This window comes from Danio rerio, chromosome 6, assembly GCF_049306965.1.
Source record: "Danio rerio strain Tuebingen ecotype United States chromosome 6, GRCz12tu, whole genome shotgun sequence".
Classification (NCBI taxonomy): domain Eukaryota; kingdom Metazoa; phylum Chordata; class Actinopteri; order Cypriniformes; family Danionidae; genus Danio; species Danio rerio.
The window spans coordinates 6,097,874-6,169,962 of NC_133181.1; the positions used below are offsets into that span (position 1 = coordinate 6,097,874).

Genomic DNA, 72,089 nt, shown 5'->3' on the forward strand with positions numbered 1-72,089 from the left:
ATAATAATAATATTAAGAAATAATGTAATATTTATTTGAGTTATAGTAATATTAAAAATACAAATATTTAAATAATTTAATTTCATATAAAAATAAATGATTAATAATAATAATAATAATAATAATAATAATAATAATAATAATAATAACAACAACAATAATAAAAATAATAATAATGATAAGTTATGTAAAGTAACAGGTTCACTTTTATTATACTGTAATATTATAGCATTCTGTTGAAAAAACACACACTTTCATTTTAACACCACTCTGTGAACAGCGGACACAGGGCATCTATTATTCATGCACTTTGTGTAATACAACACTGTTCGGAGCGCTAGGGTTTCAATCCTGCCTCTAATTTTCACTGTAACAACTAACATTTCCAACATTTCCTACAATGAACAAAGGGCCTTGGAAAAAAGCACAGTATATAGGGAGATCAGAGATCGGCGATGTGTGTTTGTGAGAGCCGTATGAACTCAATATGAAAGACAGACACATGCCGGAGCCGGACGGAGACCATGAATAAATAAAAAGAGGAGGAAAAACAGCCAAATCTCTTCATAATTGGTGTGATAAGGCGTAAATGACTGCCAGAGTTACTGTAGGAATCCCTGAAGCAAAGAGATATTTATGGCATCACTTTAAAACACATCAGGACAAAGGACATATGAGTAATAGCACAAACAACATCATCTGAACACAGCTCTTTTATTCAAGCCAACACTGCAAATAAAGCTTTTTCACATAGTTTTTGTTTTGTTTTAAATCAAACCGTCTAAAGATTCTTAAATCAAGAAGAATTTTCTAGACAAGCAAAAATGTAGTCAGAAATAATATGCTCTTTCTTAAAACAAGCACACTATTTTGCCAATTGGCTAAGCAAATTAATCTTTAATTACGCTGCAATTTAATGTCTTATATGTCTTAAGTAAGCTAAATAATCTGCTAATAATCTGTTAATAATCTAAACAAATGAGGAAAGTAAAATAATATATATATATATATATATATATATATATATATATATATATATATATATATATATATATATATATATATATATATATATATATATATATATAATTTTCTTTTGTCTAGAAAATGCTTCTTGATTTAAAAAAGTAGAAATTAAATTACAATCATTCAATTAATATTTAATAATTAAATTATTTTGATTCATATGATTATTTTGTCTTAATTCAAGTAAAGTATTTTTTATTTCAGTTTTTTATTCCTATTTTAATTATTTTGGTTGATATTATTATTATTAATTATTTTTTTATATTTACATAATTTTAAATAATAGTATTGTTTCTTTATTAAATTGAAATATTATATAGATTAATTATTAAATATAAATGTGCATATTATTATTATTATTATTAATTTGTTTGGTTAATAATTGATTTATTTAAAACTTATTATAAAATAAGAATAAAATAATGGTATGAATTGTGTATAATAATAATAATAATAATAATAATAATAATAATAATAATAATAATAATAATATTTTTTGATAATTATCATTATAACATTATACAATTATTATTATGTAATATAATTATTAAAATATAATATTGGAATAATAATAATAATAATAATAATAATAATATCTTGATAATAAAACATTATTATTATTATTATTATTATTATTATTGTTATTATTGTTGTTGTTGTTGTTGTTTGCAATATAAACAATATAAAATTCTAATATTAATAATAATAGTAATATTTTATTATCATCATTATATTATCATCATTATTATACCGTTATTATTATTAATAACATTATTATTGTTGTTGATATATTGTTAAACAGCTTTTTCCACATTGTCTTATCAAATCTACATTAAATATGAGTTATTAATTATTCCTCTCAGCATGAGGCATTTGCTTGTTAAGGCTTACTGAATAACATGCAGTGTTGCATAAAACTTTATTAAAGCTTTACTCAAGTTGCACGATCTACAACATTTTTAAATACTGTCATTACAGTTATCATTTACCTACTTATCTTTATTTTGTCCAGCGCAGGATTAAATAACTCCACAAGCCAGCGTGATGATGTAAATACTAAATGTCTCCTTGAGAATTATCTTCATTATCTCCCTGATTATATTTGACAATGCTGTTGAGCCAACGTTTCCACATTGATTCCCACAATGAACTTTGCATCTCGGTGTGGGAGGAATGTCAGAGTTTTACACTGTATTTAAAGTCAAATATAGTCAGCAGAGTTATCGGTTTGTTCGGGGTCTTATGCATGGGAGATTTCGAGCAGCATTGATATCGACAGTGATTAACTGTTTTAGATCGGTGTGTGCTGTTGATTTGATAAATACAGTCATATCAGGCGATGGATTGCTGTTTGCAATTCTTTTGGAAATTGACATGAAGCATTACAGCGCAATATTTTAAAACATGTCATTAAAAATAATTCAAGTGAAGTTTTAGTTAACTAAAAAGTATTTTTATTGACATGTATGTATGTATGTATGTATGTATGTATGTATGTATGTATGCATCTCCAAGTCTGTTCTGGCCTTGTTGGGGCTGTTAATTTTGTGAAATGATGTGAATTTTATTAATATTATATTATCATTTTTGTATTCATATTTATGGGAATGCCGTGGATCTTATTTAAAATACCTAATTTATATAATAATAATAATAATAATGATATTTTTTATAACTATTATTATTATTATTATTATTCCTACAACAGCAATAGAAGGTATTATTATTAGAATAATCTAATAATAATGATACTGATAAAAATAATAATAATAATAATAATAATAATAATAATAATAATACATTTTTATTATCATCTTATTATTTTTTATTACTATCAGTATTATTATGTAATATACATTTAACAAAATTAAATGAAAATAATTATTGATATTGTTATTATTATTATTATTATTAAAGTTTTATTATCATCATATTATTATTAAATATATTATTACCATCCATATTATCATGTATTATACATATAGCAATATAATAATATTATTAATGATAATAAATAAATAAATAAATACATAAATAAATAAATGAATAAATAATAATAATTATACCAATAATAATACAATTTTAATAAAAAATGATTATTATTATTATTATTATTAGTAGTAGTAGTAGTAGTAGTAGTAGTAGTAGTAGTAGTAGTATTACCATTATTACTATCATTACTATTATCTACCATACATATAACAAATTATTATTATTATTATTATATATTTTTTAATCATAATAATAATCATAATAATAGTTATGGCAAAATAATATTATTATTATCATTATTTTAATTGGTTTATTATTATTATTATTATTATTATTATCATCTAACATATGAAGATAGCAATATAATATTTTGCCAAATGTCACATTTTCCAAATAAACAAATGCATCGCATCTCATACATCGTTTCCATTCAATTTTGCACATCTATATACATGTTTCTTTTTGTAATGTAATATAATGTAATGTGTATTTATTTTGAATGCTGTACAGATCTCATCATTTCTGCTCTCTTTCTTCTATGTCCACAGATGGACCTCTAGGACCCCGAGGCCTGGTGGAGGCCACAGAGATGTGCACTCAAGAGTGTCTGGTTCTGGGACACTCCGACAACTGTTGGATGCCGCCGAGCCTGACCTCATACCCATCACCCAAGTCCCCCGTATCCTCCTTCAACACCCAGAAGGAGTGGGCGAAAGAGAGACTCCTGAACGGACACACTCTGAGCCGCAGCTGGAAGAGTGACCGCGTGGGACAGGAGCCGTTCGGGGACCGCAAGACCTTCGGGAGCTCCGAGGGACATTTTGGGAGTGGCGGTGGTGGTGTTCATATGGCCGACATCCCATTGGCCAGCCTGAAATCTTACCAGCCTGCATCCGGCCCCGACAGTCCTAAAGAACAGCAGCTTTAAGAGCTTCTTCTTTTTTTTTCTGGTTTGGGATTCGTTTATTGTATTCTTCGTTTATCCCTGCGACTTTGGAGAGCTTTAGTCCATTCCGGTTTTCTTTCTTAGATTGATTGCTAATGCGGTGTGATAGTTACGTGTATGGAGTAGACCTTAGACTTTTAAACGCTTATGCAGGACAGTATACTATCGAATCCGAATTTCCCTTCGAACTCATCACGGATTGCTGCAAAATCGACATTCAATGGAATCATCGTATACTTCGTCTTGAACAGAGACCGCAAAAACAAACGTTCAAGATTAAAAACAGGGCTGTGCTCTATGTATTATGATTATAAAAAAAAAAGGAAAAAAAAAACATAATAACGGCTGACCAATATATACAAATATTGTGACGTGGTTGTTTTTTTGAGATGTTTTGGGACTATATTAATCAACACCATCCAAGAAAAGTGGAAAGTGAGAAAGCGTTGTGCTGATAACACTGTTTAGTGGAAATCGTTTTAGTCTGTCATCGTCGACGTGTTTGTAAATAGGACTTAATACTAACCGATTTTATGTACTTGTAATAATCACATGGGATAGATCAGTGAACCTGACAGCTGTCTTTTATCATTCGTCGTACAGGACGCCTTGTTTTTATTGGCTTTTTTTGTCATAAACGTCATCGTCTTCTAGAACTGAGGACCACCGTCTGGATTTGGAAAGCAAAATACACGGATGTAAACATGTTCCTGCAGCCCCTTTGGAGACTTAAAGGGATAGTTCACCCTTAAAAAGTTACAAGTGTTGGTTTATTTGCTCACCTTCAGGCTATTTGGGATGTACAGCAGCTTATAAGGGTTAATGTTTTTCCTTCTCTTCAGTATACGATTAGAAAATAGTTTAAAGTGCTTGGCGATTGGTGATTCATAAAATGGTCATAACTTTGAGAGTAAAAAAAAACATTCATTCATACAGTTTCCTTTACCTTAGTCTCTATTTCAGAGGTCGCCACAGTGGAACGAACCATCAACTAGGCATGGAACAATAACCATGTTAAAGGTATACCGCGATTTAGAAAAGTTAAGGTTTTAAAACCATCAACATTTTCTGCTATACCATTTTTGAGGTACAGTTGAAGTCAGAATTATTAGCCCCCTTCGATTTCTTTTCTTCTTTTTTAAATATTTTCCAAATGATGTTTAACAGAGCAAGGACATTTTCACAGTATGTCTGATAATATTTTTGTCTTCTGGAGAAAGTCTTATTTGTTTTATTTCGGCTAGAATAAAAGCAGTTTTAATTTTTTTAAACACCATTTTAGGAACAAAATTATTATCCCCTATAGGATATTTTTTTCTCGATAGTCTACAGAACAAATTATCATTATACAATAACTTGCCTAATTACCCCAACTCGTCTAGTTACCCTAAGTGACCTAGTTACACCTTTAAATGTCACTTTAAGCTGTATAGAAGTGTCTTGAACAATATCTAGTAAAATATTATTTACTGGCAAAGATAAAATAAATCCATTATTAGAAATGAGTTATTAAAACTATTATGTTTAGAAATGTGTTGAAGAAATCTGCTCTCCATTAAATAGAAATTTGGGAAAAAATAAACAAGCGGTCTAATAATTCAGGGGGGCTAATCATTCTGACTTCAAGTGTGTAAGATTTTTTTATTTTAGGACAACAAAAAGATCTCCAAAGATGCTGTTTTAAAATGTAAATAAATCCAAATATTTAATTTTTTTTTCTAAATTTAAATATATTGTGTACAAAGGTGAAAAAGGTTTTTTTTTTTTTTTTTTTTTTTTACCCAGACATTTAAAAAGAAACTATTTTAGAGCAGTAATCTCAATACCATGAAACAGTGATATTTATATCCAAGGTTATCATACTATCAGAATCTTATGCCCATGCCTACCATCAACTGCTCCAGCATATGGTTTATGCAGCGGATGCCCTTCCAGCCGCAGACCAGTACTGGGAAATACCCATACACACTCATACACTACAGCCTAGGCTGCACGATTCTAGCTAAAATTAGAAATTACAATTTCTTTTGCTTAAAATCAAGATCACGATTTACTGAAAATGTTGCATGCAGAACTGTTGGAAAATAATTTATTTGTGTTGAATTTTAACAGGCGAGGCAGTGGCGCAGTAGGTAGTGCTGTCGCCTCACAGCAAGAAGGTCGCTGGGTCGCTGGTTCAAACCTCGGCTCAGTTGGCGTTTCTATGTGGAGTTTGCATGTTCTCCCTGTCTTTGCGTGGGTTTCCTCCGGGTGCTCCGGTTTCCCCCACAGTCCAAAGACACGCGGTACAGGTGAATTGGGTAGGCTAAATTGTCCGTAGTGTGTGAATGTGTGTGTGATGTTTCCCAGAGATGGGTTGCAGCTGGAAGGGCATCCGCTGCGTAAAACCTTGTTGGATAAGTTGGCCGTTCGTTCCGCTGTGGTGACCCCGGATTAATAAAGGGACTAAGCCGAAGGTAAATGAATGAATGACTGAAGATGAGCAGACAAACAGCGGGTTTTTAATTTTTAGGGTTGAACTATCTTTTTTAACGAATGAATCCTGGATAATGTCAATCAGTCATGACATTGCACAATCGAGTCGATGAACCTGGCGAACGTATTTTTTCAAAGCTATTTTGTATTGTTGATGTAAATGCTCAATTTCTACTTACTGAAATGGAAAGCGTGATGTCTTTTCCTCCAAAAAAAAAAAAAGAAAAAAAGGGAAAAAAGAAGAACCATGTTACAATTCAACAGCAATATATTTGTAAATTCTAATTTCGAATGTCATTCTTGTACATGTTTCATTGAACTTGTGCTTTAATTGAGAGTAATTTTTGCAAGCTCTGAAAACTCAAATATCTTTTTTTTTTTTTTTTTTAATCTGAGGGGGGGTTTCTTCATGTATGCCCACGATTTTGACATGCGAGAGAAGTGTGTAGTTTTCATGTCTGTGAATTCATGAATTATGCTGCGTATTGTACCAATCTATGAGAAAAAAAAAAAAAAAAAAAAAAAAAAAACAATCGCCGGCAGCCACAAGTCTCTGGATGCCGAACACAGTAAATGTTTGTCAGGCGCCAATATACTCAAGTCATTCCAGATTAAAATATATATATGAATATATATATACAAATTGTCCAAACTAGGAGAAGGTAATAAAAGATGCGTTAAGATGAGCATGTGCGTAATTCAACGACTGAGATTTCATTTTGATCTGTATTTTGATTCTTTTATTCCTGAATACCGTTCATTTTTTTTCCCGATTTTTTCACATGGCATGGCAGCCAGTTCAAACGATGAAAACCGCATGCTTAATGAAACGAAATAGCTTTACAATGACTTAGTTTCACCTTCTTTTCATTCAGTTGATGATTATTGATTTGTAACAGTGAAGTCATTCATTTTGTATAGCACCTTTATGTTGAATCACGCTATATAAAACACACATGCGCACACACACACACACACACACACACACATGCACACACACACAAAAGGGTATAAAAACAATCTGAAAAGAGACAAGAGTGGTGTGAGTTGCTTTCAGCAGTATATTTGTCGGTTGTGGGGACGTTCGCCATCATAGATATTTAAACAGTTACTCCTTGTTACTGCTCTACAGGTATACCGCTACTGCAATAAATGTTTTCAATTCGTGCATGTTTGTGCCTTGTTTTGTTTCTAGCTGGATTGCCTCATCCTGTTTTTTGCATTAGCTTCATTGAACACAGGGGTCTCAAACTGCCGGTCGTGGGCCATTTGCGGCCCCCCACTCTTCCCCCCTCCGGCCCATAACTGACGTCAAAAATGTAACTATTTTTGAATCACTATCATTGTTGTGGAGTCGCTTTTAGCCACTTGTGGTTTTGACCCGCCTCCTACTGGACATTTAAAGTACTGTACTGTATGTTTTGGTTACTTACGATTTCTCTCAGCGAGCGGTCGAGAGTAACGCACATGCAGATTATTTCTGGGGTTGATTTAAACATTAAAATATATGTCCGTAAGTGCTCTGTTTTTCGTAAGTTCTATTTTTGTAAATATTCAATAGTCATTAAAATGTTATGCTGTTCACACCAGACCCGGAACATGCAGAAAAACCGCGCTATTCGCGATTTGAGTTTACTCCCTTCATTCGCGCGTCAAACCCCGCTTCATTCACGTGTCAAATCCGCTTCATTCGCGTTTCAAATTTACTTCAGAACAGACGTGGATTCGCAAGATGGACAGGGCTTCTGTCTTCCCGGTGACTCTAGCTTTGTTGCTAAAAGGCTAACATGGATTTTATGTAGAAAATAACAGTGTTTATGTACTTTACGAAGGCTGAAAAACAGCGTCGATACGTTTAGGGCCGTGTCTGAGTCCACTACATGCTTTTAGAGGTGCATCCAGCTCTGTGAGCTCATAAACTCCTCCAGAAACTGAACCTGGATTACGGAGGCTTTCAGCGGTGCTTCTGACTGAGCCAGGCCCAGTTTGATGACTTGTTGTCTGTGTCGCCTGGAGGATTTCCCCCGGGACAACATCAACTGGTTCTACGTCACAATCACGCCCCAACAAGAGCAAGCTTCTGATTGGTTAACGCGGTGCGAATGTCCGCTGAAGTTCAGATTTTAGAACTCGAGAGATTCGCGCAAACACTCATTAAGCACGTCAAACACGCAAAACGCTCAATTTGCCTTTCGCATATTGCACTATTCGCACCGCGCCATTCGCGTCATTCCTGCCGTGCCGCAGGATGTCTATTTGCACGTTTGCATTGATTTAACATGTAAATCACTCGCGCTTGACGCGCGTTCCGCGTCTGGTGTGAACGCAGCATTTTCGGTTTTACCAACACAATCTCACGGCAATTCATAACTTTTTCATTTAGTGGCTAATTCGTATGAATTCATACGATCTAATTCATACAATTTAGTACAATTTGCTTATCTCCCAATGACGGTTGGGGTTAGGGGTGGGGTCAGGTGCCACGCCTCCTTTTTAAAATCGTACCATTTCGTACGACTGAACTCGTACGAATTCGTACGAATTAGCCACTAAACTGGCTAAACGTAAAATACTTACGTTTTCTCGTGAGATCAGGCTGGTTTTACCTGTATTGTGTTGTACAAACACCTCTTTATCGCTTTATGGCTCTTATAGTTTTACAAAAAAAAAAAAAAAAGGATATTGAGAAGAGCAATTATGCTCAATCTGCTCTTTTGGTTAAGCAACAATTGATTGGCATAGAGTAATGACAACTGATTATTATGCCTATTATTAAATTGTAATATTTTCATAGCAATTTAAACTACCTCTTCAATATGTACAATAAGAAACAAAATGAAGAAGCTTTGACTGCATATACTCTGAGGAAGAATGTCTGAGTACATCAATTACATCAGGTTTCCACTTTTTTGTTGTGATTGAATGTTAAAGCGGCCCTCCTATGAATTGTCAGTCACTGATATGGCCCCCTGCCATTTTGAGACCCCTGATTTAACAGGTCTTTTTTATGGTTATCAAACAATTTGTATGCTCATTGGTTGATGTTACACAGCTTATTAAAATTTAATGGACATCTAAAATATCAACATGTGGAACATGGGCTCATTCTGAAAATGTACCTCTGTATATATTTCTGGAGAACACGATATTATGTAGCCAGAAGTACGAATGGCTGCAATTCATCTTTAAAACGAACGCTTTGGAGCGATATGACGCCATTTCTCTTCGTGCTTACCAGCTGACTGCTTCATATGGACGGCTTTCCCACTGTTACCAGATTATCCAGTGGCTCGCAGCGTATGTTGGCAGACCTGAGACGCAGAGAGGAGTTGAGCGTGAAGATGGGGTTCGAGTTTATCAAAAATAAAAAGCCAAAACATAAAACAAACAAGTAAATAACAGGGTGAGAATGTGGTCAAATCTGAAAATGTGGTAAAAAATCAGGCGAGGGCTTTTCTTTTTCTGGATTGCTTTTGAAAATGCTATCAGTTGGTCAATTGGTGCTTTTTAAAACACTATCGGTTTAGTTTAGGGAAGAGGGTGGTGAGGGGATTGGTCGGTCAGTCTGTCAGTCAACAGCTACGCAAATGGCATTTGCAAGATAATTTTTAGATCTAAAAATGCTTAGAATTCAAATCACCTTTATTTCTATAGCACTTTTACAATGTATATTGTGTCAAAGCAGCTTCACATAGAAGAACATAGTAAATTGAAACAGTGTAGTCTAGTTTTCAGAGTTTAAGTTCAGTTCAGTGTGGTTTAATAATCAATACTGAGAGTCCAAAAACTGAAGAGTAATCTATCGATGCACAGCTCTACAGATCCATAGTAGGCCATTGGCAACAGTGGCGAGGAAAAAACTTTACCAATTGGCGAAAGTGAAAAAAAAAAAAAAAAAAACCTTGAGAGAAACCAGGCTCAGTTGGGCACGACCATTTCTCCACTGGCCAAACGTCTTGTGCAAAGCTGCAGTCTAAGCGCCGGAGGCAGGAAGCCTACCAAAGTAGTTGCTCAGGATACGGCCTGGTCCAGGATATGGAAACCTTGAGATCATCTTTTGCTTTTGAATTTTATGACCACGAGCAGTCTAGGCTATTAGAAATAGTGCTGTGTGATGAAGTTTGCTTTCACTTTCAAATTCCTATAAAGCATTTTGCATTTTGGTTTTAAAGATGATCTGCCTGCGATGTCAGGTTTGCTGTGTTATAAAATATAGTTTGGGTAAGAATTTGGAGCAGATCGATGTCCTACATTACCACTGCAGTTAAAATTACAGTACGATGTTAAGTTATTGGCTGCTGCTATGCTCAAGTAAAATTATTATTAAACCCCTGCCTATTTCATGATGAAATAAATAAATAAATAAATAATAAAGACTAATGATAATGACAAAAGTAGCCAAGATTTTTGTTTTGACACAAAATCTGACAATACATCTAGTCATGGTTTTGTTTTGACCCTAAACACACATAATTTCACCTCTATTATTCAGGTTTTTTTTTTTAGATAACTAAAAAAAAAAATAAGAAAAATAAAAGAAAAAAAACATTAAAATTAGGATGCAACTTATACCAAATGAAATTCGTTTCAATAAGAGGATTTTTAAATAAAAATATAGCCAAGGCTGTGGTTAAAAACAGGTCTGACTCACTCCTTTTCTTCCCGCGTATGCCGTCCCATTAACAAACCCTTATTAAATTACAATAAACATATTGCACAAGACAATGTGATATTTATTATTAAGTATTAAAGACAATGTACTAAAGACACAAATAACCAAAGTTTTTGAAAAAAAAAATCTGATAATTTTGTTCTCTATTTAATTCATTATTTGTATTATTATTATTAATATTACATTTAAATGTGTTTATAGTAAATAAATGTTGTTATAAATTGTTAATCCATGAAACTTGAAATCAGCAATAACTTGCATTCTATATTATAAAATCCTTTGTAATTCATTCATTCATTGTCTTTTCAGCTTAGTCTCTTTATTAATCCGGGGTCGCCACAGCGGAATGAACCGCCAACTTATTCAGCACATATTTACATGGATGCCCTTCCAGCCACAACCCCAATCTCTGGTAAAATTCTTTGTAATACTATTACTAATTATTTTGTGCATAAATCAATTGAACCCTTTTGTAAAGAATTACTAATTTATTTTATAAGATTCTCCATGCAACAAGAAGATGAGCAAGATATGGAAACTTTGGGGTTTCTGCCGAGTTCTTCATGCACACATTCCGGTCATTATAAACAAAAATACCATTAACACTCTCTGACTTTTGTGTCCAGTGACTACTATTCAGACGGCAGATCACAAGTCAGTGTGGGCCGACTTCTCGTTTAGCTTTCTCTCCTCGTTCACTTGTTCGCCGTGTTGTGTTTTTTGGCGGTGGCGTTTTGCCCGAGCCGTCAATAGAGTTTTTGTTTACACTGTCTGGTGCTTGTGCTTTGGCTCTGAGGCAAATTGCTAGGAAGTGAATTTAGCATGAAACTGATGCCCGGTAATGAAGGCCAAGCATACAGGCGAGCAGTTGGAGTAATTATATTTCTTTTGCTCTCCCCCCTCCGCCTTTTCTTCTTCTTCTTCTTCTTCTTCTTCTCTCTCTGGTTTCTCCTCCTTCTGTTGATATGTTTATCTGGCCTCCCCCAGTGGACCTGCTTAAATTCTTATTCTCCACGCTAGCTATCGACTTGGGCTAGAATAGCTTCTGAAAAGCTTCAAAGCTAATTGCCTTGGAAGTGCAAGGGAAGCAAATTAGTGTCACACCGCAAGAAGTGAAAGAAACGTTCCCGCTTCCTATTCATATGGCTTTGTGAGAGGAATGTGCGATGCGCACCGGGCCGAAGATCCGACCAACAGGCCCAACTGAGATTTGCTCCAAAGAAAGTCTGCAAAATGTTGGATTTTCTTGAGTGTTCATTGGTTGAGGATGAGAAACAGAACAGGGGTTGTGTGCAATATCAATAGGGTGGAAAATAATGAGCAGGTGCGTCTCTTTGTGCGGATCGGGAGCAGGAAAACGTGATCCCCGGTTTGTATGGATCCATGCTGTGGCCAACGACACCGAACGCAGGAGTAAGTTGATTTTATGTCGTATTTTAAACCCTCACGCAGTTTCCAAACCCTGTGTGACTGTCGTTTTTTTCTGTGATAGATTTAAAAGAAGTTACACGAAATGTTCATGCTGCTCGTCTGTAAAAATTGTAAGAACCAGATGTCAAACCTATAACAATATATAAAACAGTTCATTAACTTTTTTTTTCTTTCTGCTTTATCTGTTTTAAACTAATTTTAGTAGACACTTTTTTTTTTCATTTATGTACTCTGAAATGATGCATGTAGTTTAGTCAATTTCATTTTGTTTGTACGTATACATTCTTTCCTGTCATTCAGACCTGCAAAACAATCCAAAAAAGTGGGGCTGTTTAAAGCTAGTGATCAGGTAAATTAGTTAACGATGTAATTTGAAACAGCTGATATCAATAGGTGATTTTAATCATGATTTGGTACAAAAGCAGCATCCAAGAAAGGTCTAGACCTTTAAGAGCAAAGATGGGCTAAGGATCGCCAGTTCGCCAACAAATACATGAGAAAATGATTGAAATGTTTAAAATGATGTTTCTTAATGAAAAATAAGAAGACATTTGGATATTTCACCTTCAACAGTCCATAACATCATTACAGTTTTTTTGGATTGCTTACACTAAAATTAAAAGTAATACACTAATAGGAAAACCTTACACACGAGTATCAAAACATCAGCCCATATTTCCACAACTATAAGCACATTGGCAACTTAACACTTGTTGCAAAACTGTAAACACAGTGATTTGCAAAACACTAAACACACTTAACATACATTACACACTAAAATCTATCATGAAGTCACTTCCTTGCAATACCAAAGCACTGACTGTCAAATTACTGCACCGTCCAACCAATTGGTTCAACACAGTCGATAGGTGTGCAAACACTTGTTTGATTAATTGTAGACACATCAATCAGATGTTTAAGCCTTATAAAATGCCAGTTTTAATGATAACCATCAGGTCTCAATGTCAACCCTGGCACACACCAAAAAAGAAAAACAACATTCAAATAAAGCAAATTTATGGAGTGCCTTTCGAGCACAATTTCGAAAGGGTGAAAAGACTGTGGCATGAGTATGCAGAGGTATGTATTCACTTTAGCAGTGTGATCTTGCATACTGTCTCATAATCTTTTACTGTTCTGTAATACTAGATCTACACTGAACTACAAAATTTGCCTGACACTGTTCTTCAGGTAATTTTATGAATGGATAAAGAGGAGATCCAGCATGAGTTAATTTACGTAGATGATGGTGTGTTCAACCTGACGAGAACACAGAGTAGAAGAAAAATTGGCCACAGGGCTATAGTCAATGTCCCAGGGCAACGTGGGGGAAATATACAGTTACACTCTGTGCAGCCATAACAAAGAGAGGGGTCCTCCACTGCCATGACCATATGGGCCCTTACAACACAGCACATATACTTACATTCTTGGACCAATTGCACAACATAACAGCAGCAAATCCCTGCTCTGGTTCAGAACTGGTTTCAGCAACATCCACATTTCACTGTCCTATATCTTCCACCATACTCTCCATTCCTCAACCCTATAGAAGAGTTTCTCTGCATAGTGGTGGAAGGTATATGATCTCCATCTTCAAGCTGAGGTACCCCTCATCCAAGCCATGGAGGAGGCCTGTGACCAGATGGCGGTAGCAGAAATACAAGATTCTACATTCAAGACACTTCTTTCCAAGGTGTCTTGCTAAGGACAACTTTGCAATGTTGATAATTCTCATGCCAGATCCAGCTAGGTGAAGAGACAATGTCTAACTTACAGTTTACAGAAATACGTAAAGTGACATGTTACAGTACTTTGAATCTTCATGCCAACATGTTGGACATGTTGAGGAATAAATGAGTTTCTTCAAGGTGCAACATTATTCTTTAGTGTTTGGTGAATTTACTTTATATTTGTATTTTGTTGATGGTAGCCTACTCTAATCATAGGGAAGTAGAAGTGCTAAAAGTGTTTTAGGTTTATCACAGCAGAGTGTAACTCGTGCAAAAAGAGTATAGTAAATGTGAAAATGTGTGTTTCTTATGGTAAAAAAGTGTGGTTTTTAAACGTGTAGTTTTTACAAGAGTGTTTAATTATGCAAAGGATCTGTAATGTTTTGCTAATTGAGTGTGTGGTTGTGCTAATTGTGTGTACTATTTTGAAAACACGGGCCCTGTTTTGAAAATCGTGCTTAAGCAATCCAAAAAAACTGTAAAAGATTCAACGAATCTGGAGGAATTTCAGTGCACAAAGGACAAGGGCGCAAGCCTAAGCTGAACAACCGTGATCTCCGATCCCTCAGGGGGCGCTGTTGCTGTCATTCATCTATAAGCCATATCACCACATGGGCTCAGGACTACTGTGGTAAACCTTTGTCAAGTACCACAATGCCAGTTAAAACTGTACTGTGTCAAAATGAAGCCCTATGTTAACAGTGTCCAGCAGTGCCATAGACTTCTCTAAGCTCAGGGGTATCTGGGAAAGACCATGACAGATGAATCAGTATTTCAAATATTTTTTGGGAGAAATGGACGCCGTGTGATCCAGATCAAAAAAAGGATCATTCAGACAGTTACCAGCAACAAGTGGGGTTTTGTCAGTTCCCTTGGCAAAGGTAACTTGCACTTCTGTGATGGAACCATTAATGCTGAAAAGTACATAGAGATTTTGGAGCACAATATGTACAATATGCAAATGGCCTTAAAATAATTGTTAAAATGGTAAAAACTGCCTTAAACATCATTTGAGACATTTGCAAAAAGAATAAAAAAGATTGTCATTGATCTAAACATTTTTGCCTTTAACTGACTCAATAATATATACAATAAAAAAAATAAAAACATTTAAAAACAAAATATGAATTATTATTTGCATTTGGTTTTGGTGATTGTTACATCCGAACAGTGACAGAGAGCCTGTGTTTTCAGAGCCTTCTCTCCCTCAGCAACAGCAATGATGCGGCCAGACAGAGTGTTTAATGAGAGGACAACGGGGCTCAGCCACAATATGGATTTACAGCATTTTGAGTCAAACTACATGCAGCAGAAACAGCAGGTGATGCAACGGCGAAACCGAGAAAGCCCAAAAGTTCAGCTGTGTCCGGAAAAAAAAGTAGGTTTGTTATAAAAATGTTGCGTCTGTGATCATTTAAGTAGAGACGCTAAGGGAAAAGTAAAAATGATAAAGAGACTGGCAGGCTTTTTTGTTTTATCCAGCGTGTAATATAACCAGGCTTTTTGAATTAGCACAAAGAAGACAAATCGACTAGATTTAATATGGTGCGATTTGAGAGAGAGAAAAAGTGAAAATAATAAAAACATGACAATTAAATTCTCAATATGAAAAGGTGCTTTGTAAGCTATATATAGCTGCAAAACTGAGCAAACAAGCAAAAGAAAAATCATAATACAATCAGGATGAGTTATTTTGATGCGTTTTAGGCTGTGTTCACTCGGCAGATTACGTTTGATTCAAATGAGCTCTGGTATGACTGCTCAGTTCATTTCAATCCATTTAAACACTGCCATCTGAACGCGATATGCTAATGAACAAATGAATCAAGACTCACAAAAATCATCTGGAGTGTAGCCCAACGGTCCTACTGCACCCATCCCTTTTCTGAGCTGGGATCGAACCATGATTCTTGCTGTTAACAAGGAGGCTAAAGATCATGGCCTCTAGCGTCTGTCGCTAGAGCACCTTTTGAGGTCAGAGTAGTGAGGTGCTGTTTAGTGGCTAATTCATGTACGAAAATGTATGATTTTAAAAAGGAGGCATGGCACCCAACCCCACTCCTAACCCCAACCGTCAGTGGGTAATAAGCAAATCGTACTAAATTGTACCAATTAGATGGTATGAAATCAAACGAATTAACCACTAAATCCAAACTTGTCGTGAGATTGTGTTGGCACGAGGCTTGAAGCAGCAGTGCCGCAATAGTTTCGGCGCTGGGTCTATTTTTGCTATGCTGCTCACGCTCAATAAAAGTGACAGTGCATCGATAATGACCAAAAAACACATTGAATGACAGTAAAAAGTAGCAATTTTACCAAATAAATGCAGCAAGAATATCCACTGACCTATATATAGTCAATCAAATTAACTTAAACAATTAAAAAACGGCAACAAATATTCATTTGGGAACAAACTACAAAACCAAATGTAAAAAAAAAAATTTGTATTAGTTTTCCTAAGTTGAACACTACTTTAATCATGTATACATATCATTATAACTACATTGTATAAATATTATTAGGCCTACATCATCATGATAATTAAAAACAAAATGACATGATATCACAGGCGATTGTCTTCTGACCGAGTGCACCTGAAAAGACATGACAGAGACTCCTCAGAGAGTGAGAAGTATACAGTTCTTTAAGATCTATATAATTTGTAAAATAAAGAGGTGCAGGTTAAGGAAACAGCACAGGAGGAAGTTGCCACAGGCGTTGGTACAGATGAAAATTAAAAAAAGTGTATTTATAAAAAGATAGCTAACTAGATAGAATAGTCAGAGATAGATTGACCTGTGCAGCAGCCTGCTCTCTGCACGCGCTGCTCACGCCCTGCTTGCACTTGTGGTGTGAAACAGGTATAATGTTTGTGATTAAGATGTACAGTATTTAAATGTTCACATCACTCACTGTAAGGGTGCTTTCACACCTGTGAATCGATTCAGTTGTTCCGAAACAGAGATTACAATTGTTACATTGTTGCTCTTTGCTCTTGGAGCGGTTCGCTTTCACATTGCAAAGTTTCTAATCGGACCAAAAGAGCTAAAACAAGTCACGCGCGAGTAAACTCTCCTTACATTGGTCAGAGTGTCAGGGTTTATTTTGCAGCGTCCCGCTCAGCTGTCAGGAGAGGTGGTGGTTTGATGGTGATTGACAGGGTGCGCGCGCGACGTGTCTGAGGAGAGATGCGGTGGGGAGGGGTGAGAAGGGTGCGCGACGATGCCTATTTTAGGACCGGGAGGGAGACGCGAGATTACCGGGAGATCATCACTCGTTTGCGGGCATCCGGAGACTCGCGAAACTTCCCGCCCTACTCATAATTCTCTCTTCATATAGCCGTAAGCCTATTACATATCCATAAAACACTGTGATATAACTGCGCTCGGATCGGATCGCTTTCTCACAGCAATCGAACCGCTCCAGGGTTCGTTTCAGTCGAGCCGAGACCACCTCACTCAAGCGATCTCGGAGCGATTACTTTGGCGCGGAACAGAGTGCGATTGCCCTGTTCACATATGCCAAACGAACCGCGCTAACTGGGCAAACGAGATACGTTCCGAAACAAAAGTGTAGGTGTGAAAGCACCCTAAAACTGTTTGAAAATGAAGTTACTCAAAGAATATCTATTTTTATGCAATTTCTAAAACACTACTTCTTGCTGTTTTGCCATATTAAAGAAGCACATCAATATGCTGCTGCTTAAATGTTTCAGTAACTTGCTGATGGACTGTCTAATAGCATATCTCAGCAACAACTCTCAAGATGAATTAATCAATTATTCAACATATTTTCCAGCTGGGGGTCTAGTGGTCCTATGAACATGTCTCCTTCATCCTGGTGTGGATCCGGTTATCAGAACTGTAAACATACACATCCCAGAAGGCCGTTTGAGCAGAAATCCTCCGTTCAGGCTACGCTACATACTGCGTTAATTAGTCCCATTAGTTGCACTCGCATTTGAATTGGTGCATTGGTTTAGATTACATATTAAGGTTGAGGATTTTATTTATGCCTACCATAAGGCTGGATAATCATTTCATTAAACTCGTAAAGGAATAAGTGGCTTTAAGTGGGAAACAGGTAAACAGGCAATTAAGAATGGGTGAATGAGAGTAAATATGTCTATGCCCTTGTACACAAACAGCATAAAAGAGCCTGGAGAGCATAGATAGGAAATAACAGTCCAAGAACACGAATGTGTACTGCAAAAACACTTACAAGTTAATAAATCTCATTGGTATACACTTCAGTGAAGTGCAACCATTGCTTAATGCTGTATTTATTGATGCACCAGTGTCTTATAAGAATACTGCAGAAAAATAATGCTTGAGGGAAATTGATCAGCTCTTTAACCGCCTTTGGCACAGTACGGAGAGCTGCAGGGTCTTTCAGAGAATTTGATTCAAGCTATGAAACAGAATCAGTGACATCTAGATCATGTCACATTTCTTTCTGTGTTTAAACCACTGTAAATGTTGCCGTCGGCACTCAGTTTTAGGCTACTGAAGTTACAAAAAAGGCCAGACACAAGTACATTGTTGCGTTCGCAAGTGTGTGTGTGTCTCTCTCTCTTTTCCTCTGCACAGGCCTTAATCAATTCAATTAAGCTTTATTTGTATAGCGCTTTTACAATGTAAGTTGTGTCAAAGCAGCTTCACACAGAAGATTATAGTGATTTAAAACAGTGTCATTTCAGTTTTCAGTGTTTAAGTGCAGTTCAAACTAAGGATAAAAAAAACCTTGAGAGAAACCAGGCTCAGTTGGCCATTTCTCCTATGGTCAAACATCTTGTGCAGAGCTGCAGTCTAGGCGTCGGAGGCTGGAGAACGCTGGACGTCAGCGAAGACTCGTCTGTCCTTGGAACATCACAGGAATCAGTCTCATGCTCCCCACTCCTCCATGACCACCACAGCAGCTGCTCAGGATACTGCCCGGTCCAGGATTATGGAAACCTTTGGATCATCTCGTCGTGGTTCTTGGATCGCATCAGTGGCGCTGCAGTCCCTGGTTATGCTTTACTGAAAGATAGGTATTTAGTTTAGTTTTGAACTGCGAGAGTGTGTCAGCCTCGGACATCATCAGGAAGGCTATTCCAGAGTTTAGGTGCCAGAAATGAGAAGGCTTGACCTCCTTTGACTTTGCTCTCCTAGGTACTATGTTGGATTGTAGCGAGACAGAAGGTTGGTTAGATAAACAGGCGCTCGATTATTTAAAGCTTTAGATAAGAAGCAATATTTTAAAATCAATACAAAACTTAACTGCCTTCATTACGCACACAACATGCCCTGGGATTGGCTGAAGTGACCCAGGGTGTCTTTAAAAAAATTTAAAAAAACAAGTGAAGCAGGGGAGCGAGTTGGTTTGCATTTGGTGTATATTGCTGCAAAGTGTTATTTTTGATTGTGTATTCCCATTTTGGTGTGTTTGTAAATTTTGACTTTTGTTTGTTGTTTGTTTATGCCTGTTATTTTGATATGTGTATTTAGTTTCATTTGAGTGTTTAGGTAGATGATACTTGTGTTTATTATTTTTCTGTGGGTCCTCTCCAAGGTATTTGGCTTCATATATCTGTATTGCAAAGCCTATTGCTATTACTAACTAACCTCCAGGGGGCGATAGAGTTTAATTCAAATGTCTCTGCCTTTAAACTCGTTCGTTCAAACTTCATTTCTTTTTCATCGGCTTAAGGTCGGCTCACACTGTATGATTTTTAAAATCCTGAACGATTGTAGCATGTCAGACTGCATGAACATGGCTCTCATGTCACACTGTAAGATCTCAGCTGTCATAAAGTCAAACTGAATGACAATGAAGACGCGACAAACATGACAGAAAACGCAAACGCAGGGAAAACATGCAAACTCCACATGGAAAAGCCAACTGACCTAGCCGAGGCTCGAACTAGTGACCTTCAATTGGCATATCTGTGTGGAGTTCTAGCATGTTCTCCCGAGTTTGCGTGGGTTTCCTCTGGGTGCCAACATATCCAGCAACTTTTTATGCAGCGGATGCCCTTCCAGCCGCAACCCATCTCTGGGAAACATCCACACACACATTCACAGACAGACTCATACACTACAGACGATTTAGCCTACCCAATTCACCTGAACCGCATGTCTTTGGACTGTGGGGGAAACCGGAGCACCCTGAGGAAACCCACGCGAAGGCAGGGAGAACATGCAAACTCCACACAGAAACACCAACAGAGTAGAGGTTCGAACCAGCGACCCAGCAACCTTCTTGTAATAAGTACTGCACCACTGCCTCGCCAGTTATGAAATGCAATCCAAACTTTTTTTTTTTTTTTCTTGCTGGTGTAGTTAAAACTAAGAAAAACCTTTTTTTTAACTGTTAGTAACTCTTTGCCATTGCATGTTTTAACACTTGTTAGGCACAAACATACCCAGTGTTAATAGGAACTACATAATTGCTATAAATAAAACATTCTTAGACCTTTTTTTTAATATAATTACATATCCACTGTATGATGCTACATGGTGAGTAAACTTCATCTCACTCTCAGAAGAGATGTCAAATCATATTCTTTATTCTGTCTGTGCTGAAAAGCCTCTTGTTTAGTGTTTTATGCATGAGTGTGTGAAAAGACAAAGGCTAAACAGCGTCTACATGCCGAGCTTGTCAAGGGAGGTAATTAACTGAACAGGGTAAAATCACCTACAGTGTTTCATGCTTTTTTAGGACACACAGAGTCCATCAGGAAACGTGTACAACCATCGCTGAGAGGAACCATCATTAGCAAGAGATTTTGCATGGCATTTTGTTGTTGGAGAATGTGTTTGTGTGTGTTTCGCGAAGTTAGAGAAAGTGAGTTTAAGAGAAAGAGATCAGTTTATTAACATTCAGAAAGCTTCAAGTACATGACCCTGAAAACATAAAATAGTCAAGACATCTTAACTTGGAAAATCCATAGTATCAGAAGACATGTATAATTTATGTTTCCAGTGTTTATTTGTACTGTATCTACATGAAAGTCTTGAAGAATTAGTTTAAAACAAAGTAATACTTGTGGATAAAGTTACACTAGCCTTCAGTTATGAAGGCTATAAAACTCTCTTCTGCTAACAAAGTCTGCATTTATTTAATAAAATACAGTTTAAAACATTAGAGTTCTGTGTTAAGCAAATGCTAAATAGTTTCTTCTGTTTTAAAATATCAAAATAAATTGTATTCCTGTAATTAAAATCTGAATTTTCAACATCCGTTCCCTAGTCTTCAGTGTCAGATGACCCTTCACAAATCAGCATTTGATCTGATGATTACGAAAAGTTTTGGTGATCAGTCTCTATTTACATAGTAAAAAAAAAAAAATACTGGGTTCCACATTTCTTTCATGATGTCTTAACACAAGTTGAACATAAAACCATTAATTTGTTCCCCCTAAAAAAAAGTTGTTTCGGCTCATTTTAAATGAGTAGTTTAAACAAGAAGCACAAAAAAAAAAAAAAAATCTTTGTATATTGTTATTTTTTGGATTTATTCAAACATAATTTAGTTTCTTCTGTTACACAAATATAGTTATTTTTTCTAAGAATGTTGAAAACTAGTAGCCATTGATTTAAAAAAAAAATAGTCATTTACTTCGGTTCCTATGGACGCCAGTGGCTGAAGGTTTACGAAATCATCTTTACAAAATATCAGTTTGCAAAATACAGGTTTACAAAATACAGGTTTACAAAATATCATCTTATGTGATCAAAAACAAAATAATAAACTCATAAAGGTCTGGAATCAGTTGTCGCTAATTGTCAAAACGAAACGCAACACAATTAAATAAAATTAAACAAAATAAGTAAAACAAACAGCAAAGCAATAACAAAACAAAAAGCAAAACAATAAAATAACACAAAACAAAAAGCAAAGCAAAGCAACAAAACAAAACAAAACAAGCAAAGCAAAGTAATACAACATAAAAAGGTAATAGCATAACAAAACAAAAAGCAAAGAAAATCAATAAAATAAAAAACAAACAAAGCTACAAAAACAAACAAAACAAAGCACTGCAATAGAATTCAACACAATAAAATAATACAACTAAATAAAAAGAAAAGCAACAAAACAAACAAAAAAGCAAAGCAACAAAACACAAAGCAACAAAACAAAACAATAAGCAACAAAACAAAGCATTAAAACAAAATAACAAAACAAAATAGCAAAACAACATAAATAGAGCAAAAAATAAATAAATAAATAAAATAAAGCAACGAAAAAACAAAACAAAATAAAGCAACAAAACAGAATAGCAAAGCAACAAAAAGGCAAAACAACAAAACAAAACAAAGCAACAAAACAAAACAACAAAAAACAAAAAACAAAACATAACAACAACAAAACAAAACACATAAATCAAAACTGAACTGACCTCAAGCTTTTAAACTGTTTTCCACTTCTGTTTCAGTAATGCTCTGTGCATGCCAGAGAAGAAGTTGTGAAAGTTACAGTATATCATCAAACTCTTTTATCTGGAAAGATCAAGGAAAATTTGATCCCACACAATTTGAGTCCTTTAAGCCCCGTTGCTCTTTTGGGCATTGCAATGAGGCATAAGACTATATGTTTTTTTTTTTATACCTGTTTTCATTCCTCTCTCTCACTGTAACGCACAGCTACACTCTGAAAACATTGATATAAGACCAATTTGTGACAAAGAAGGGATTTGAGGATTCGCAAGGTACAGCATTACAGACACTCTTCGTTCTGTTTCCACAGGGGAGCGTGTTTGATTTTGTCGAGCAGCTGCAGTTCATCCTGCAAAAGCCTCTGAGCTACGTGCAAATACACGCTAAAGTGACTCTCGCGTTAAAATGGCTGCTTTCATTAGTTCCTTTCCACTTCTTCTCTATTTTTCACACCATCTCTGAAGGTCCACATTGCGAGCAGTAATCCAAATGTGTTACAACCAAAACCCAGTGCAAAGTGTCAGCTCCATTTTCAGGCTGAATTCGGTTTCGAGGATAATTGTGCCTCAAAAAGCAAACTTTGTTTCACTGCCTGGAAACTTAGCTGCCAGCCTAAACAACATTTCCAGGTACCCTAGATGCAGTGGATGCTACTTATGTACAGTCAAGAGCTCAGTCTTCAAAAAAATTGATATGGCAAAAGTTATGTTAGTTAAGTAGCTATGGTTTAAAAGAACACTCTACACTGTGAAAATTAAGCAATGATACAATGATAAATCTACAATGATATTTTGAGCAGGCTCGACTTCACAGAAGTTCATTTAATTCAAAAATGTTTGATGTCTAAATCTACTTATCAAGTATATTTGACTTAATCTGGCCTTTTCAGTTAACTAAAAAGAAATTTGAAACAACTTCAACCACTGAAGTTGAATAAACTTAATACATTCCTTTGCAGCTGAAAACTCTTATTATTTTTATTATTTTTTAAATGTGCAATTTAAAAAAAAAGGCTATTTTTGCAAGTCTCCTATAGATAAAGTTGACCATTTTAAATTAGACATTTCATTCAGAAAGATTGGGAAATGGGTTTTAGAAGAGCTATTATAACCTAACAGACTCCTCCTCCTCACCAATTCTGTTTGTTGTCAAAACTGACAGTTGGAGGGGGCGTGGTTAAGCATGTTAGCATAAAGCAGGTCGCACACCAGAATCGCCGCTCTGTGACGCTCAGCGTCGCGCCATGCATTTCAGAATTATAAACATAGGCTTCTATCAGGGTACACACACCGGCGCTGCAAGTTAGTGGTTGTCAGCGGCCCCTAGCCGTAACTCAGGACACTGTTCATATTTCTGCCGCGCCACAGAGCGCCATCTAATAAGTTTTATTTAAAATTTCATGCGCGCGTGCGCGTCTGGTGTGCGATACTTTCAACTGTCATGTGGGTGCCGTGTTGCGGCGCAGAGTGGTGCATCCGGTGTGTGACCTTTCTTTAGGTTTAAGTTGGTCGAATAAAAACTTGTTTTAGACAGTACCGACTTGCCAATATCGGGCAGATAAAGGAGTTTAATCTTTAAAAAAAATCTACCAAACAAGGTATGATACTTACCTTATTTGTTTATTTATGTATTATTATTATTATTATTTTTTTTTTTTTGAAAAAGCCTCATTTTACATGTCTCCTAGAGATAAAGTTGACCATATTTTAAACCATTCAGAGGGGTCACTGTTAGCTTAGCTTAGCATTATTCACTGATCCGGATTAGACCATTAGCATTTTGTTTACAAGGGTTTTGATCATTTGAACATTTAGTCCGCATGAAGTGAAAGCTGCGACTGGTTTTTGTTCCTAGTTTCGAGAGAAATGGAATATTAAATGAGAAAACAGTTGGCATGACTTTTTTTTCCACTCTGAGCTAATTGGATGTTGTAAAGTAGGCATCATATACAGAAAGATTGGCGAAAGGGTTTCAGGATTTATTACAAAGCTCAAGACCTCTTTAGTTACACCGTGTAACAAGACCAACCTACTTTAAAATGAAAAGTTATTATTCTAGGTCAATATTACAGTTTTTCTCAGTCGCTTTGGTGCATTTCTCACTACACAATTTACATTTGCACAACAGTTAATGCATTTCTCAAAACAATTAGTGCAAACTGCAAAACCTAGTTGATAACCTGCAAAAGCGCATCACATGCTCAATATGGATAGCTCATTCCTCAAAAGCAAGTATTCATGTCAATTAAAGTGTCAGTGTCATCAAAATGAAAAGTCCTGACACCATTGTTTATGAACAAGATAGTCAAATGGCTTAGTCATGTTTTCATTATGACAGTTCACTGTGGACATTTTTTCAATTGAAAAAATGTCCGATTTTGGTGACACTTGCTGAAAATGCTCAAGACAGAACAATATACTATTTGCACAGCCATTTGAAAACTACAGTAAAGTGAGACATCACTGCATTTAGTGAGTTATCTGAGTACAAGACACTAAATATGTATGTTTCACATTTTTAATGGATTTGCAATCCTAATTTACTCTCAGCATTGTGCAAAAGAATAAATACACCCTTATTTACAACAAACATGAACTCCCTTTAGGTAGAGCTGTGCACAACTGTACACAATATTGCAGAACATATTGGAACTGAGCCTACAACATACATAGGTCTGTATATCATTCATCAAATTGTTAAATTTTAAAGACATTTTCATGAAAATAAAGATTTAAATTTGTTTTATAAAATTTGTTTGACAGATTTTGACAACTAGTTCACCATTTTTGTATGTAATGACTCAAATAATGAAATGAGGACTATTAGTTTTATATGGAGTGACTATTCAGCATTTACAAGTTTAGTTCATTTTGACTGACATGACAGAAGCAAATGATAATGTTAGAAATAGCAGAGAGTTGTATGAAAGCAATTGATGCTTGTCCAAAAGCATTCACAATTTGTTTAAAAGAATAAGAAACTGCTACTAGGATGTGCACAAATGACTAATTGTTTTGAGAAATGAATTAACTGTTGTGCAAATGTAAATAGTGTAGTGAGAAATGCACCAAAGCGACTGAGAAAAACTGTATCAGGAAGTATACTCTCATTTTGGCACAATAGTCAAGAATGAAAAAATGGTATAGTATAGTAAGTATACCGGGGCCTTTACAGTAGTTCTTATGTGTCATATGGGAACTATTTAAACTATTCATTACAGTAAACACTCTTAAAGGTCGTATTTCAGCAAAGTGACAAAGTTGAAGGTCATGTTGGCTCAGTCCTGGGCACATTTCATTGCACTGAAGGGACACTTTAGGATTAAGTTGGTGGAATAAAAACTTGTTTTAGGCAGTACCGACTTCCCATTACCGGGCAGATGGAGGCAGCTGGGACAGGTTAACCTGTCTGATCTGTAGAGGTCGACTGATCAGAGGGGTCAATAATGTTCTGAAACATCTTCGGATTGCCACCAGACATTTACCCTTTTTCTTTCAGCCATCTCGTCCTTTTTTTCTTATTTCTCACAGTTATCACAGATGGAAAAGCAGCAAGAAGCAATTCAATCTCACTGCAGAATGGAGGTCTATCAATTATTTTCAGTCACAAAGCCTTTACACTGTAAAAAGGTATACCATCAATTAGTTAGGACAACATATGTTTTTAGTTAATCCTAACTAATTAATCTAAGCTAATTATTTATTATTTATTTTATAAGTTATGCAAGCTGTTTTAAGTCAGTTTAATATAATATAAGTTCAACTGACTCGCAAGATTAATTTGATTCAGCTTAAACATTTAAGGAAACCAGTATTTTTCAACAGCGTATGCATGTCTCTGCAGAGGTCATGTTAGTATGATAAATATCCAATCTAAAGCAGTACACCATAAAATAAATGCTGTTTGCATGCCAATGTTTTGGTTGTTTTACTAATTATTTCAAGTAAATGTATTGATTGGATTAAATAATAAATGTCAAGCTGCCGTGAGTTCAAATCTGTCTTCATTATACCAATTATCTGAGATCAAGAGGGCAGATGAGATTGAACCACAAAGCCATTTCTCTGTGTAGGCCTGATGGAGTAATAATAACAAAGAAGAAACGTTGAACCAATGTTTACATCATTTTATGGAGGTGCTAATATACTGCAACTTTAATATGGAATCGGTTATGACTGACTAGCCTCTTTGAATGCGAAATGAGCAAGAGTTTCTGCCTGTTGGAGTTGACTAAATGTTAATAGCCGCGCAAGTCAAATTAATAAGTTAAACTTAAATGCATTTAAAGTGCAGCTATTACACTTATATAGTAGTTAGTAAATGTAAAAGGTCTGTAATAGCCTGAAACAACTTTTAATAAGGCTGATCTTACTCACTGATGGACACTTTTTGCTCCTTTTTTGTAGCTATCTTTTGCTTTGACCCTCAAACACTGTAGATAAAGGTGAACAAAGGATGACCAAGCTGAAATAAAAGTTTGAGTGAGCTTGTACAAACGCACACGCACAAAACACTAAATTAATACGATTTTATTTTTACTTGGTATTTTTTTTAAGATCTGAAAGTCAAAATAATTATAATGGCAGTTTGGTTTCTGTTAACCAATCAGAACAGACTGTGTCATCTGACCAATCAGAGCAGAGAAGGCAGGGTTTAAAGCAGGGGTGCCCAAACTTTTTCGTATGAAGGACCAAAACCAAATATAATTGAGAGCTGTTGGCCGAAGGTAAATATGCCAACCAAAGTTGCCATGGGTAATTTCCTAATTTATTTAATAATATTTCAAAACAAACAGTTAACATTAATATAAACCATATATAAGTCAAAGATAAAAGTGTATCATACAAAGCACATTTCAATTGTCAAGGGTTGTAAAATATATATAAATTCTATATCAGAAGTGTCGAGTCAACCAAAATTATATATGTTTGTAATAGTTTAGTTAGACAACATGCCTTCACTTTCGTATTTGACATCAAAAACATTTGATGATAGGAATGATATCTCTACTTATCATTCTCTCTTCATATATATACCTAGTACATATACATAATACATTGTGATACGCTGAATCGTTCGTTCGTTGGATTGTATGTCTTTCTCAATACAGGCGAGCCAGTCTAGAGTTCGTTTAAACATAGCCAATACCACCTTATTCAGGTGACCTTAGACCAATTTGTTACACCTGGCTCAGGGATGTAACATAATAAGGGAGATGACAAGGCAAAGTATAATCAAAAAGAAGATTTATTTAACTCAATTTAAATTATATAATCAAAATATCTGTATCAGTATGTTCAATCAGTGTGAAATGCAAATGTATGGATGCGGTACATATTGTCAGTGATAGTGTATGGATGGGAAACAAAGCATAATGTCCAAATTGGAGTGCAGCTCTGGCCAACTGCCAAATGAATGGACAGCGGCCCCGACAAACTCTCTGCCGGGGTTTAAATAAGGGCGCTGACCAGCATCAGCTGTGCTGAAGGCACGCCCCCAATCTAAAATCAAAATCAAACACACAAACACAAAACAACACAGTCCTAACACACACCCGCACTTTAGTGCGGATCAGAGCATGATTTTTTTTATGTACACATATGCCCAAACAAACTAAGTTAAGGGGGCAATTGCGCCAGGTTCTGAAACAAACATCTAGGAGAGAAAGCACCATTAAATGCAGTGCAAATCAAGCAATACTGCCCAAGAGATTCAGTTAGTATACCATAGTAGTAGCAGCACTCCGTTGGGGGTCTACAATAGCATTTGACTTTCGTAAGACTGGATCCATTAGATGTTCATCTGGCTTTGGCATCAGAGATGAGCTCTTTTCTCTCTCATTAAAAGAAGCACATCTCTGATTAAAAACCTGTTGAAAGTTTCTGATGGCTAGTTCAAAGATTATTATAACACACACTTCAGTGATCAAAAGATATTTATAATTAAAATTAAAGGTTTGATGGATCAAAAATGTAACAACATGATGTTGAAAGTTTCTTTCCAAGAAAAAAAAAAAAAACTTCAAGAATTGGAGACGGGAGAATTAAAGATGTTTCACGCAGAAAAAAAATAAATAAATAAATAAAAATGTTGAAATCTTTGACTCATTTACATGTTGTTCAAAACTTTTAGAACTTTAATTTGCTATATATATATAGTTGAAGTCAGAATTATTAGCCCCCTTAATTTTTTTTCTTCTTTTTTAAATATTTTCCAAATGATGTTTAACAGAGCAAGGAAATTTTCACAGTATGTCTGATAATATTTTTTCTTCTCGATAAAATCTTATTTGTTTTATTTTAGCTAGAATAAAAGCAGTTTTTAATTTTTTTTTAAAGAATTTGAGAGAAAATTATTACCCCTTTAAGCTAAATTTTTTCGATAGTCTACAGAACAAACCACTGTTATACAATAACTTGTCTAATTACCCTAACCTGCCTAGTTAACCTACTTAACCTAGTTAAGCCTTTAAATGTCACTTTAAGCTGTATAAAAGTGTCTTGAAAAATATCTAGTAAAATATTATTTACTATCACCATGGCAAAAATAAAATAAATCCATTATTAGAACTGAGTTACTAAAACTATTATGTTTAGAAATGAGTTGAAAAAATCTTCTCTCTGTTAAACAGAAATTGGGTGAAGGGGGGTTAATAATTGAGGGGGGCTAATAATTCTGACTTCAACTGTATAATATATATATATATATATATATATATATATATATATATATATATATATATATATATATATATATATATATATATATATATATATATATATATATATATAGTGTAAATTGCAAAAATCAAGTCCATTGTTCAATAGGCTGAGGGTAAGGAACATTTGTGTAAATAATTATTTAATGCAAGTAAAAATCATTATTTATGCATCTTCATAGATCCTTGCTTGCTGGAAGTTATAGATATTTTGCATTCGAAATTAATGCTATTAAAATGTAAAATTATGAATATAATCTTCCCACAGAGCAAGTAGAAAGAAGAAAAAACTTCAACATTTAAAAAAATAGCAAAAACATATATATTTTTTTCTTTAAATAAAAAGATCACATCTAGCAAATATTTTGTTAATGTTGCTATTAAGTTATGAATATATAATTAGTGATATTATTTTTTTAAATAATAATAATAATAATAATAATAATAATAATAATAATAATTATTATTATTATTATTATTATTATTATTATTATTATTATTATTATTATTATTATTATTATTATTATTGTATCTTAATGGAAACATTACCAAAACATTAGCCTGATTTGATTTATTTACCTTGAACAGAACATCATACACTTAAAACAAATCTTCAAACAATACATGTCATCATCAACAAAAATATGTACTTATCCATATACACTTAAAATAACAAATCAGTTTAGCCGATTTGAAAACAAAAAAAAAAAGTCTGAATGTAAATTAAACATGATATTTGATGCAACTATTGTAAGATTTTCTCTCTCTACAGCACTACGCACAATGAAACACATTAGCTGCAAGAACTGTTGCCTCCAATTCAGTCACTTCACTGTCTTATCGAGATTTCGTCTTTTCTCTCTGAAGAGTAATTGAAATCAAAATCACATTTCAGCTCCAAAGCTATAAAATGTTCCCTGTCACTTCACCTTTCCACTGAATTAAAATGGAATTAGTGGTAATTGTCGGAGCTTTAGGGATTATATTATTTAACAGAAAGCCTTTTGAACACCTGAAAGACTTTCTGCAGATAAGAGATTTCCATTAAAATCCCCCCAGACAAGACACCAAAGAGCCCCGCGAAATAAAGAGCCTTTTACACCTTCATATGCTAATAATTAGACGGGGACTTCCAGTTCTTCCTTATTTGACAATCGTTTGAATGATTGATTTATTAAAGCACAGTATCTTTGCAGGCCACGAGACACAGAATGGTCATTAATTAGCTGACCGCCGGGGAAACGGGGAAATGTTTGAATCGAGTGTCGAATTGATGTTTCTTTCACATCCATGTGCTCTAAAACTAACAATATGAAGAAAGAAAACATGGTATCTGATTTTAAACATGCTTTAGTTAAACAAAAGAACTGTTTAGATTATGCATCATTTCATGGTAAAAAATAAATCACTTCCTTTAAAATATAATAAAATAATTAAAATAATTTTTAAAAATGAATACATTAATGTTATTCTTTTGAATTATTTATTAACAAGAAATAAGTAATATATTAAATTTGTTGTGTGTTTTTTACTGTGATACACTTATATTGTTGCTAAAGCAATCAAACACATGAAAAATCCCACTGTCATTCCAAACCTGTGCAACTTAGTTTAAAAACATTTATTTATTTATTTATTTATTTATTTATTTATTTATTTATTTATTATTTTGCCATTTATTTAGTCATTTATTTGTTTATTTAGTGAATAATTTAGTCATTAGTTTAGTCATTTATTTATTTATTTATCAATTTATTTGTTGGGTAATTTATTTATTTCATATATTTAAATTTTCTATTTACTCGTTTTGTTTTTGTAATTTTCTTTTTGTTCTAAATTTTTTATTTATTTGTTTTTTTGTTCAGCTACATTATTAATTTAGATGTTAAATCCTTGAAATTAAAAGGCCTGTGATTGACTTTTCCATTGGTAATCCATTCCCTTTCCGTTAATGTCATTGTAAATTTTTAAGTTTCGGGACTGGTTAAAGTGTTTTGCGTCTTATTATTATTATTATTATTATTATTATTTTCTAAAATGTAAATTTGTTTTAGTTCTTGGTAAAATGTTTTTCCTATATAATTGTGTCCTATGATAGGTAAACATGTTTTTCAAAATGTACGTTTGTCTCGAGCTTCGTAAAAGTGTTTCACACTTTGTATTGTTTTGCACTTGCCGGCCACTGTAGGTTAAGCTTTGCATAACTTAAAAAAAGTAGTTGAAACTTGATTAACTTTTTCGAATATGTTACTGTAACAAAACATTTGTAGTCACGACTTTTTGTCACATCGTTTTATACAGTGTACATTTTTTTTCAATATAATCAATTCAGACATACTACTCGGAGTCGGCTTTTTCACCTACTACAAGTATGCAATTTCGGAAGCATCCATTCCTTTCACATTCCTTATCCTCAAAGCAAAGATTACTGCAACTTTTGTATTACACTGTTGTATCATCAGCGTTTAATTGGCAATGTCTTCATATTTATATTCTGTCAGTGTCTAGACTGCGAACCTAAGATGACAATGCATAATCAGGATGCCTTATTGTTTACCCAGCATCCCTCTGTGTCTTCATATTAATCATTAGCATTGAAATGATGTTCCAGTGGCTGTAATGAATCAGCTTATTTCCAGTATGAAACTAGCTTCTTTTAATAACATTAATGGAAATGACTAAACTCTGCTCATTTGAGATAATTTAAAGATGGGTTTAAGAGTGACTTGAATGCCTTTAGAGAAATGAAGTGGATCCAAATTTCGCTCCCTCCATAATTGCCCAAGGCATATTACTGTGTGTGTGTGTGTGTGTGTGTCTGTGTGGGTTTACATATAATGTTTTTTACACTATTATAAAAACTAAACAGTACAACCAAACTCATCATTCATTCCTAAGCTGAAACAGTAAATAATGGCACTAAAACCATACATTAAATTCCTTGGAAAAGTAAGAACTGATCAAAAGTGACAAATTAACACAATGCAAATCGATTTGGATAAAAGCATCTGTCTAATATATACATGTACAGTACGTTTAAATGTCCTATATTTTCTAAAAGACATTCTGAAATGTGCACCAGTCCCTCCATTGCATGCAAGTGCTATGAATAAGCTTAGCTTCAGAAGAATGTTAATACAGCTGAATATTTAATGTTTATTTATTAGACTGCATTATGAACCTTTTGAACTTGTAAGCTTCAGTATTGATTCACAGCAACTGAGAAAAAAAACAAAACACTTCAAATATTTAAATGTGATTTTCCACAGTGTCACCTCTTCACCTTGTGTGTGTGTGTATATGTTGACTGAACAATGTTTGTATCTATGTACTGATTGATTTATTTTCGATAATTTGTGAATATTGTTACATCTTGCTTGTGTCGTTTTTATTTTTGAGAGGTTTGTTTTAAAAGTGTGGTGATTCTTTGGTTGCTTTCTGTTATTATATGTCTTCTGTAGTATAATGTACAGTAAAAAATAAATAGCTTAAAAAATAATAAACAACAACACTGAATTTGACAAATACGCTAAATCAGTGGTTCTCAAACTGTGGTACGTGTACCACTAGTGGTACGCAGGCTTCCTTCTAGTGGTACGCGGAGGAATGAAATATGTCATGTACTACACATGTGCTACACACATTTCAAAAATGATCAAAAAATGATGTATACAATATGTCATATATGACATATAGCCTATATTTCTGATGTAATTTGCCACATTTTTTAACTGTGCAGAGTTGTAGCTGCTTTACTGGGCCTACTGCGCTACTTTATTTCAATACTGCTCATTTTGGTGGTACTTGGAGAGACAATTTTTTTCTGAGGTGGTACTTGATGAAAAACGTTTGAGAACCACTGCGCTAAATGACATTGTTGTTATGTCTCACTGGAGAATACATAGAAAATTGTAATAAAAAATATTAAAAATAATACTTATTGTTTTTGTTTTTGTACATTATTATTATTATTATTATTATTATTATTATTATTATTATTATTATTATAGTTGCAGCTGGAAGGGCATCCGCTGTGTAAAACATATGCTGGGTAAGTTTGCAGTTCATACCGCTGTTGCGACCCCAGATTAATAAAGGGACTAAGCCGAAAAGAAAATTAATGAAGGAATGAATTAATAATAATAATAATTGCATTAATCTTACATTTATAATAATAATAAAAATATATTAATAATATGATTAATATGGATAATAATAATAATAATAATAATAATAATAATAATATTAACAATTATTATTATTATTATTATTATTATTATTATTATTATTATTATTATTATTATTATGAATGCAATTTTACAATTAGTGTAAATGAAAAAACTGTAATAATAATAATAATAGTTGCATTAATATCAATAGTCATTATTACTATTTTTAAATTAGTTTAATTAAACTTTTATTTACATTAATAATAATAATAATAATAATAATAATAATAATAATAATAATAATAATAATAGAAAATATGAATAATAATATGAATCTGAATAAAATTGTTATTATCATTATTATTAAGAATGTACATTTTACATTTATTGTAAATTGAAATTATGTAGAAGTAGTAGTAATAATAATAATAATAATAATAATAATAATAATAATAATTGTTATTGACTATTTTTATTATTATTATACATGTAAATGTAAGATTAATAAAAATTGTAATTATATTATTAATATTATTATTCAAACTATTATTATTATTATTATTATTATTATTATTATTATTGTTGTTGTTGTTGTTTAGATTATTTTTTCATTTACATTTATAATAATAATAATAATAATAATAATAATAATAATAATAATAATAATACATTTTTATTATTATTATTATTACACTTATATTCTGATATATTTTTAATGTATTCATTTTTCTCAGTAATGAGAATGTTCCTACTGTGTTCAGTAACAAAAAAAGGAAGTCATATGAAAGCGGATATGCATATGGCAACCACTGGAGTGAGCCGTCCCTTAAAGCCATTTTTTGGGATAGTTTCCATGACAAGCTAAACAGTAAAACCTCCAATTTAACACAAAATGTTTCTCCACTTATAAAACTCAAGCCTATAATTACATAATCACTGTTGACAAACAGCTCAGCAGAACGAAGAAAAAACTTCACCTTTGAGGACGCTGAAAAAATAAATTCTCGCTACTTATGCATTTACTTTCTGAAAGCAGTGTAAGATGAGTATTACGAGTGTGGTGACTGCTATATAAAATTGTGGCTTTTAAAATCTCCAGAGGTGGTTATGAAGAACAGAGGTTTGGGAAATGAATTGCACAAGATTAGCAGATGAATTTATTCTGCTGAGTCTTGCCTGGCATGTTAGAAAGACGGGAAGCCGGTCATGCATACTGATGAGCGGATCAGAGAGGAGAACGTATAATATCTTACATTATGGAGAGACGCTAATGGCATCATGCTGATAAACCCCATTTATATAAAGGACATACGCAAGGTCTTCTGCACTGTAAAAAATGTTACTTAGATTTAACTTATAAAAAGTGAGGCAAGTGGTTGCATCGGACGTTTTAGGTTGATTCAACTTCCAGCCTTTTTTAAGTATTTTAAACACTAAAACATTGCTTAAAACAAATGCAATAAAATTAAGTTGAGCCAACTAATATTTCTAAAATTACTCAAATCAGATAAACTTACTTTTTTTGTTAAACTTAACTTACTTATTCATTGCTATATGTTGACTGTACTCATTTTAATTAAGTATTATGAACTTAATGATCTAAATAAAATTAATCATGCATATGTCATTTAAAACTAATTTAATTGACTTCTGGCTGTAACCTCAGAAAATAAATCTTCGTTTCTATATTGTAAGCACAATATACACTAGTAAAAACAGATAAACAGACTTTCCTGTCAATAACAATTAAATAAGAATGGGAAGATGGATTAAAGACCATAACATGTATTCAATATCAATCGATGTTCCTTTTAATAGTGACTACAAAATAGGCCATTAATGTGGCTACACATACACAATACATAAATAAAAACAATAATAATACCAGATCCTATTGAGAAATCATCCAAGGCAACTCAGTGAGGAGATTTGCATATTTTGATGAAGATTTAGGATGCATAATGTCCAGTCCCACAAAGAGTCTCTAATATATCTCAAATGTATACAGTTTCGATGGATACTTGAAGTCGAGGACATCGGTAAGTCCAAACAGGAGCCATCATGCATTTGACAGGTTTGGCAAACCTCTGACAGTCCTATGATAATCCAAACTGTGTTGGGCTGATGGCAAATTTTTCCCGTGGGCAGCCGCATGCACCTCTGATTCCTCACAACTCTATTGGTAGAGACAAAAAGAAACAGGAGTTCAGGTGGTTGCTACCAAACAACATTAAATAGCTAAATACTAAATAGAAAATAACTACAAGTGAAGTTACAAAAGTCCAGTGAGAATGATGCATGGATGAAACACCTTAGTTTATCAGTTAAAAATTACCTTAGTTAAAATTACCTAACTTCTATTTAAAAAATAAAAAAAGGTTATAGAGGTTGTGTAATTACATTATTCCAGGTGTTTTTAGTTATCAAATTTTAAAGAAAACTGTGATTTTACTCAGTGTAACAGTGCATGTCATTGTGGTTTCCTGTCAATCAAAGAATTGTTAAAATTTAGGTATTACATTTTTTGTTTATTTTGGCAACTTATAAAGCATAAGAATGTGTATTTAATTTAGATATTACAACTGTTTGAAAATGGATATATGAAAATTATAGAATACAAATTCTATAATTTAATTGTCATCTTCATTTTGCACCAAACTTTGCACGTCATAATACAAATTTTATTAAATAAATAAATAAATAAATACATTGCCATTTTACACATTACATTAAGGTTTACATTAAATTTTTGCTAAAGCTACATTTAATTGACTTTTTCTTCAAATTTAATGTCACTGGCAAATGACAGTTCAGTGATTCAGTGTTATCAGTTAGCTTTATTGAAAGACTGACAGATAATAAGAAACTGCATTAGCATATTTTTATGCTGTTTTTACTGTTGCACACATAAAAAAATCTTCAGATATCAAATGTAAGTTAATTCTATGGAGCCCACTATTGTTTGCAATTTTACCAATGTTTTACTTGCCTGCAAATAATTATAGCTGTAGTTGTATCTAATGTTTTTCTTACCTGGATGTGAAGTTTGAAGATCCACAGGTAACAAAATCACTTTGGTATCTAAAGACCAAGAACATGCATTTTAGAATGAGGTGCATACAGTTTAAATGGTTCTGTAAACATCAGTAGTAAATGTAATTTAAGTTAAAATAAATTGTAAATCTGTAATTTATTCACTATGCAGCATTAAAAAACTTATGGACTAAATCTCTAAAACACAAACTTTAAGTTATACTTTCTCTTACGTTAAACACAAACTACTTAACTGTTGCATACGTTTCTGCATTTAATATCCATCCTTAATGTGCTGCTATAACTTAGGTGAGCTAACTTTAGCTAAGTTAGCGCTAACAAACTGAACCCCCACACCCCGACCGCCCACCAGTGACCTTGTTAATCGGTTCTGCAACGTTAGTTATACCTACTAAGTGTTTTAAAACTACTTTCACTATTTTTTCTCAATAATATCACTTTTAATCGTTAGCATAAACTAGCGTTGGTTAGCGTTAGCAAACTTAGCTTTCCATGTGAGAGCAGTCTAACTGGTAACATACCTGAGGCTACAGTACAATTTACAAAGCTAAAACCTCACCTGTCTACCGAAGACAGCAGTTTTGCATGACTTTACAATTATCATTCGGCTAAATTTGCAACTTACCGTGTTAATCAGATCCGCTGCTGGGAGCAGTTAATGTCGACCATTGCAGAAGCTGCGTCTGCCTGCTAAATCCCGGGCAATGAAAAAGGAGTCAAGCCAAACAATTAAAATCACGTTTTATGAACACCTGCCCACATCGACAGCTGCTCTAATAAATTGTCTGTGTCAACTCACTTTTATAACATTTATTCTACACAATAACCACGTACAAAAATCTACTCAAATAAATTGCATTAGTTTTATTCAAAATATACAGTTATATAAAAACTGATATATTTTAAGTAAAGAGGAAGCAAATTTTATTTTTTTGGTATAAAACAAATAAAATTAACTAGATTGCAATTATTTAAAGTAGATAGAACCAACTTTGTGAGTGTAGCACTTTTTACAGTGTGTGTAACCAATTCAAATCGCACAGGTGGATTTGTATATCAAATGAAATCAAAGTGCTGCCCGTTTGGTGTGGCGTATGAATGGAAGACACTTTACTTTGATACCAGGCTTTTTTTCTGTCTTGGTTTGATTGCCAGTCCTTGATAAAGACAGCCTAAAGGAACAAAAAAAAAAAAAAAAAAGACAAAAGAGAACACAGCTCATGAATAAGTGTTATGAATTGCATAGACTACAGTATGTATTGATACAATTACGTTCATCAATGATCACGGACTCCAGCATTAAATTAATGGTTATTTTATTTGTTTGCATATGCTGAGGAAACATCTTGTAGCCACAATTCGGATAATGAGCATTTAATTTTGAGTGTTTTAAGCGTTTGACCAATCACAGTAGAGTGGGACATCTGACCAATCAGAGCAGAGGAGGTTTTTTAGAAAGAAATAGTGATGCGTCAATGTATATTTTGAGATTTAGAAAGTATTTTTGTAGCATTGAGGACATAAAATTGCACAATAGCAGGACTTTAAAACAACCAACAAACAGTAAACAATAAAACAGTTTATATCAGAGAATACTCAAGATTTTTATGAATCGTAATGCCCAAGATATGCCTAAGAAACAGCATATATTCTCTAATGTGTAACATTTCATATATAGGTGTGAGATTAATTTCTGAGAAGCTGTTAATTATTGATAATAACTATGTCTGCTGTTTTTACAATAAGGTACAAAAACTAACACCTCACATACTCTAATGTTCAGATTACAGTTAGCTCAGAAAGTCTATCGCTATGACTTCATTTTTATCAGATAAATGTAATGTATATACAGTTGAAGTCAGAATTATTAGCCCCCTTTTGATTTTTATTTTCTTTTTTAAATATTTCCCGAATGATTTTTAACAGAGCAATGAAATTTTCACAGTATGTCTGATAATATTTTTTGTTCTGAAAAAAGTCTTATTTGTTTTATTTCGGCTAGAATAAAAGCAGTTATTAATTTTTTAAAAAACAATTTTAAGACAAAATTATTAGCCCTTTTAAGCTATTTTTATTTCGATAATCTACAGAACAAACCATCATTCTACAATAAATTGACTAATTACCCTAACCTGCCTAGTTCACCTTATTAACCTAGTTAAGCCTTTAAATGTCACTTTAAGCTGTATAGAAGTGTCTTGAAAAATATCTAGTAAAATATTATTTACTGTCATCATGGCAAAGATAAAATAAATCAGTTATTAGAAATAGGTTTTTAAAACTATTATGCTTGGAAATGTGCTGAAACAATCTTCCCAGAACAGAACAGAAATTGGGGAAAAAATAAACAGGCGCGCTAATAATTCAGGGGGGGCTAATAATTCTGACTTCAATTGTACACAGGTTATTTGTTGTCACATTTTATTTTAATGTACAATTCACTCTATTACCATTAACTAAAACGTTTAGCTCAATAAATTACTAATTAGCTACAAACAGTAGTTGGGTTTAAGCACTGGGTAGGATTAGGAATGTAAAATTTGATCATACTTTAATAAACCGTTAATATCTTAATAATAGGAAGGTAATTAGCCAGTAGTAAATATTGTAAATTGTTACTTAAAATAAAGCTTTACTGTTATATTTTATTTATGTTACTCTGTTTATATCATTGACATGTACTGGTAATAAAAAGATAATAAACAGTCCTACCCCTGAACCTAACTTAAACCCTAATGAGATTTTATAAACCAGCACTTTATTAGGTAATTACACTTCATGTACATGTTAAGTACACTCTAAAATAAAATGCAACCAAATGATGCATAATTACATGCATCTAGACTCAACCCTCATCATAACCATATATTATTTACATGCAGTTAATGGTGCTCAGTCCTGAAATGTATAGTTACCCTGTAATATATATATATATATATATATATATATATATATATATGCTAAGCTGTTAGCATTGTGGAAGATCACCCACTGCACCTTTAAACTACAACAAAAAATTTTTTGTTGAAACAATAAATTAAATCAACATTAAAGTATTTGTTGTCTTGACTTGACATTACAAAAAACACTGTAAAATAAAGTGTAGCCCAGCTCAACTAAGGTTTAAAACTACATGCAAAATGCATGTTAAATATACAAGAAAATTCAAAGCTCCCACTAAAAGCTGTATTTGTAATAAGCAGTATATGATGTTCACCCAGCAGACTATAATGAAAATCAATCAGCAGAAGTTTTTTAAAGGCAAACCAAGCAGTTAAAACTTAGTTAAACTGCTTGCAAGCAGCAAACCAAAAGTTGCTTCCACAAAATCTGTCTCGAGCAGTGAACCGCGATCCACAAATATGAAGTCAGTCGTGAAGAAATTCCACAGCAGCAAATTACACCACTGTAATTTAGACAATTAAAATGACGGGTAAACAATTCTACAAAAAGATAAATAATTAGCTGTTCTCGCAAGAGCCCAAGAACACCGCTCTCCTCGTTGTACAATCAGCATATATATTACAGCAACACGATATAATAAAGACTGTAGAGTACAAGGCAACTGAACCCATTTGTTGCGTGTTTCATCATTCTGTTCCTATTTTGACATTTTTAAAGAGACAGTTTCTCTCAGTCGCTTTGGTGTGTTTCTCACAACACTGGTGGATTTAGCACAACAGTTTATGCATTTCTCAAAACAATTAGTACAAACTGCAAAACTTAGTTGATAACCTGCAAATGTGCGTCACATGCTCAAAATGGATAGCTCATCCCTCAAACGCAAGTATTCATGTCAATTAAAGTGTCAGTGCCATCAAGATGAAAAGTCCTGACACCATTGTTTATGAACAAGATAGTCAAATGGCGTTGTCATGTTTTCATTATGAAGTTTACTCTCTACATTTTTTCAGTGCAAAAAAAGCAACCCAGGCTCATTGTAGAAACGTAGTCCCGTGGACGTTTCTGGAGACCGCAGAATATGTCCCGGCAGGTACGTACGGCTGCAGTTTTTGTTTTTGCGAATTCGCGAGAGGTCGCTGTTGTGCGCTTTTTCGCATCTCAGACGCCTCTCGCGAGTGCAGTTCGCGCCCGCGCTGTTCTCGCGTGAACCCACCAGAGGCCGATGTCCGACTGACCGGATGATTGACTGCGCGACCAGCCAATCGGCCGACCCGCCCTCCTCCTTCCCTGAACCTAACCAATTTTACCGATCGACCCGCCCGCCCGCTCGCTTCCCTAAACCCGGATAACAGTTTACAAAAGCCGTCCAAAAAAAATAAAAGCCCTGATTTTTTTTTCTACCGCGTTTTTCTACCTCGGATTTCACCTCGTTCTCACCCTGTTACGAAACTCACTTAATTTTTGGGATTCTGTTTTTGTCTTACCTGATTGCTGGAACCGCTCTTCCCCGGTCTCGAAAAACAGGTCGCCATGGTCAATTCCTCTCTGCATCTCGAGCCTGCCAACATACACGGTGAGCTGAGTTGACAAACGGGTTGCAGCGTAAAAAAGCCCTCCACAAGGAGGTAAGCGTTCGGCCGGCCGGCCGGCAGGCAAGCGCAAAAGGGAACAGCGTCACACCGCCCCGCAGCGTTCTCTTGAAAAAAAAAAAAAAATGCAGCCGTACGTACCTCCTGGAACGTATTCCGTTGTCTCCAGAAACGTCTGCGCGACTACGTTTTCAGAATGAGCTTGGGTTGAAAAAAAGTCTGATTTTGGTGACACTTGCTGAAAATGCTCAAGAAAGCACTATATACTATTCACACAGCCATTTGAAAGCTACAGTAAAGTTAGACATCACTGCATTTAGTGAGGTATCTGAGTACAAGACACTGGATATGTATGTTTCACATTTTTAATGCATTTGCTCTTTACAATCCTAATTTATTCACAGCATTGTGCAAAAGAATAAATACACCCTTAGTTACAACAAACATACACTCCCTTTGGGTAGAGCTGTGCACAACTGTACAACTGTAATATTGCAGTACATATTGGAACTGAGCCTACAACATACACAGATCTGTAAATCATTAATCAAATTTTTAAATTTTTAAGACATTTTCAGGAAAATAAAGATTTAAATTTGTTTTAGCAAACTTGCTAGTCAGATTTTGACACCTAGTTCAACATTTTTGTATGTAATGACTCAAGTATTTCAATGAGGACTATTAGTTTTATATGGAATGACTATTCAGCATTCACAAGTCTAGTTAATTTTGACTGACATGACATAAGCAAATGATAATGTAATAAACAGCAGAGAGTTGTATGAAAACAATTGATGCATGTCCAAAAGCATTTGCAATTTGATGGAAAGAATGAGAAACTGCTACTAGGATGTGCACAAATGACTAATTGTTTTGAGAAATGCATGACTTGCTGTGCAAATGTAAATAGTGTTGTGAGAAATGCACCAAAGCGACTGAGAAAAACTGTAATTGTCCATAAATGTCATGCTTTTTATGTTAATGACTTCAAACTTAGAATATGTTAAAGAATGAATATAAATACAAAAGTAATTCCAGAATCTGTCCCACTTAAAAAAAGAGTAGGGTCACTCTTTCAACTCTCTAAGATCATCTAAGTATGAAAACTGGCTTCTTCATGCATATCCACAGTTCTTCAAACACTGTTCAGCTCCAGCACCAGAATTAAAGGGGGCAAAGCATGTGAACAGATGTGTGTGTGTGTGTGTGTGTGATGATGAGTGAGCTGAGAAGTGAGAAACAGAGGGAAGAGTCTCTTAAAACGGTTTAAAACAGCGCTGATAGATGGAGTCGTATTCCTCGTGTGTCAGCGGCCATCATTTACAGAACGAAGGGGCCCGAATGATGATGCCCTAATTGGATTTCGTGATTGATCCATAGGCCGTACAGTGCTGGAGCCAGAGATTGACAGACAAAAAAACAGGGGAAGGACATAAAAGATGTTTGACTAAGTAAGTGTGATGATATAAACTGATTTAAGGAAAACTGATGTTTATTATGAATACTGATGTTGGGTTGTGCTTGGAGACAGTCAAATGCTTGTGCTGATAATGGAAACAAACATGCTTGTTGAGGAGTATGCAGAGAATAGGTGCTAATCAAATCAAATAGAGAACCAATGGAATGTTATTAGGTGATTACATAGCATTTATACCTAAATTCTGCTATATTGTTTTCTGTTTTGTTGCCAAATAATTTTATCAGCAAAATATCTTGATTAAATGTAATGTTTTCTTCTTACCGATATGATATTTCATATTTTAGCACACAAAATCTGCACCCACACAAATCAGCAGATGCTTAAGTCTATCATTGAGTCTATTTGTTTACTTAAGAAAACGCATGTAAATACATATTTATTTGGTTTTTATTTTAGTTTCAGGATTAGTACAGAAAATGGTAAAATTTTATGTACAGTTTGTAAATTACAATTTTTTTTTGTGAATATATTAAACTGTAACATGAGGGGATCAGAGCAAGGAACAACAGAGACGATGATCCAAGAGCAGATAAAAAAATATATATATATATATTATATTTAAGCAAAACAGGGACAAACAGAGGTGACTGGTACAAAAATGGGAATCCAAAAACGTAGTCAAAAACTAATATAAAATCAAAATAGGTGGCGAACGGGATGAAACAAGGCTAAGGTCAAAAAACAAAGGAATACAAACATACATCAACATCATAAACTCCAAACTGGTTTATGTGTGGTGTATAAATAGTCTGAATGATCAGTAATCACAAGCCTCAGCTGTGTGCATCCCATCAGCCATGATGAGCAACTGGTGTGTGTGTGACATGGCCTGATAGGATTTGTAGTTCACCAGCGATCTGTCATGTGTGAATCGCTGGTTATCGTGACATTAAACAGTACGAGAGACATACTGTACTGTAGCTTCGTTCACTAAGTTGTTCTTGTAAACCTTAAATAAATAAATAAATTGTATATACAGTTGAAGTCAGAATTATTAGCCCCTGTTTACTTTGTTTAATTTCTATTTAACCGAGAGAAGATTTTTTTTCAACACATTTCTATAGTTTTAATAACTTATTTCTAATAACTGATTTGTTTCATCTTTGCCATGATTACAGTAAATAATATTTGACTAGATATTTTTCAAGACACTACTATACAGCTTAAAGTGACATTGAAAAGCCTAATTAGCTTAATTGGGTTAACTAGGCAGGTTAGGGTAATTAGGCAAGCTATTGTATAACGATGGTTTGTTCTCTAAACTATGGAAAAAAAATGATTAAAGGGGTTAATAATTTTGACCTTAAAATGGTTAACAAAAATTAAAATCTGCTTTTATTCTAGCCAAAATAAAACAAATAAGACTTTCTTCAGAAGAAAAAATCAGACATGCTGTGAAAATGTCCTTGCTCCGTAAAACAAGAAAAAAAATCAAAGAGTGGCAAATAATTCTGTTAATTATTCTGTCTCTAATAATTCAGCTAATCACCTGACTCAAACCCAATTAAAAATACAAAATAAAGATTGGTTTGGATAGACGAAAACCAAAAAACCATCAACATATTTACAAGTTGGTGTAAAAAATAAAAATAAAAAATCATACCTAAACAATGCATGTAATTTCATTCTCCACAAGAGAGGCATTTTTAAGTTGCCTCTCCCCAAAAAAAAGCCTTTAAAGTATTAAATACGTTCAGTAATTTAGTACTTTTTCATTGTGTCATTCTACTGATTTATTTATTTTTGTATACTTTAATGTCTTTTATGTTTTTTTTTTTTTACCAAAATCTAGTTCAATTCCATGTCAACAGGTCCTTTGAAAATATTATTAAAAAAAAAACAAAAACAAAAAAAACAAGGTTTTCAATACTTTTTCCCCTCACTGTATATGTATATAATTCTTCATTTAAAGTACCAATATTCACCTATAAGACATGTATGTTCCTAAAAGAAACTGCAAATACTTGGCAAGAGATCCATTTACTAAATGTTAGAACACTGTCTAAAGTAGACTATCAAAGCAAAGTCATGAAGATCACAAGAAGCAGTGGCTTTTCTGAAAGTGATTTGTCCAAGAAAAACAGGAATGGAGCATCACAAATATACACTCCAGTAAAAACCTATAATAAAAGTAATGCACAAAACACATTATTTGAGCAGCGAGACGTCCTTTAAGCAAATTCTCCCCTCATGTGTCCCTGGTGAAACCCTGCACACGGATGAAAGTCAAGGTGGCCATTTGCAAGAAACACCCTCTGCATTTGAATAATTCGCTGGAGTCGAGCGAGGGTAAATGGCCTATAATTCACTCTCATTCACGCCTGCTCTCAGTCAGAGACTCTGCGACTGAGGAGGACAAAAGCTCGTCCTCAGTTTAATACATTTATTTGTGTTTACTTCCTCTTCCATTACTCACCACAAGCCTGTTACTGTCACCCGCATACATCTCTGTCTCCACGCACCTCGCGGGCACCTTTCCTTTAACAGATTTTTGGGGCGTTTGACACGGTTGGGTTTCACGTCTCTCATTATCAAGAGAGACAGAAGGTCTAGCGATCCATTAAAGCAAACGGCATCGAATGTGGTGTGAAGAAACTGCAGTGTTTTGAACAGAAGTAACACAGTGAACGTGTTGGTATCTTGTTGGCAAGCTGCAAAAGTTGGTTTATTTTACAAGATTTCTTTTGTGTTACAAATGTTCTATTTTAAGAAAGATTTAAAGATTTGGGGCTATGTTTGTTTCTTTGTTGGGTTAAAACACCATAAAGGGCTCTATTTTAACGATTCAAGCGATGCGTCGAGTGATCGGCGTGACCCAGGGTGCATGCAATACATGTAATGGTGCATTTACACTTTTGCGTGCTATAACACATCCAGAAAGCTAGTTTGCTAGCTAGTTTTGTGTCAAGTTTCTTCACTGGTGTTTTATTTTTTTCTGAACACTACCTTAATGCACAAGTGGCTCAAACAAGTGGCTCAAACCACCGGAGATGCAACAACTCTAATCATAAGATAAACACAAAACAACAGTTTCCATCTGAAGCTCCTTCACGGGACTCAACACTTGTAAACATTCGCTCTATCAGGCTGGGTCTCACCCCCACCTACACTTTTTAGCTCTACAAAGTCGACCAATTACAGACCTTGCTCTATCTGTCGTTGTGACGTATAGTTTAAGTTTTTTGAGAGGTACGCATCAGTGTCGGTGACGGCCACGATAAGGGTTATGCGACCACGTGCAGGCTGCGCCAGAACATATCTAAATCAGCCTGAAAGTACATGGTACAAAAGCATTAAGGGCAGATATTAATCTAATTTAGCTATTTTTAAGATGGAAAAATATAGTCTTTTCTCACATTCCCTTTAAAAGTCAGTTGCATCACGCCATAACGCATTTGCTACTCACATTGAGAACTTTGCAAGTAGGAAAAACTGAACACTTCACTAGTGAGAAAACGGATAAACAGACCATCTGTGTGAAGATAAAGAATGAGCCTCCTCCATTTGGCCTCTTTACTTTCTCTTTACTTTCCTTTTACTCTTTGCTTTACTCCTTAGTAAGGAAACGGTGAAAAGTCACTTCACTGAAGACATCCATTGGCCTACATATTTTTTTTGTTTGTTAAGAGCAAGCATTTGTTTCAAAGCTATTTCTATATTCAGTTCTAAATTTCAGCAAACAAATTAATAAACAATAATAACAAACTGTGGTTAAAAAAAACAAACATCCAAACACTCAAACTATTCTTATGCCCCATATGGTGATGCATACTTTCCCAAAACCTGACAGGTAGACAAATCTAGCTTTCTTTATATTAAAACAAATGTAAATATATATTTAATAAATAATACTACTAACAATAATAACATTATTTAAATGCAATTTGTCACAAATAAACAAAAAGCCGAGGTGAAGAAGGCATGGAGTAGGGCTGTGCGATTAATCAAAATCGAATCACGATTTTAAATGTTGCAATTAGCTAATCGCAAGAGGCTGTGATATGCAATATATATTATTTAAATTTCATCTCCCAGAGAAAATGTGTGACGTCCGTCTTACTTTCATACTGTCCAATCAATAAAAAACAAACAAACAGGAAAGCGCGGACAAGTGGGATGATGGCATCTGCCACTTCAGAAGCATTAACAGACTAATTCATATCAACAAAAACAGCATGCCATTAATATGGAAATATCTTGGTTTCAATGTCACAAACCCTCTTCCTTGTCGTCTTAGTCTTCTTCTTCTTCATCTTGTTTTTTTCTTTGTCTAATCTTAGTCTTCATCCTCTTGGTCTTGATCTTCATCCTTATGGTCATTGTCATCTTCATCTTCTTGGTTGTCATCTTCCATTTCTTCGCTATCTTTTTTGTCTTCATCCTCTTGGTCTTTGTCTTCATCTTCATCCTTATGGTTGTTGTCATCTTAGTCTTAGTCGTCATATTCGTCTTCCTCTTGGTCTTAGTTGTGATCTTCTTCTTTGCCATCTTTCATCTGATCTAAATCTTTTTTTTTTTTGTCTTCACCTTCTTTGTTGTCGTCCTCTTGGTCTTCATCCTTATCATTAATTTCACGTTTGTCTTGGTCTGCTTCGTCAATATCTTCATCGTTACGGTTGTTGTCATCTTTGTCTCAGTCCTCATCTTCTAAGTTTTCATCTTTTTTTGTCTTCATCTTCATCGTCTTGTCTTAGTTTTCATCTTTTTTGTCTTCATCGTGGTTGTCTTTGTCCTCTTGTTCGTCTTCTTCTTTGTCCTTTTGGTCATTGTCATTTTGTTCTTAGTCTTCATCATTATCTTCACGTTTGTCTTTGTCTTCTTCGTCAATATCTGTTTTGTCTTCATCGTCTGGTTTTAGTCTTCATTTTTTTTTTTGTCTTGGTCTTCTTTGTCTTCATCTTCATCATTACGGTTGTTGTCATCTTGGTCTCAGTTGTCATCTTCTTTTGTCTTCATCCTCTTGGTCTTCGCCCTCATGGTCGTTGTCATCAGTTTCCCCCACAAGTCCAAAGACATGCGCTATAGGTGAATTAGGCAAGCTAAACTGTCCGTAGTGTATGTGTGTGTGAATGGGAGTGTATGGGTGTTTCCCAGTGATGGAATGCAGCTGGAAGGGCATCCACTGCTTAAAAAATATGTTGGATAAGTTGGCGGTTTATTTCACTGTGGCAACCCCAGATTAATAAAGTGACTAAGCTGAAAATAAAATAAATGAATTATATTGGTTTAAATACATTAAATTAGATCGTACCAATGCCAAAACTGGAACTTGTGCAAAAAAAAATAGGATCCAACGTAAAATGTTAGGGGGAAAATTTGTAAACTTTAATGCAGAGGAAAATTATTACATTTATTTTACATTTTGTATTTGTTGCAACACCTCATTACAAATTAAATGTCCATTATATTATCTGTCCATTTATAATGATGTTAGGCAACCATGCTCTTATTTTAATGAATGTAACTGTTTAATAAAACTGTTATGTTTAAATGCACCAAAATAGATTGTCTATATTCACTGAGAAATGGCTTTAAAAATAGATTACATATATTGCAATACAGAATGGCATATTCTTTGCACATTATCACAGTGATGCATTTAAAGCAATAAGCAATGCTTTCAAATTATAATTATAGTAGCAGTCTAAAATATTCATTATTACTGGTATTTTATATTATTGCTAATGTTTGACTGCAATAAAATCTAATGTGCGTAACATGGGCAGTTATGTTTCTCAGCATATTACTGTAGTTGGGGAGAAAATCAGCTAATGGGTTTTTATTCCAGTCTAGTTTTAAGAGACAAATTTTTGCTGTGAGATCAAGTGTAAAATTGAAGTTGCACTCTCTCACTCTCAGACATCGGGAAGCGGCTGTATTTAACCGGGATAATCGCATTTGCATGTAAAATACACATGAATAAACACTGACACTGAAAAATACAATATCATCATATTGCCAACGTCTAAAAACACTGATCCTTTTTATGTTTGAATAATTTAAGAGGTATTACAAATCTTTGTGTACTTTATGTAGTTTTTTTATCTATCTATCTATCTATCTATCTATCTATCTATCTATCTATCTATCTATCTATCTATCTATCTATCTATCTATCTATCTATCTATCTATCTATCTATCTATCTATCAGGCATTTAACCAAGCATTAAAACAGCAAACCAATTAAATCAATTTTCCAATCAATCAGACCAATCAGAACCCCAACCAACTAATCAAGTCAATCAGACAGCCAACCAATCAATCAAACCAATCAGCCATTCAACCAACCAATCAAATCAATCAGCCACTCTACCAAATCATCAAATCAATGAGAAAGCCAAATAATCAAATCAATCAGTCAACCAATCAATTAATTTAATCAGCCAATCAATCTATCATCCAACCAACCAAATAAATTATCCAGCCAACCAATCAAATCAATCATCCAACCAATCATATCAATCAGCCACTCAACTTATCAATCAAATCCATTAGTCAACCAATCAATTAAATCAATCAGAAAGCCAATCAACCAACTTAATAAGTCAACCAATTAAACCAATCAGAAAGCCAATCAACCAATCAAATCAGTAAACCAATCAATCAATCAATCAATCAATCAATCAATCAATCAATCAATCAATTAATCAATCAATCAAAGTCAATCAGTCAACCAATCAAGCAAACCAATGATTCAACTCTTCAATCAGCCACTCAATCAACCAACCAATCAAGTCAATCATCCAACCAATCAAATCCATCAGTCAACCAATCAATTAATCAGAAAGCCAATCAACCATTAAATCAGTCAACCAATCAATCAAATAATCAGCCCACCAATCAATCAAATCAATCAGCCAACCAATCAATCAAATCAATAAACCAACCAATCAAATTTATAAGTCAACCAACTAAATCAATAAAAAAGCCAACAAACTAATCAAACAAATCAATCAGCCAACCAATCAAATCACATCAGCTTATTAGAGTCATGTAACAAGAACAGAGGAATCCGTTTTATACTTCGTATAGTCACAGTCACCTGTTCTTGAGCTGCATTATGGTTGGTTCACAAAGCATACTGTGGGAAATTCATCCTACAAATCACGATTTTATATGGGTTGTTATTGTTAGATTTTTAATAAAAAGTATGTGATCTAAAACCGTCTGTATTTGGTTGAAAAGAAGATTCATCCATGTGAAGCTGAATGGCAGAGCTGTATATTCATGCAGTCCCAGTCGTTCAGTCATGTGTGTTTGTGTGGCGTTTGCATTAGTAATATAGACTCACCGAGGCCTGTCCTTGAGCTCGGCTGGCCTCATGGGAGTCGGGACAAAATAAAGGCAAAGCTGAAAGCTCAGCAAGCAGGATGACCTCTTCCCTGACTGACACACTCCACAGCATATACTGTCACAAGCACCTACCATGTGTGTGTATGTGTGTGTGTGTGTTTATTTGAGAATGCAGGACACATTGTAAAAAGCTGAGATGAGAGTCCTGAAGAATTTTATGAGCTCCTTAGCAAGTTGAGTTTTTTTTTCTTCTTGATTGATTGATTGATTGATTGATTGATTGATTGATTGATTGATTGATTGAGGGGTTTATTAAATAAGGTTTATTAATGCTGGCTTGAAACTTAAGAGACAAAAGTTATTCCCTACACCCAAACTTTTTCATATAAAGGGCCAAAAATCAAACTTGATTGAGGGTGTGGGCCGAAGATATGTCATGGTAATTTCCTAAATTATTAATATTGAAAAAAGAAAAAATACTTCAATCATATTAATAATTATATATATATATATATATATATATATATATATATATATATATATATATATATATATATATATATATATATATTTTTTTTTTTTTTTTTTTTTTTTTTTTTTTTTTACATTTTATAATGAAGTTCTTACAATAAAAACATAAAAGAACACAATTATAACCAGGGCCGGCGCGTCCATAGAGGCGACCTAGGCGGCCGCCTAGGGTGGCAGTATAGAGAGGGCGGTGTCCGCAACACCCCTCGCGTCCTCAGTTATGTTCCTGACACCTCCCTCACCATCCGCGTCCTCAGATATATTCGCGCATAGGCGACAGAATAGAAAGGGCAGCGTCAGCGACACCTCGATCAGCACCTGCATGTCCTCAGTTATATCCGCGCATAGGGCGACAGAATAGAGGTCTGCGACACCCGCGCGTCCTCAATTATTTCCGCACATAGGGTGTCAGAATAGAGAGAGCAGCGTCGGCGACATCTCCCTCCCTCCCTCAGCACCCGCGCGTCCTCAGTTATATCCGCGCATAGGGCGGCAGAATAGAGGTCCGCGACACCTTACTTCATTTTCATAACTGGTCACAAAAGTGTCCAATGTTAAATACACAAGTCAAGCTGGACCTACCTTTGCACTGATTTGCTGGTCAATGTCTTGTGTATGTCCTATCTTCAATTAGTATTAGTATTTTACTTCAATTAGACAGTATTTACATGTTATTTTTAAATCTGCTTCATGTGCAACATTTAATTGGACCTTTTAATTTCAGTTAACTTTCTTTAACTCAACAATAACAAACAAACAAACAAACAAAAGATTTTGTTGAATTAAAAATGACGATCACTGTTGAAGGAATTTACTGCAACCTCGATGTCAAATTTTTCTCAGATGAAAATCAAAATCTGGGCCAACTTTGGCCCATGGGCCCTACTTTGGGGATCTCTGCCCTAAACAGCATGCCTACAACATGCCTTGTTTTTTTTTTTTTTTTCATGGGTGATTCTATATTTTAGAGTTTTATTTCCCTTAAAGGATTTTTAAAGTTTTTAAAATTTTTATTATGGTGTTTTGAGGTGAATTACAAAGTTTTAAAGTATGAAAATAAGACTAGTTCGATAATATTATTTTTGGTGCATCATAGGAATGAGCTTTCCTCACAGATGCTCTCTGATTGGTGGAATTGTATGCATAGCACCATGGGTAATGTCTTTTTCCTTACAAATTCAACAGCAAATGCGAAATGTGGCTTTTTTTTTTATTAAATAATCAATCCAGGTGGGTTCATAAAATGCATATATACAACTATATAACCTCATAGTTCATACTGTAAGTCCATCTTTAAAAGATTATCAGTCATTGGTAATGTTTTTTTTTTTCGTATGAAATAAGTGACTGAAGTTTTAATTCCACAAAAGCAGCATTATATCGTTATGAATACCTGAATCAAACTTATTTATGAATAAGACAAACATGGCCAAACTTGATATTAATCATAGGGAACAGACTGGTGACACACCAATCTGTGAAGAGACAGATTATTTATAAAAGTTATTTCTTTACTAGTCAAAAGAATATAAGGGACAAATTACAATTAGAAATTACTTTTAATATTGATGGATATATAATAATGCATAAATATATACTAATATATAATTTCATGATTTTACATAAAATACATAATTTCATAGAAATGTTGATGCTATAGTGAATACAAATACTGAATAAAACTTATTTAATACGGTTTATTTATCACTAAATGCATTTTCCAACGGGATATTTTAATATATTTATCTATGCTAAGTAGGATCAAAACCTAAAATGGGCAGTTTCAAAGAGTTCGAACACATTATTTTTCATATTTTGAGCTGAAACCTCGCATACACACGCTAGGGACATCAGAGACTTATTTTACATATTGTTAACAGGGGCAAAATAGGTCCCCCTTAATACAAATTAGTCATACTCATGTTATTCCACAATCTCATGTTCTTATAAACCACATAAACAAACACACGCACACTCACCAGCCACTTTATTAGGTACTCCTTACTAGTACCGGGTTGGACCTACTTTTGCCTTCAGAACTGCCTTAATCATTCATGGCATAGATTCAACAAGGTACTGAAAATATCCCTCAGAGGTTTTGGTCCATATTGATATGATAGCTTCACGCAGTTCCTGCAGATTTTTTCGGCTGCACATCAATAATGTAAATCTCGCGTTCCACCACATCCTGTGGTGACTGTGGAGGCCATTTGAGTACTCAGTGAACACAGTTGCATGTTCAAGAAACCATCCGAATGTTCTGAAATATTCAGACCAGCCTGTCTGCCAACAACAACCATGCCATGTTCAGTCACTTAAATCACCTTTCTTCCCTATCCTGATGCTCGGTTTGAACTGCAGCAGATCATCTTGACCACGTCTGCATGCCTAAATGCATTGAGTTCCTGCCATGTGATTGGCTGGTTAGAAATTTGCGCTAACGAGCAGATTGACAGTGTACCTAATAAAGTGGCCGGTGAGCATATATGGTTTTGAATTGTAACTAGTTCCTGATTTCAAACTCATCTGCGGGCCTTTATTCCTCCGGAGCATCATAGCTGGAACACATCAGCATGAGCCGGTGTGGCCTGACCTTTCTCTGTGCACCTAATCTTCTTTGTGCAAATTACACTTGCATACTTTTTTTTTCCCCCTGAATATATTGTAATTAGGCATATGTATTCCAACGGGCTGATAAGATATAGTCTCTCTGTAATCTCTCATTTATATGCAAAGCAGAGGAGTTAAAGAGCTTATGCTTTCTTGGCTCTTAATGCGTCCCCCTTTTCGCTTAATCAAGTTCATTTTTCCCTCACGTTCCCGTCTCCGCAGTCCCACCTCACGCTGAGTTCTCAAAGTCTGAGTTTACAAGCGGTGGGGTGTCGTTATGAAAGACAGACGCACTCATATGAACTGCTGAATTGCACTTCTCACATTTATTTCGAGATGCAAACTTTTCGGATGCAAGGATCAACATAGTCAAAGATTTGATCATGCATCATTTGAGGCAGGGACTTTTTTTTGTTTTGTTTTTTCTATGGGCGCTTTTGTCCACACTATATATTATGACAGATGTTGACAGAGAAAAAAAGTTAGAGCAAGAATGCATCTAATCAACACACTCTTATAGGGAAATATCAGCTTTTCCCGCTGTAACCAGTTTGTGGAGTCGCTCACCGCGTACGTCCGAAGATTTGAGACGCAGAGGGGAGTTGACCGTGACGATGTGGTTCGGTTCCAGTGACGAACAGTTCCAGAAAGCAGATAAGACAACAACAAAAGCCAAAAAAATTCAATAAACAGGTAAATAACAGGGTGAAAATGTGGTTAAATCTGAAAATGTGGTAAAAATCAGGTGGCTTTTTTTTCTGGATTGAAAAATTTTTTTTAAAACATTGTCGGTTAAGTTTAGGGTTGTGGGTGCTCAGCAAGCATTGTTTTAGTTTGTAAAAGAGGTCTAATAGATGTCTAAATATAGTCGTCTTGGCTAAAACAAGGTTAAATTTGGGATGATTTTGGGATTCCAGTGAAAATCTAATGGATGTCTATCAAATAAACAGACATGAATGACTACACATATAAAGTCTGTCTAATCAGTCTATTTGACAACTAGTCTAGTTTTGGGCTATTCTAAGATGTCTATTAGATTTTCACCGACATTCTAAATTTTAGCCAGGGTATCTACGTTTAGATGTCTATTCAACACGATCTCACGGCAATTCGTAACTTTTTGATTTAGTGGCTAATTCGTATTAATTCGTACAATCTAATTCGTACAATTTAGTACGACTTGCTCATCCCCCAATGACGGTTGGGTTTAGGGGTGGGGTTAGGTGCCATGCCTCCTTTTTAAAATCGTACAATTTCGTATGACTGAACTCGTACGAATTCGTACGAATTAGCCACTGAACTGGCAAAACGTAAAATACTTACGTTTTCTCGTGAGATCAGGCTGGTCTATTAGACGTCTATTAGCCCTATAGCTCGACGCGGATGCTCTGGGGCGCTGTTTTTCCACATGTTAATGTTTATGAATAGATTACATAAAAATGAACATGAGTAATCCTGACAAATTGAACATCATTTTAAAGCTACAACCCTCAAACAGCCATTGCAGCTAGTCGTTTTTCAAAGGGAAGCCTATAAAGAATGTATTTGCTAAATTTTGTGTAAGTTGTTCAGAAAACGCTTATTAGATATGGAGTACATATCATATCGTTATAACAACACACACACACATGCATTCATTGCTGTGCATCACAATTTATTTTGAAAGGTAAGAATCCACAGAAAAACATCCCATCAAGCACATTTAGTCCACCGACACAATAGTGTTGAATTATGGATGGTTATTCATTTGTTTATTTCATCATTTCTGCTTGGAGATCTGTTTTACCATTGCTTTACCATCCTTTACCATGTTACTTACACGCGAAAACAGCGTCTTTGAAGTAAAAGGCAAGTGGATGTCATAGTCAAAATTTTTAGGCCCCCTGAATTATTAGCCCCCCTGTTAATTTTTTTCCCCCAATTTCTGTTTAACGGAGAGATTTTTTTAAAATTTATTTTTATCTTCGCCATGAGGTTATTAACAGTGGTTTGTTCTGTAGACTATCGAAAAAATATATAGCTTAAAGAGGCTAATAATTTTGACCTTAAATTTTTTTTTTTTTTTTTTTTACTGCTTTTATTCTAGCCGAGATAAAACAAATATAAAGAAAAAATATTATCAGACATACTGTGAAAATGTCTTTACTCTGTTAAACATCATTTGGGAAATGGTTGATTAAAAAAAAAAAAATCAAGGGGGGCTATTAATTCTGATTTCAACTGTTTGTGTGTGTGTGTGTGTGTGTGTGTGTGTGTGTTTGTGTGTGTGTGTGTATATATATATATATATATATATATATATATATATATATATATATATATATTTTATTTATTTTTTTTTTTTTAAGGGTGTCAAAAATCGAAATCGATCGAAATTTATGCTCAACTTCGATTATCGAATCAAAAAATAGAATCGTTGATGCTGCCACGCCCCCATGTCACGTTAGCTTGGCTTGCTAAGCGGGAAAAAAAAACAGGCTTGTTGAAGTGCTTGTTAAACTGCAGACGCAGGAGACCCGTCGACAGAGCTTAAATCCTCTCCTCTTTCAATGAAGTCGCTGGTGTGGAAGTATTTTGGATTTCCAGTTAGATATGTTGACAACGTTCGTGTTGTCGACAAAAAAAAAAAAAGAGTGTGCAAGCTCTGCTATGTACGTATTACGGTTGGGATGATAGACGATGGCCGCATCGCGATCCTCCGCCCCGCACCCGTTGCAAATCCGCTCGCGAAAAATACACACTCAGGCCCTGTTTACACTAATATGTCTTTGTTTTTAAATGGCATTTTAGAACGACAACGATCCACATCCAAACTGGTTTGTAGCATTTCTGAGCAGCCCTCCTTCCTCACTACCGCTGCTTAGTAGACTGCTTCCATCTTTTACTTTCACACAAGTACTTAGTCATTTTAGCGAACACCTCAGATACTGTTGGCTGGTTCCTGTTGGTTGTGCGTCTTTTTTACCGACGCCATTATAACGACACAGATCACTGCCTATTCACGAGTCCCGCAGAAAAAAGTGATTGACAGGTGGTAATTATGTGTGTATCTTGCCTTTATTCATTTACTGTATGATTTGTTTATGGGTAAAAATAAGACCATGCAAGTCAGGTAGTTTAAACGGTAGGCTACAAATAATTAATTCGTTATTAAATAATTAATTATTCATAATCGAAAATCGAATCGATTCGTGACTTTAGAATCGAAAATGTAATCGAATCGAGGATTTGGAGGATCGTGACACCCTTAATATATATATATATATATATATATATATATATATATATATATATATATATATATATATATATATATATATATAGTATACAGTATGTATAAATACAGTATATGGGGTGAATAGTCCTTGCAAAACTTTTAAAATGACACAAAAACAACACTTGGTGGTCAAATAAAGATGAAATGCCATGCAAAATGCATTAGAACTCTAGTTTTTATTGAGTTTCAATTGAATTATATGGGACAGAGATTTAATCCGCTGGATTGATGGAATCGGGGCAAATAAACGTAAATTGTTAGCTCTAAAAAGGAGCTTGTACTACAAGTCAAATAGTAAACCCATTTACACAGAAAACCTATATTAATGCCCTTTCAGCCCCTGTAAATACATAAACTCATCGGCACAGGGGGATTTGAATTGAAAAAAGCCCATTCTGCCTTTCCCAGATCTAATTTACGCCATATAATTATGCTTTTCTCCACTGCAATTCTCACGACTTCTCTCAAAGATATATTCTCAGAAGAGTACAGCCATTACAATTCATTCGGCATTTGGCTTTCCGCGGAGTCTACCTGCTGCTGTGAATTATTGTCCACGGGCCTTCACCGTTTAGAATTAAGCTCCAAACAAATTCATCAGCTCCCCCAGTGTGTTGAATTGACTTTTGCCTCTTGACTTCAAAGGGGTTTCGGGCATCCGCTGTGGAGCGTGATAGCAGTGTTGGGTAATGGCCGTAGGGGACTCAGATAAACCATTCATGTCAGCCAGCATGTGTGCCTTTAGATGGCCTTTTGTGGCGATTATTGATGTAGCTATTCATTTGGTGTGTATATTTTTGTATGCATCATCTAAATTGGTGCATTTGGGGGTTGGCGTTGTTGTTTTCCCCTTTGTATATGGCTCATTGTTGGATATCTAAGGACCAAAGTATTCAAAATTTGGAAAGCTGAAAAAATGAGCTGTGATTCCAGTCCACCAATCCTTTTTTGAATAATTTATTGTTTTTATTGTTATTTATTGTAGTAGTAGTAACAGTAATATCATTCATTGATTAATTCATTTATTCAGCAATTTAAATGTGCACTAAAAAAGAAGCTCACTTTGTTGGACCAATACCAAAGCACTCTTGTGGTCAATCAGCAGTAAGGGGGCATGTCTACTAACAATAGAAGAAACATAAAAAAAAGAGTAGAGTTCTATTGCTTACGATGTATTTTTGACGCTTTCAAATAACCACTTTGTTGCTTAGTGTGCCTTTAAGTTCTTGAGGGTGTATTGGGATAAAAATATCTGTAAAGGTGACAGAATGCTCACCATTTGCTTACTTTCATGTTTTTATTTATGCCTTTCTAGATAAATAAACATATAAAGTAAGTGTGACCCTGGACCACAAAACCAGTCTTGCGTTTCACAGGCATTGGTTTGGCAATATACTGTATAGAAGATAAAAATGGATTTTATGGGAGAAATTCAAATATTCGTTTTATTGCTAAAATCATTAGGACAATGAATAAATGTCATGTTCCATGAAGGGTGTATCAAAAACTTAATTTTTGATTAGTAGCATGCCTAGTCATTTTTCTATACGTTTGTATTTTTTTTTAATCCTCCGATTTCAGATTTTCAAATAGCCGTATCTCTGCCAAATATTGTCTTATATCCTAATAAATTACACATCAATGGAAAGCTTATTTATTCAGAATTAGGATCATGTTGTGATTATGTATGATTATGTCCTCAATTTCAGAAAAGTTGCCCTGGCTTTGTGATCCAAAAGAATATATATATATATATATATATATATATATATATATATATATATATATATATATATATATACACACACACACACACACACACACACACACACACACACATAGGTGACGCAGTGTCGCAGTAGGTAGTGCTGTCGCCTCCCAGCAAGAAGGTCGCTGGTTGTAGCCTCGGCTGGTCAGTTGGCATTCCTGTGTGGAGTTTGCATGTTCTTCTTGCGTTCACGTGGATTTCATACAGGTACAGATGTATTGGGTAGGCTAAATTGTCCATAGTGTATGTGTGTAAATGAGTGTGTTTGGATGTTTCCCAGAGATTGGTTGCGGCTAGAAGGGCATCCGCTGCATAAAAATGTGCTGGATAAGTTGGCGGTTCATTCTGCTGTGGCGACCCCGGATTAATATAGGGAGAATTGAAGTGAGAATTATTGAATTTGTTTGTTGTTGTTTTTTAGAAAGCAAAGAATTTTTTTTAAAAGCAAAGATTTTTTTCACACTATGTATGGTAATATTTTTTCTTCTGAAGAAAGTCCTATTTGTTTTATTTTAGCTAGAATGAAAGCAGTTTTAATTTTTTTTAAAGCCATTTTAAGGTTAAAATTATTAGCTCCTTGAAGCTATATATGTTTTTGATAGTCTACAGAACAAACCATCTTTATAAAATAACTTGCCTAATTACCCTAACCTGCTTAGTTAACTATATTAACCTAGTTAAGTCTTTAAATGTCACTTTAAGCTGAATACTGGTGTCTTGAAAAATATCTAGTCAAATATTATTTACTGTCATCATGGCAAAGATAAAAACAAATCTGTTATTAGAAAGGAGTTTTTAAAATTATTATGTTTAGAAATGTGTTGAAAAAATTACCTTATATCATGGGTTTAAATACTGTACTAATTGCGAACTGATCGAATGTGTTCCCTTATAAGCATTACTTGGAGCTTTATTTATTTATTTTTTTATAGTGTTTCAAGCCTATATACTGTAGTTTCTTTCACAGAATAATCAACTTTTTTTGAGGTCATTGGTTCAAAGTCACTTTGAACAGTATTGTCTGACAAAAGTGTGAATGTTAATAAATATAAAGAAACTGTCATTTCCAACAACCATAGCAAAATCTGTCATTACAAACCTCTATTGGATTGACTGACAGAGTTCAAGGGTGGAAAAAAAAACATTTCCTCGAAAGCTCCGACTGAGCTGAATTTCTTGGAATTACAATTCAGTGAATTCCTGTTGCCAGTTCTGAGCTCTGAATTTTGCCCAACATTGTTGTGGACACAACCTCTAAAAAAAAAAAAAAAAAAAACGCATTCAATGTGATCGGACTCCACAATAATATCCATTTTGTTGGGAAAATTTTGCTGCTGAAAATTATTGTATAAAAACTGCAGTTACAATTGATTAATTATATTACAATGTTTTAGTATGTATTATTGTTGTAGGCCCTAATAGTTATTATTGTTAGCAGTAGAATTTTATTGCAGCTCATTGTTAAAATGCTAATGTGCAGAAGTGTCATTAAAAATCATATAACCATTTTTTATTTGTTCACAAACATTTCATATAATTACTGCTGATGTCTATGTATATATATATATATATATATAGTTGACGTCAAAGGTATTAGCCCCCTTTTTTATTTAATTTTTTTTATATATTTTCCAAATGATGTTTAACAGAGCAAAGAAATTTTCACAGCATGTCTGATAATATTTTTTCTTCTAGAGAAAGTCTTATATGTTTAACTTTGGCTAGAATAAAAGCAAATTATAATTTTTTTAAACAACATTTTAAGGACAAAATTATTAGCCCCTTTAAGCTTTTTTTTTTTTTTTTCGATAGTGTCCAGAACAAACCATCATTATACAATAACTTGTCTAGTTACCCTAACCTGCCTTAACCTAATTAAGCTAGTTTAGGCTTAAAATGTCACTTTAAGCTGTATAGAAGTGTCTTAAAAATATCTAGTCAAATGTTATTTACTGTCATCATGGCAAAGGTAAAATAAATCAGTTATTAGAGATGAGTTATTAAAACTATTATGTTTAGAAATGTGTTGAAAAAACCTTCTCTGCGTGAAACAAAAATTAGGGGGAAAAAATTAACAGGGGGTCTAATAATTCTGACTTCAACTGTGTGTGTATGTGTGTGTGTGTACACACACACACACACACACACACACTCAAAGAAATAATTGTCGTAATTAATATTGATTATCATCTTTTCTGTTATCGTGCAGCCATACTTAGTGTCATCCATTTGTAATCACACTAATAAAAATTAATCTTAATATTAAGCTGCAGATTCACATCAAAATCATTTCCAGTATGTCCTTCCTAGCTTAAAATAACATGGTCTCTGCATGCTGACAAAAAAACAACAACTTTGAAAAGCGTTTACTCAGCGAAATCTGAAAATACATTTCCTCCCCATCCTATTCCTGGTGACTGCTCAATTTGTCCGAGCCCAATCTAAACCCACCAGTCAAACATAAGCATCGCACCACAGAAATTGGAGAAGCTTACAAGTTGTCTTGTGCGTCATCGACAGCCGAATGAGAGTTTTGGCAAAGAATCAATTTCAGACTGTCTCTCCTCCAGAAAGCAGAAAGGAAAAACAGCAGCGCTCTCTTTTAAAGCTTCGTTATTAAAGCCCGTTCACACATCAGAAATTCTACAGCGTGTTGATAAAAATCATTCTTCGCACTTTGTGGGAGGAGGTCAAAGCATCTCCACCCAAAGAAGGCAATATTTCTGCGCGTTGCATCACATGTAGGCAAATAACTTTGGCATGTTCTCGATGAACATATTGATTCGTGTCAAAACAACTGAACGGGCATCAGTTTTACGATGAAGGAAGCCTAAGAGAAAGGAAGAAGATCATCCGCGCTGGCTTTCAAAGAAGTTGAGGAGCTGGCGAGCTGTGGGCGTCTGAAGCAGGAACCGTTGAAGGGTATCTGCGATGACAGAGGAAAGTAATTTTGGTTGGAGACCGAAGTGACAGGAAGGACGACGTGACTTTGCTTCGCTTCTACACCTGTGAGACCAGTCGCGAGGTAAAGCACAGGTATTATCACATTCCTCCTCCTCCTCCTCTTCGTTTTCTTCTCCAAACCCTCGCCTCCACAGAGGGGGGGCTCCGGCACGCCAAGGACACGACAACAAGCAGCTCATTTATATCCTTCTCTTCTGGACAAACATGAACACAGCGGCAGTCATGTCACCCCGGAGTCAGTATAAATATGCAAACACAGAATGCGAGGAGCAAGGGCTCTGTCCGTTTACCATCTTTTTTTTTTTCAATCTCGTTTTACCTCCTCTGTGATTTGTCCTTTGCTGACTTTCCTATTTGTTGGTGGTCATTTTAACTACTGCAGTTTTGGCTATAGAGTGAAACGAGTCACATCGCAGATAAACAGAAATAATGTGCCGTTTGTTCAAATGTTTTGCACTGGATTTGAAGACTGGAAAGCACATATGGTAACACTATGGTTTTAAGGTGTCTTTGTTGTACATGTTCTATGTAATAACAACAGTGAAAATTGTATAATTACATGCTACTAACTCTAGACATAACCCTCAACCTGGCCCTAAATTTCATTAACATTCATGTAATTAATAAATATTATGGAGTATTTAAAGCAGGGGTCTCAAACTGCCGGCCCGCAGGCCATTTACGGCCCCCCTCCTCCCTCTGACCTGCAAAATATATTGAGATTTGGATTCAAAACATATATTTTTGTGCATTGCTAAAAACTTAATTTGCACAATTTTAACTGTGATTTTTCTCAATATTTCTTTTTTTTTTTTGGAACCCTTAAATTCCAGATTTTGACATATTTGTATTTCAGACAAACAGTGTCTATTTGTTTAAAAAAAGAGGCATCAATGGAAAGCTTATTTATTATTATGTATAAATTAGGGCTGTCAAATGATGAAAAAAATTACGCAATTAATCATGATTAATCACAAAAAGCTGTATTTATTACAAAAATAAAAACACAGGCATGTAAATGCCATTTGAATTTCAAAACAATCAATGCCAATAACAAACAAAAATTATTTACATGTTGGGCTACAAACACACACACACACACACACACACACACACAGTGCACACACACAGACTATGCACAGATATTGATGTTTCACAATGTTTTACACTACATTATTTGAATCTATCAAGCTTACTGTATTTTACAATGTTTATATTGTTCTACTTACATTAAATCTAAATCCTAAATATCAGAAATGCCAATAGATTGTTAAGATTTAATTAATGTCAGTTTTAATGTTATTGATTAATGCACTCGACAGATTTCATTCATTAATTTTGCCTCTGCTTTTTCCCTGGTTTATCACAGCAGAATGAAACTTGACAGATTTACATATTTTAAATTTCAGGTGGTTGGTTAAAATAATCTCTAATGGCATCTTCATCTTCGACTAATTACAAAGTCTTGTTCCAATATGTGCATTTAGAGGATTTTGCATAAAAAGCACAAGTGGATTTAGCTGGTTTTGACGCAAAAGAAAATCAACCTTGTTAAAAACCAAACAATTGTCTAAAGCAGGGGCCACCAATCTTGGTACTGGGGGGCCGGTGTCTCTACAGGGTTTAGCTCCAACTTGCCTCAACACACCTGCCTGGGTGTTTCAAGTATACCTAGTAAGACGTTGATTAGCTTGTTCAGGTGTGTTTGATTAGGGTTGGAACTCCAAGAACAAGTTTGGTGATCCCTGGTCTAAAGGGACATTTAAAAAAATAAATAAAAATTATTTATAAGCTCATGATCTTTTCATTACATATAAAACGAAAATTCTTAACCTAATCAGGGGAGCCTGATAGAAAATCTGAACTCTTTATATCTAAATAAATATTAAATAAATGATATCACTCCTATTATTATTATTCTGTTCATATTTTATTATTATTATTATTATTATTATTATTATTATTATTATTATTAAACATTTCAGTAAAACTCTAATATAAAACAACAGTGCATTAATAATGTGTAGTGATTAAATGCATTTTAAATTATGATGGATTCATCTAAAATAAACGTGAATAATATAAACATCATGAAACAGCAGCATCAGCTCAACTAACGGCATGAGTTTGGGCTGGTACGACTCATTTAGCGTGACGAGTTGCAGACGCTTGAGGGCTCTTGCTTTAAAAAACAGTCATTATTTTTTTCCAGTTAGTGGCACGAAAATTACACATTTCACCTTTTAACTTCAGGGAAACAACATACTATTTTGCGGATTGGTAAAGGTAGTGACTTTTTGTGAAGCGACACAGTCACCATGGTGATCTGCTTCCCTCCAGACACGGCAATAACGCAGCTCAGGCTTGGCCCGCGCCACTAATGCTGTAAATCAAAACAAACACAGTCCTGACAGCGCAAAAAGTTTCCTGCTCCCGGGTGACATTGTGGAGTTTTTCACTCACATTCGCATCCGTTCAATAGGGAGCTGCTCTAGAGCGATGCGCGCTGACAGCCAAGGACAGGATTGAAGCCCCAGCATCTGTAGGCCTCCTGCGGGCAGGGAGATGAAGACAGGCGGGGCCCCCTGGTACCCCCCGCCCAGGGCTTATTCCTGGCTCCAACAAAAGCCGCCCGAAAAAAGGGGATAATCAAGCTGTCACCTGAACACTGTGCCACTGAACACCAACCTTTAATCATTCCGCCAAATAACAGTAACTAAGCACTCTTTTGCACTCTTCACATTAAACGGCTCCTATTATACCTCTTTACAAAATGTAAGGTGCAAGTCTGTAGTGTCTCCAGGATGCGTCTTTAAAGTTTGATGAAAATACCTACTTTGGGGTCAGAGGAAAGTGTAAGGCCTGTCACGATAAGGAATTTACGTTGTGGAAATATTGTCTCAGAAATTGTTGTGATAAGTGTTATTATTTTCATTTTGAGATCATTTTTTTGACACTGATTATGTAATTATCAACCCAGGCTCAATCTGAAAACAAACAGCTATATACATGCAATCTCCAGAAATGAATATAGCCTATGCTGGTAATTATTGTATAACAATAATAATGCAAATAGCCTTACAAGCTTTAAAATAATTATCATTCTTAAGGTTATTTAGATTCTATAATTTGATGTTAAAAGCTAAATGTCCTATTACGTAAATGTCCAATTAAAACTTTGACACCAGTGAGGTAGAGCGTAAATGTCATTGTAAAATGATTTTAACATTTTTTTGTGAATTTGTAAATAAATACTGCATATTTTGCAATGGCAAAAACTATTGAGGTCATCTTCAATTATTGCACGATAAGCCCATGTATTGATTATTGTGACAAGCTCAGAAAGTGTGGCAGTTTTTGTACCCTGTGCCTTTATGCAAATGAGCTGGTTCTTCCCGTCCACCGTTCCCACATGCATTGTGTCAGACAAAAAGCAGTCAGTAACAGAGACGGACATGGATGAAGCAGAGATCCAGTTTTCAGTCAAAAATACCAAGTAAGGTTATTTGATGTATTTGTGGTGGAGTTTATTCAAGCCTTTCTGAAACGATGAGTTACACACAAATGCCATTACAAGGTTCGCAGTACATACACAGTCACACATTTAACTTTGCACTATTTTTGCCAAGGTTATTGATATTTATTCATTGGGATAACCCCCTTGAGATGTACCATCTCATTTTCAAGGGGGTCCCACAATTAATCACAATCACAAAGTAACAACACAAGAAGACAAAACATAATTCACAAAACATCCAAGAAACATGACATAACATCAAAAAATAATAAATAAAATAAAGTAAAAGAAAAATAATAAGAAAAAGAGAAGAAGGGGGGGGGGGTGGAGTAGTATCTCAAAGCAATTCATAAGTTTTTGATTTAGTGGCTAATTTGTATAAAATTATACGCTCTCATTATTACAATTTAGTATGAACTGCTCATCCCCCAATTGAGGGTTGGGTTAAGGGAAAGGGTTGAGTGCCATGCCTCCATTTAAATATCCTACATTTTTGCACAAATAACCACTTAACTGAAAAAACATAAAACTGTTATGCTTCCTTGTGAGGTAGGGCTGGTTTTACGGTAAATGTGATAGCATACAAGCTAATATACACTGCTATATACATTTTGATACTATACAACAAAAAATAAATAAAAACAATAAACGTCCACAAACCATGACTCCTGTTGTGTGTTTTGTATATTGTTGTACTGACACTATGCAGTTATGGCAATTCCAGTGGTTATGAATTAGTATTTCCAGGTCTAAAAAACATGACCATATAACCCCAATTTTATCCTCCTTACACTGGCTGCCTGTTAAGTTCTGTATTGATTATACAATATTGCTTCCTACCTATAAAGCTTTAAATAGTCTAGATACTATTTATCTAACCAACCTTCTGTCTCGCTACAATCCAACCCGCTCTTTAAGATCTCAGAACTCAGGGCTTCTGATAGCACCCAGAATATCAAAGTCCACTAAAGGAGGTTGAGCATTCTCATTTATGGCTCCTAAACTCTGTAATAGCCTTCCTGATAATGTTCAAGGCTAAGACACACACTCTCTCTCTCTTCACGTTGCGGAGGGCCTCAAAAGTTTAAAATTAAGAGACTTCTTGTGTTTATTTCACTCCAATATGAGAGTGGAAACACTAAACCTACACATTTCTCTCCAAACAGCTTCCAAAAGTTGATTTTGCATCATACAGTAAGTGCCCAAAAATATTAAGATAGTAATTTTGCGGTCATTCGGATTTCAATGAGGAAGAACCAAAAGTTTTGTAGTGCTCCATTGTCTGTTTTAAATGCCGGCCTTTTTTTAGTCCAAGGTCAAAACTTTGGAGAGGTGAGAGGAGAAAAAGAGTATTCAGATGATGAAATCTGTTCTAATTACTGCACAAATCAAATTCTCAGAAGGCTTCCACACTAATTTTGCGCTCGGCTCCATTTATATTGACATAGATTTCTCTAATGAAATAATAAGAGTACTCCCACGCCAAGACACTTTGTCCCACAGATGGATCCACGTGTAGATAATTGGATATAAAACTAGAGATCTCCTGGCCTGAAAACACTCTTCCGCCGTAAACTCACTTTTCACACAAGTCTGCTAAGTAATTAAACCAGACACAGATTCTCACCTGCGATCTCTGCACTTTGCGTGAGGAACTCAACTTTAATGTGCGTCATTACTTCTGTCACTTTTGGAAACTGAAACCGAATGGTCACTTGCATTGTCTAGCCAAGCTTTATGCAAAGAATAAAATAATCTGCCCTTTTCATTGTTAGGTTTTAATTGCAATTAATTATGTTTAATATGTTGTACTCTATTGCTTCTTTTATGGAGGGAAAATCAGCAAATCAGTTCAATGTGTATGATTGTGTTCCTTCAGTGCTTTGCAGTTTAGTATTTAAAGGGCAGAATTGGGCCAATTATTGGAACAAGCTTTTCATTTATATTTAGTTTAATTTGAACATAAAATAGATGATTTGAGAGGACAGACTGTTTGGAGGTTGTAATTTTTTTAAGTTTGAAAACTTTTTCTTTATTATTATTATTATTATTATTTTAAATACTATTATTATGGAAACAGTGAAGTTGTGAGATTTTATGTAGACTTAGAATATATATATTTTTTATATTATTATTATAGAAACCGTAAAATTCTGAGATATATCTTTTTTTTTAGATTTAGAATGTCATATTTGTACTATTATTGTTATTCATTCATTTATTTTCTTTTCAGATTAGTCCCTTGTTTAATCTGGGGTTGCCACAGTGGAATGAACCATCAATTTATCCAGAAAATGTTTTACGCAGCAGATGCCAGCCGCAAGCTGCAACCCATCACCATAAAATTATTATTATTATTATTATTATTATGGAAACACTGGAATTGTAAGATTTTATTTAGATTTAGAATAGCCTGTACTCAAAAGATAAGTATTAAAATGTAATTTATTCTTGCAATTCAATGCAGAATTTTCAGTAACCATTAATGCAGACTTTAATGTCCCTCAATCCTTCAGAAATCAGAAGTTGTATTTTAAATTAAAAGAAATATTTATTATTTAGTTCATAATAATAAAATATTAGGATTATGAAATACAATACAAATTTCGTGCTACATATTTGGATCAAGGCACTAATCAAATAAAAATATAAATATTAATTAGACCGGACTTTAATAATAAATAGGCTAAAACACTCACCAAAAAATAAATAAATAAATAAATAAAAATACATATAATGAAATAATAATAATAATAATAATAATAATAATAATAAATTATGCCTAATACACAAAACTTTAATAACAAATAGGATAACAAACTGGATACTTATATTACATTATATTATTATTATTACTATTATTACCATTATTATGATTATTCATTCATTCTCTTTTCGGGTTGGTCCTTTTATTAATCTAGGGTCGCAACAGCGGAATCAAAAGCCTATTATTATTATTATTTATTTATTTATTAGACACCGAACTTTAACAATAAATAAGCTAAAACACTCACCAAGTGAAAAAAATAAATAAATAAAAATAAAAAATAAAAAAATAATAATAATTTATATTAAATTATGCCCAATACATCAAACTTTAATACCAATTAGGCTAATATTAATAATAATAATAAAAATAATAATAATAAACAATAATAGTTTATGCCTAATTTCCCTCCAAAAAAGTCATTATTGGCAGTCATTTTATAACAGACCTGGGTGCAAATTGTGTTCCTAAAAATCCAACAGCCAGTTGATAACTATTTATTGTGTATTATGTATTTTGGCAAATTTTTATGCAAGTATACCAGTATCCTCTCCTCTGCACCAGCCATGAAATTTTCCTAAAAGTAACACTGCGCTTTCATAACACAAAAATCTCTTTAATCACGAAAGATCAAGAAGTATGCGATTCCTCGTGATATGACCTCTTTAATTCCAGCTGTTCTCAGAGCAGGATCCTGAGTCAGTTTCTGGGCTACAGTTAGCAGGGGTCAGCGTGAGCCACAGCACTTCTGCTTCTTCCCTCCTCAGCGCCAGGGCTTTTAACAGCTCTTTCTGCTCCGCTAATGATTTCTCCAAGGGCCTGTGTGGCTCTCGTGCTCCCATCCCCTTGGGGAGAAGGTCTAATAACTCCACTCACTGTCCCACTGTGCATGACTGTAAGAGTCAGGCCTTCGGAGAAAAAAAAAAAAGAAGCGGTCACAGAAACGACAATGGGTTGCTTGCAATGGGAACGGGTGCACCTGGATTGATTAAAGCCCCATGTTCAGGTCCGGTACATTTACATTTACACATTTATCAGAAGCTTTTGTCTAAAGTGACTTACAGTTGAGGAGACATTCAGCAATTCAATAAGAGGAAATACACACAAGAAGTCATGGATATATTAATTTACTTATTTGTAGGGATGCACCGATCCCGATACTTGGATCGGATATCGGTTCGATACCGCATATTTTTGCTGGTACCAATCCAAGTCCGATCTTGTGCATATTGTGTGTTTATAAGCCAACAAAGCCATGAAGGTAGCCTATTATAGTGCACTAGAAAATTGTCATTTAGGCCTACTATATCCCAAAGGTTCCGAAGTTATTCTATCGTTTAATGTGAAGTATACTCTCAGAAATAAAGGTACAGGAGCTGTCACTGGGGCAGATCCTTTTCAAAAGGTACATATTTGTACCTGAAGGGTCCATTATGGTACCTCAAAGGTACTTTGTAGGTACATTTGGGCACTAATATGTACATTCGAGGTACCACTGTCGACTCTTTGGATACAGATAAATATTCACATGGTTAAATTCATGTTCAGTTCAGTATCCGCCCCCCATTAAGCTGCCTGTATGCCTGTATGGGTTTCAACCAAGGTTTCAACAAGGTCCACTACTGATGTAATGGGGGCGGGTACTTTTACTTTTCACTGCTACAGTCCCTCACCTCTGCTCGTGTTTAATCCAAACTAAGATCAGCGCGGTGTTTCTTAGGGCAGGTTTTTATCCTTCATTCATGTTGAGAGATTGAGTTGGTCAACTTGAAAAAGGGAATATGTCTTGACATAACCCACAAAGACGTGACTTAGTAAAGCGTTAAGTTGTTTATCATTTTAAACGTTGCATTAGTCTGAATGTAAATCCCCTCGTCAGGCAGAGCTGGAGCAAGCAGCGTGAGAGAGTGGACCACAGCGCATTAAACAAAAGATATCAACAAATGAAAAATACACAACTTAAGACACTTAAATGCTTGTATTTGTTGCATTTGCACCAGCTCTGAGATACTCGTCCACTTTATGCATTGGGTTAAATTAGGCTGTCCAGTATCTGTATACAGTCCGTTCCTACCATGGTTGAAACCCATACAGGCAGTCAGGCAGCATAATACAGAAAGTGGAGCAAAGCACATCAAACGATCGATAATTAAAAGGGGAAACAAAAAAAATATTATACATATATACATATATATATATATATCGAAAAACTGCATCCTGATATGCATTGATCTATTGACTATTGAAAAGTATATATATATATATATATATATATATATATATATATATATATATATATACTTTTATATTCTGATACTTGTATTTGCACCTCTTCCACATCAACAACTTCACGCATTGGGTTAAATTACGCTTTAAAGTCTCCGCGTTCACTCCTTTACATCCATTACACACTCTACATCGACATTCCAAGATGATGCCGCCCTAGGTCAAAAATCTATCGTAAAACATGCCGTTTTCTTCTAAATGATCACATTAATCGAGTCCGTTTAATATACTTTCCTTAAAGTGGAATCCAATGTACAAAATAATGTAAACTTGACTTGTGCTTCACTTCCCTTTTAAAACTAAAACATATTAGTGTAAACTGGGCCTAAGAGTGCTAGAGAGTGTTTGTTTTTTGAAAGAAAGAGAGAGAGAGAGAGAGAGAGAGAGAGAGAGAGAGAGAGAGAGAGAGAGAGAGAGAGAGTTTCTACAGGTGGTTTGTCAACCCCACTCACCTTTGTGAGGCACACTCGGAATTTATAGTATTTAGATGTTGGTTTGTGGTGGGGTTTAGAAAAGAGGTCTTGGTTAGTAGTGATAGGTTTGGAGGAGTCCTGCCAAGAAGAAAGAGGGAAAACGTTTCTCTACAGAAAAGAAAGCAGCTCGATAGGCACCGATATTAGGCACATGGCGGCATATCTAATAGCCATTAAGCAGCAGGACGAAGTGATGTTATTAACGGAGACGCCGACGGTCACATTTTAGAGTACTCAGAAGTCTGTTAGCCGCGGATGACCACCTGGCATTCACGATTTAGCAATTAATAAGGAACAGTTCAGTCATAAGCATGCCTCCAGTTGTGGGATTGAGGGCCGGTGGGGACCGATGAGCACTTAATGATTGCTATTCTGGCCTCCGCTGAGATGGCGAGTGCTTCCATTTAGCCTTTATATGAAGAGTACAGCATGCAGTGAGGAAGGCAGTGAAGGTAATTGGACCAGATCAGAACCTCCGGACTTGAGGGCTGAATATGCTTCACCTCAGTGTGTGTGTGCCAGATCAATGCATATCAGGATGCAGCTTTTCTTTTTTTTTTTTTTTCGGCAACTATAGCTCTTCGCTGCTTTTGTTTACCCTTCAATCAAGCCTGAAAGGTGATGCAACAAATAATTTCCTGGATTGTGCCGGTGTCGATGATTTAGGTGCTTACAATCAGACGGAGCGAGACAGGCCTCCCTGATAATATCGAGCTCTTTACCGGGACGTCAGCACCGGTAATGAAGAATGACTGTCAGCTAACCTCATTGAAGAGTCAGACACCATCTCAAGAGGATCGGAAATGGTTCTCCAAGCTTCTTAGTCTCTGTTTTTTGGTTTAGAAGCATCAATAGAGTGCTCAGGATATGATGTGTTTTGTAGTCAGAAAGCCATTTTTTAAATGGGTTTTTGGGTAAATGCCTGAATTTCAATCTCTTTTTAGGTTTTCTTTCAGAATATATAATGCATAAATAATGGCAACTTTGTGGTTATATATAGTTAAAGTGAAAATTATTCGGCCTTCGATGAATTTGCTTTTCTTTTTCAAATATTTGCCAAATTATGTTTAACAGAGCTTGGAATTTTTCACAGTATTTACTTTGGAGAATGGCTTGTTTGTTTTATTTCTGCTAGAATAAAATCAGTTTTTAATTAAAAAAATAAAAATTGTCTTGATTTTCTACAGAACAAACTACACAAAAATAAAATGACTTGCCTAATTACTCCAACTTGCTTAGTTAACCTAATTAACCTAATGTCACTTCAAATGTCACTTTAAGCTAAATACTAGCATCTTGAAAAAATATCTAGTAATATATTATTTACTGTCATCATGTCAAAGATAAAATAAACCAGCTATACATTTTTTTTTTTATTGAATCTATTACGTTTGGAAATGCATCTTTCCATTAAATAGAAATGTGTAGGGAAAAAAACATACGAGGGAGCTCATAATTTTGACTTCAACTTTACATGAGGTCTAAATTGTACTAGAGGTTGTCAATAGCCCCATTTAACACATATCAGGTACATCTCAACATGTGAAAGAGTTTCTCTATATGTTTTCAACGAAGTTGTTCACAATACTGAATCCACAGAGTTTGTAAAGCAGTCAAATGTTTACAAATACAAGCGCAGCCGTTTAGAGCTCATTTCTGGTTAATAATGTCAGAATTTACCTGTATTTTTGAGTGGATGTGTGAATGGTCTTTTCCGGACAAAAAATCCCTAATGTCCTCGCCTGTGTGAACAGCACTTGCAGTAAAGTCGTTCTATAAATTTTTCAGATATTTACCAGTATCACTGTGTGAAAGGGTCTAATGACATTATTTATTTATTTATTTATTTATTTATTTATTTATTTATTTATTTATTTATTTATTTATTTATTTAATTATTTTTTATTTTTATTGATTCAATCCTAACTAAAGAGTCTGCTAGGCTAGGGGTTCTCACTTTAATTAAAGTCAATTAAATTTTATTTTTATTTTT

The 72,089-nt window shown here is 34.5% G+C and overlaps 1 protein-coding gene and 2 long non-coding RNA genes across 4 annotated transcripts in view; 1 reads left to right on the plus strand and 2 right to left on the minus strand.

Moving 5' to 3' along the window:
- pcdh9 (protocadherin 9) overlaps nucleotides 1–6,723 on the plus strand; it is a 512,656-nt gene extending 505,933 nt beyond the window's left edge. Inside the window, exon 5 of one of the 2 annotated variants that reach the window (XM_009302118.5) lies at nucleotides 3,567–6,723. In XM_009302118.5, the coding sequence (XP_009300393.1) occupies nucleotides 3,567–3,946 (380 nt within the window). In that variant the 3' untranslated portion in view covers nucleotides 3,947–6,723. The remainder of the gene's footprint in view (nucleotides 1–3,566) is intronic. The other variant, XM_009302119.5, reaches the window with a different exon arrangement.
- Nucleotides 6,724–35,370: 28,647 nt separating this feature from the next.
- LOC137495909 (uncharacterized) lies at nucleotides 35,371–37,335 on the minus strand. The gene is made up of 3 exons (XR_011015891.2): nucleotides 37,262–37,335; nucleotides 36,616–36,663; nucleotides 35,371–35,758 (listed from the first exon to the last, which is right to left on the minus strand). It is a non-coding gene; the product is annotated as an uncharacterized lncRNA (long non-coding RNA).
- A 30,599-nt stretch (nucleotides 37,336–67,934) lies between these two features.
- LOC141386165 (uncharacterized) overlaps nucleotides 67,935–72,089 on the minus strand; it is an 18,642-nt gene continuing 14,487 nt past the window's right edge. Inside the window, exon 3 of the long non-coding RNA XR_012407576.1 lies at nucleotides 67,935–68,245. This is a non-coding gene — a long non-coding RNA (uncharacterized lncRNA). The remainder of the gene's footprint in view (nucleotides 68,246–72,089) is intronic.